We start from the raw sequence: 71,861 nt of genomic DNA, 5'->3' as shown, positions 1-71,861 counted from the left end.
CAAATTATTTGCACTAAGTAGAGATACTACTTGTGCTTCCAAACATCCCTTAACCCAGTTTTTCCAAGAGAGTCCACCATACCTACCTATGGATTGAGTAAGATTCTTCAAGTAAGTTGTCATCGGTGCAAGCAATAAAAATTGCTCTCTAAATATGTATGATCTATTAGTGTGAAGAAAATAAGCTTTATACAAACTTGTGATATGGAAGAAATAAAAGCAACGGACTGCATAATAAAGTTCTTTATCACAAGCGGCAATATAAAGTGACGTTCTTTTGCATTAAGATTTTGTGCATCCAACCATAAAAGCGCATGCCAACCTGTGCTTCTCTCTGCGAAGGGCCTATCTTTTATTTTTACCTTCTACCCTTATACAAGAGTCATGGTGATCTTCACCTTTCCTTTTTACACTTTTTCCTCTAGCAAGCACTATGTGTTGGAGAGATCCGGATATATATATATATATATATATATATATATATATATATATATATATATCCACTCGGATGTAGGTTATCATAAAGTATTATTGTTGACATTACCCTTGAGGTAAAAGGTTGGGAGGCGAAACTATAAGCCCCTATCTTTCTCTATGTTCGATTGAAACTTTGAACCCATAAGTATCGCGTGAGTGTTAGCAATTGTGAAAGATTAAATGATAGTTGAGTATGTGGACTTGCTGAAAAGCTCTTTAATTGACTCTTTCCATTGTTATGATAAATTTCAATTGCTTCAATGACTGAGATCATAGTTTGTTAGTTTTCAGTGAAGTTTCTGATTCATACCTTACTTTGTGGACGAACTGTTACTTTAGCATAAGAAATTATATGACAATATATGTTGTTGTTCTAAAGATGATCATGATGCCCTCATGTCCGTATTTTATTTTATCAACACCTCTATCTCTAAACATGTGGACATATTTTTTGATTTCGGCTTTCGCTTGAGGACAAGCGAGGTCTAGGCTTGGGGGAGTTGATACGTCCATTTTGCATCATGCCTTTATATTGATATTTATTGCATTATGGGTTGTTATTACACATTATATCACAATACTTATGCCTTTTCTCTCTTATTTTATAAGGTTTACATGAAGAGGGAGAATGCCGGCAGCTGGAATTCTGGACCAGAAAAGAAGGAAATATTACAGACCTATTCTGCACAACTCCAAAAGTCCTGAAACTTGATGGAGAATATTTTTGCAATACATAAAAAATATTGGGTGAAGAAAGCACCAGAGGGGGGCCACCTGCCATCCATAAGGGTGGAGGGCGCGCCCTCCGGTCTTGTGGGCCCCCTGGCAGGCCCCCGACGCCCATCTTTTGCTATATGGTGTGTTTTGACCTGGAAAAAAACAGAAGGAAGCTTTCGGGACGAAGCGCCGCCGTCTCGAGGCAGAACTTGGGCAGAACCAATCTAGGGCTCCGGCAGAGCTGTTCTGCCGGGGAAACTTCCCTCTGGGAGGGGGAAATCGTCGCCATCGTCATCACCAACGATCCTCTCATCGAGAGGGGTCAATCTCCATCAACATCTTCACCAGCACCATCTCCTCTCAAACCCTAGTTCATCTCTTGTATCCGATCTTTGTCTCAAAATCTCAGATTGGTACTTGTGGGTTGCTAGTAGTGTTGATTACTCCTTGTAGTTGATGCTAGTTGGTTTATTCGGTGGAAGATCATATGTTCAGATCCTTCATGATAATTAATACTCCTCTGATTATGAACATGAATATGCTTTGTGAGTATTTACGTTTGTTCCCGAGGACATGGGAGAAGTCTTGTTATAAGTAATCGTGTGAATTTGGTATTCGTTCGATATTTTGATGAGATGTATGTTGTCTTTCCTCTAGTGGTGTTATGTGAACATCGACTAGATGACACTTCACCATTGTTTGGGCCTAGGGGAAGGCATTGGGAAGTAATAAGTAGATGATGGGTTGCTAGAGTGACAGAAGCTTAAACCCTAGTTTATGCGTTGCTTCGTAAGGGGCTGATTTGGATCCATATGTTTCATGCTATGGTTAGGTTTATCTTAATTCTTCTTTCGTAGTTGCAGATGCTTGCGAGAGGGGTTAATCATAAGTGGGAGGATTGTCCAAGGAAGGGCAGCACCCAAGCACCGGTCCACCCACATATCAAATTATCAAAGTAATGAACGTGAATCATATGAGCATGATGAAAACTAGCTTGATAATAATTCCCATGTGTCCTCGGAGTGCTTTGCTTTATATAATAGTTCGTCTAGGCACGTCCTTTGCTACAAAAAGGATTGGCCACCTTGCTGCACCTTGCTTACTTTTATTACTTGTTACCCGTTACGAATTATCTTATCACACAACTATCTGTTACCGATAATTTCAGTGCTTGCAGAGAATACCTTGCTGAAAACCGCTTGTCATTTCCTTCTGCTCCTCGTTCGGTTCGACACTCTTACTTATCGAAAGGACTAGATAGATCCCCTATACTTGTGGGTCATCACCAACTAGATTGGTTTTTCTTGCAATGGGAGAAGTGCTTAGCTTTGGGTTCAATCTTGTGGCGTCCTTTCCCAGTGACAGTAGGGGCAGCAAGGCATATATTGTATTGTTGCCATCGAGGATAAAAAGATGGTGTTTTCATCATGTTGCTTGAGTTAATTCCTCTACATCATGTCATCTTACTTAATGTGTTACTCCGTTCTTTATGAACTTAATACTCTAGATGCATGTTGGATAGCGGTCGATGTGTGGAGTAATAGTAGTAGATGCAGAATCGTTTCGGTCTACTTGACATGGACGTGATGCCTATATTCATGATCATTGCCTTAGATATCGTCATAACTTTGCAATTTTCTATCAATTGCTCGGCAGTAATTTCTTCACCCACCGTATTATTTGCTATCTTGAGAGAAGCCTCTAGTGAAACCTATGGCCCCCGGGTCTATTTTCCATCATATAAGTTTCCGATCTACTATTTTGCAATCTTTTAGTTTCCGATCTATAAACCAAAAATATTTACTTTATCATTTATCTATCTCTATCAGATCTCACTTTTGCAAGTAACCGTGAAGGGATTGACAACCCCTTTATCGCGTTGGGTGCAAGTTGTTTGATTGTTTGTGCAGGTATTCGGTGATTTGTGTGTTGTCTCCTACTGGATTGATACATTGGTTCTCAAACTGAGGGAAATACTTATCTCTACTTTGCTGCATCACCCTTTCTCTTCAAGGGAGAAACCAACGCAAGCTCAAGAAGTAGCAAGAACATACTCATCCACTTTGAATTCCTGTTTTTGAATTCTTTTATCATGCCATCTTTTAACTTTTTCTTTAAACAATTTGGCATTTTTGTAAGCTTGGATTCTCCATTCATCTAGCAAGCTAATATCAAATAATCTCTTTTCACCGGCAAGTTTAAAATCATAATTGAGTTCTTTAATTGCCCAATATGCTTTATGTTATAACTCAAGAGGTAAATGACATGCTTTTCCATAAACCATTTTATAAGAAGACATACCCATAGGACTTTTATAAGCAGTTCTATAGGCCCATAATGCAACGTCAAGTTTCTTAGACCAATTCTTTCTAGATATATTGATGGTCTTTTGCAAAATTAACTTTATTTCTCTATTAGTCAATTCAACTTGACCACTAGATTGAGGGTGAGAGGGGGATGCAATTCTATGGCTGGCATCATATTTAGCAAGTAGTTTACGGAATGCACCGTGAATAAAATGTGAACCACCATCAATCATTAAATATCTAGGGACTTCGAACCTCGGGAAAATAACTTCTTTAAGCATTTTAATGGAACTGTTAGATCAACACTACTAGTTGGAACAGCTTCTACCCACTTAGTAACGTAATCAACAACGACTAAAATATGTGTATACCCATTAGAGGAAGGAAAAGGTCCCATATAATTAAATCCCCAAACATCAAATGGTTCAATAACAAACGAATAATTCATAGGAATTTCCTGACGTCTACCAATATTACCAATTCTTTGACATTCATCACAAGATAAGACAAACTTACAAGCATCCTTGAAAAGAGTAGGCCAATAAAACCAGATTGTAGTACCTTATGTGCAGCTCTGTCTCCCGCATGGTGTCCTCCGTAAGCCTCAGAGTGACACTTCCGTAGGATTTGTTCATGTTCATGCTCAGGTATACAACGTCTAATAATACCATCTACTCCTTCTTTATAAAGATGTGGGCCATCCCAGAAGTAATGTCTTAAGTCAAAGAAAAACTTTTTCTTTTGTTGGTACGTGAAACAAGGTGGTATAAATTTAGCAACAATATAATTAGCATAGTCTTCATACCAAGGACTATTATGAGAAGCATTTATGATAGCTAGTTGCTCATCAGGGAAACTATCATCAATAGGTACACTAGTAGAAAAAGGGCCATTTGTCCCGGTTCGTAAGGCCTATTTGTCCCGGTTGTTGGACCGGGACTAAAGGGTCGTTACTAAAGCCCTAGGCCTTTAGTCCCGGTTCTTACACGAACCGGGACAGATGGGCCTCCACGTGGCCGGTGCGGCGAGCCCAGGCAGAAGGGCCTTTGGTCCCGGTTTGTGGCACAAACCGGGAGCAATAGGCGTCCACGTGTCAGCAGCTGGCAGGAGCTGAGGTTTTTTTGAAAGGGGTGGGTTTAGGGGGTTTTTTGGGGGGAGGTAATTTAGGTGTTTCATATATTGTGTTAGCTAGCTAATTAATAGAGAGAAGTGTCTTCTCTTATCTCCGTGCTTGGTCGACGCTACATACTATACGTATAGAGAGGACTCGACACGCTAGCTTGTAAGCAAAAATGAAGGAAACAGAAGATCGTCATGAACATATGCATACAGAGAGAAGTGATATCGACCTCTCCTTCTCCGAGAGATTGGTCGAACAACAAGTTTTCGTATATCTATCCGACGCTACTGGCTACATATATACAATATAAGATCTCTTACAATATAATCCCCTAATTATATATGAACTCAGGGTCCACATGGTATTCTCCATCTTTATCGATCACGTGGTCAAGAAAGAATGCCGCCAATTCCTCTTGAATTGCACACATGCGATTTGGTGCTAGGAGTTCATCCCGCATCCGAAACATCTAATTTGAAGAAGGGGGTCAATACATATATATGAATGAATGAAACTCAACACAAATGATGGTAATAAAATAAAATTGTGAATATTATTGCTTTCGCACTTCATATTGTTTTTTAGAGTAGCCCCACTCACAGGTCGTGTCGCAGATGGACTCGCAAACGTAGTATCCACAGTAATTATTCCCGGCTTCCTGCCACAACCACTTTACAAGAAATAGAGGTCAATCAAACTGATAAGCAAGCATGCTAAATGGTATTGATGAAAGTAGCGCTTGAATCACTAGGAGATGCGCGGAACATGCTAGTAGTACTTACTTTCGGGTGTTTAAATTGCAGCTTCTTCGGCAGTCCCGGAGCTTTTGAGGTGAATTTTCCAAACCCTGCCAGACAAAGAAAATAATTACTTGATATCAGGAAATGAACAAAGTTGCCGATATGGTGCGATAATGATCGATTTAACTTACTTCTCGAGCATTTCAGTCATGTCCGCATACTCCTGGGGATCTTTACGTCTCGAGTCTAAGACGGTTACTAGTCCCTGCTCAAGCTTAATCTCTAGGAGAATATAGTGGAACCTGCGCACGCATGCTAACTCATCAATTACATTACTATAACCTCGACTAATAAGGGAAACTGAATATGCACAAGACAGTAACACTCACTTGAAGTTGTAAGGAAAGAGTATTATAGCTTTGTTTTGATTTAATACCAACGATCGTAGCAAGTTGGCATCAGTCTCTTTGGCCTTAAATTCAACAGTATATGCATGTATGAGATTTGTGTTAATGAACCCAATATCACCGATTTGTCTTTTCTTCAATTCGGCGATCTTCAATCTGCATAATATAGTGAGGATAATTATATATACATGCAATGAAAGAGCTGACCTATATATAGAGACTTAATGATAGAAGTAGTACTTACAGACAGTAGCAAGTGACCGTTAATTTATCGAGGGCCTGTTGATTGAAAAACTGGAAGAACTCCTCAAATGGAACATTCAAAAGATCAATTCCAACGAGGTCATGCTCCTCTTTAACTCTCAGCGTCAAAGTATTCATCCCCCCAGACTCTCTGCAGGTTTTCATGTACCAATCATGGAATCTTCACATCATCGTTGTTAGAGATCTTTCATGTTTGACGAGAGGCTTCCCGTAATGGTATATGTGTTCGTCCACCTCCAGGAAATCATAATGTACATCGTCGGGCAGGTAATCTCCAAGATTGGTATAACCGGGCACCATCCTCGGATCATTAGCGACGATATCGCTAGACACCTTGAGCGGGGGGCACGATTGGTTCGCTTGTTCGCCGAGCTGGGCAATTTTTTTCCCAGCTCGTCGTTCTGCTAACCTTTGATCACTGATAGTACTTCCCGACCGCTCCGCTTCGATAAATGACCTTTCAATAATGCGCTCATAGTTGCCTTTCGGCGGAGACTTTGGTGGTTTCTTCAGGGCATCCACAGTGTGCTTCGCTTTCACCGGATCTATCTTCTCCTCCGGAGGTGGATGTTTCTTTGCTTTCAACCTTTCAAAGAAGTCCCTCACTTGGGTTTGACAGATCTTCGCGTTTTCCTCCATGGTACTCTCGTATGGTAACTTCTCTAGAGGCTTGAGAGATGGACCGAATCTGTATTGCCTCCCGCCTCTGGCTGTACTGCTAGACGCCAGCCGAGCAGACGGAGCGGCTACGGCTGTCTTCTTTCCTTGCTTACGAGGCGGAGGAGAAGGACTACGACGAGGCGGAGAAGGAGGATGCTGGCTGCTCGGGTGCGCCGGAGAAGGAGGCTGAGTGCCCTGATCACTCACCGGAGGAGGAGGAGGAGTGCCCTGACTCGCCGGAGGAGGAGGAGGAGGAGGCAGAGGCGTCCAGTTCGGAAGGTTGATGAGGTCCTTCTGCCATAGGCATGGAGTCTTCAGAGCAGAACCCAGCCGAGTCTCCCTTCACCGGTAGGGTGGTCAAGCTTGAGGTCCTCAAATCCCTCCGTTATTTTGTCCACCATCACCCTAGCATATCCTTCTGGAATTGGATGGCAGTGAAAAGTTGTGTCGGGTTCAGGAGATCGAACAGAGCCGACAGCCGCCTTGACTTTGAAGTTCTGCCATTGCGTCATAAGGTGGCAATGTTGAGACTCCGTGATAGCATCCACGGGGTAGCTAGCAGGAGCCGTGAAGACAGGCTCCAGCTGAAGCAGCTCGGTGGAAGCCACGCTGCTTCTCCGCTGAGATGGCGGGGTAGCTTCGGCAGGTCGCTTGCTGCGATCTGCTTCTCGTTCCTATATCGCTTGTACCCTTGCGTGCAGCGCCTGCAGTTGGGTCTGCTCCACTTTCTTCCTCCTCTCCTGGCATTTGTAACCGCCTGCGTCCGGAAACCGAGCCTTCCACGGAACGGAGCCTGGCATGCCTCGTGTCCGTTCAGGGTGCTCAAGATTCCCGAGGGCCATTGTGAACTCGTCATTCTCTCTGTCTGGAACGAACGTCCCTTGCTGCGCTGCATCGATATAGTGTTGAAGCTTCATGACGGGTATTCGCAGTTGCTCGTTCGTCCAAACGGACTTCCCTGATACAGGGTCCAAGGTTCCGCCAACACCGAAGAACCAAGTCCGGCAATGGTCTGGCCAGTTCAATGTCTCTGGTTCGACCCCTTTATCAACCAGGTCATTCTCAGCCTTGGCCCACAACGGTCGGGCTTTGAGGTAGCCACCTGACCCCGTGCAATGGTGAAGCTTCTTCTTCGCAGCATTTTTCTTATTTGTCGCTGACATCTTCTTACTCTTGTCCGATGTCTTGTGGGCCACAAATGCGGGCCAGTGATCTCTGATTTTCTCATACCGGCCAATGAATTCTGGTGTCTTTTCTTTGTTGACAAACAATGTTTTCAGCTCATTCTTCCACCTCCTAAATAGTTCTGCCATCTTCTTAAGAGCATGAGACTTGATCAATTGCTCTTTAACTGGCTTCTCCGGATCCTCCTCTGGCGGTAGGGTCAAATTTGCCTTCAGCGCGGTCCAAAGATCATTTTTCTGCATATCGTCGACATAAGACACCTCAGGGTCTTCCTTGGCCGGCTTACACCATTGGTGGATGCTGATCGGGATCTTGACCCTAACAAGAACCCCACACTGAGCAGCAAATGCTTCCTTTGTCCGGATGGGTTCAATCGGTTGGCCATAGCGCGCGATTGCTGTGATCTCAAACCTTTCATCCGAGCACAACTTTTTCTTCGGGCCTCGTCTCTTTACCGAAGTTGTGCTCGATCCAGAGGGCTAGAAAAAAGAAGAAAGACGAGAGTTAATTAATATGTGTACATACCAAAACAATGAATGCATCAATTAGCTAGTCAGCACAGGCTTAACTAATATATATACCTGGCCGGACTCTGTTCAGTCACCGAAGCCGTCATCACTGTCTCCTTCTTGCACCGGCATTGGGTCACCGGAGCCATCATAATCATGTGCTTCCTCCTCCATTGTTCGATCATTGTAGCCTACTTCTTCACCCTGTCCTTCCAGACCATCGGTGTCGTTGAGAAACGACAAGACGGCATCACTTCCGGCTGCGATTATGTCCCCCAACACCGCTTATGTTGCTTCGTCTCGGGGGTGCTCCATAGTTTCTGCAAATATTTACAACATGGCAATTATTATTCAAACATGACAGATGGATATATTAGTGGCAAACGTAGAACTAGCTAGCTAATCACAATAAGGAATCATATTAGTGGCCTCGACGCTGCTTCTCTAGGGTTTGGGGTGGTCTCGGCAACGCTTCAAGGGTTTGGGGTGGCCTCGACAATGCTTCAAGGGTTTGGGGTGGCCTCGACGACAACGCTCTTTTAACTTGGTAAATTTGGGTGGTCTCGAGAAAATTTGTAGGGTAAGGGCGCGGCGGGAGGGGGTAGGAGACCGACATCGTTTTTTCTAGGGTTTGGGTGTCCTCGAGAGTTTTGGTCGAGCGAGAGGGCCGGGGTGCTCCCATGGTATAAGTTATCACGGTCGAGAGGGGGTATATATATCGACCGCCCCTCATGTCAAAGTTATCCGGGAGGGGGTTATATCGACAACGATGACATACATACATGGGAAAATAATGTTATCGGGGAGGGGTTATATCGACCCCCCCCCTCGTGTTGAAGTTATCGGGAGGGGGTATATCGACAACGACATACCCGATAAAAAATAAGAAGACGAAGAAGAAATAAAAACAGGAGAAGAAGAAAGGAATAAAGGAGAAGATCGAAGAAAAAAAAGAAGAAAAAAAAGAGGAGAAGAAGAAAAAATAGAATTTTTTTCTATTTTTTCTTCTTCTCCTCTATTCCTTTCTTCTTCTCCTCTTCTTTTTCTTCTTTTTTCCTCTTCTTATTTATTTCTCCTCTTCTTCTCCTTTCTCCCTCTTCTTATTTTCCTTTTTCCTCTCATTCTTTTTCTTCTTCTTCCTTTCCTAGCTAGATATATAAAACTTTTCTAAAAATGTAACTTTTGCATATATAAAACTTTTTCTTCTTCTTCTTCCTTCTTCCTTCTCTTCCTTCTTCCTTCTCTTCCTTCTTCCTAAATATATAAAACTTTTCTAAAAATGAAACTAACCTAAAATGTACTAAATCAGAGAACATATATAGATAAAACTTTTCTAAAAATCTAACTTTTGCATATATGTATTTTTAAAACATCATGCATATTACAATTGAAAAAATACATACATACATACAAAAAACATGTAAAAAATACATACCTACATATATGACCATACATCAAAAAATACATATATCTAAAAATACATACATACATATATGAAAATCTAAAAACATGTAAAAAATAGCATATATAACTAAAAAAGCACGGCGGCGGCGGGGCCGGCAGGGGCGCGGTGCTCACAGAGGGACGCGTCGGGGCAGGAGCAGGGCGGCACGGCGGGCGGCGTCGGGGCGAGCAGGGGCGCGGGGAGTGGCGCGGCGACGGCGTCGGGGTAGGAGCGGCGCGCGGCGGGGCAGGAGCGGCGCGCGTCGGGGCAGGGGCCGCGCGCGGCGATGGCGTCGGGCGAGGGCGCGGGCGCGGGCGACGACAGGCGACGGCGGCGGCGGGGGCGGCGGGCGGCGTCGGGGCAGCCTGGCGGTGTCGATGTCGTCGAGGGGTCGTCGGGGGCAACTACGAGATGAAGATGAAATTTTTCACAAGTGTTGGTTATATACCCAGAGCTTTGGTCCCGGTTCATGGCACCAACCGGGACCAATGCCCCCCTTTAGTCCCGGTTGGTGGCATCAACCGGGACTAAAGGGAGGGCATTGGTTCCGGTTGGTGCCACGAACCGGTATCAATGCATCCCTTTAGTCCCGGTTGATGGCACCAACCTGGACCAAAGGCCTCTTGCTGCCCGCGTCGTGGCCAAAATTTAGTCCCACCTCGCTAGTTGAGAGGGCTCGAGAGTGGTTTATAAGCGCTGCTGCGCCCACCCTCTCGAGCTCCTCTCAATTGCAGGCTTTCGGGCCTAATTTGTCACTATGTGTCTGTGGGGCCTACTGGGCCTCATGCAGGCCTGAATCCTGGCCAATGGTTCGGTTTCTAGTCGTATTCAGGCCGTGGTGGCCCAGTAGGTGGCACTTTTTTATTTTTTTCGTTTTCTTTGTTGCTTTATTTATTTTGTTTTGTTTCTACTTACAACAAAATACTTATTGTTTCTATTTTTATTTATTTTATTAAAGTTTATTTTGTTTCTACTTATTTATTTTATTAAATTTTAATTTAATTTATTTTGTTTCTACTTATTTATTAAAGTTTATTTTGTTTCTTTCCGCTTTTCATGTTTTGAACAGAAAATGCTTATAATACTAGAGGTTTATAAAAGCTTTTTAGTTGATTTTCTTTTTGTTATTAAAGAATATTATAGTTTTGCTTTAGTTGATCATAACAGAATATTTTAATTGATTATTTTTGAGCTAAATGATGTGGCTTTTTAGTTGATCAGGGTTTCATACGGAAACCCATCTGTTACAAAGGGATTTTATTTTTTAAAACTTATTTGAACTCCAGACTTTTTGTGTGTTCAAAATGCACCATTCAAAGCCACATCATCAATTTTCAACCCTTTCTGACTTCATTTGTTATTTTTCATGCATTTGCTGATTTTTTTAGCTATAAGACCGTGAAATTCAAAAGCATTTCAATGAACTCTGAAAAGGTTGAAAGTTGGCATGGTATCATCATTTCACCCACATAGCATGTGCTAAAAAGTTGAGAGGGTTAGGGCATGGACAACTCATAAAACCATTCTGCTTGTTTGCCTCAGCCACTTCGAGAAACATAATTATGTGTGTCTGTCACCCTACATCCATTGCCGGTTCATCTGCGTGCATTATATATAATTATGTGTGTCAAAAACCATTACAGGTTCACATGGATAGATAAGTGACCAAATTAATAGTAGTTCATCATCACATTAAAACCAAAGTACATGCATAGCTCAAATTGAACAACATATAGCTCTCCAGAGCATCTAGTTAAACCATACATTGAAACTATGTAAAACCTTTCAATGCAACAACAAATGCGATCATAATCACAACCAAGGTAACAATTGATCCAACGACATAATGATACCAAGCCTCGGTATGAATGGCATATTTTCTAATCTTTCTAATCTTCAATCGCATTGCATCCATCTTGATCTTGTGATCATCGACGACATCCGCAACATGCAACTCCAATATCATCTTGTCCTCCTCAATTTTTTTTATTTTTTCCTTCAAGTAATTGTTTTCTTCTTCAACTAAATTTAACCTCTCGACAATAGGGTCGGTTGGAATTTCCGGTTCAACCACCTCCTAGATAAATAAAATCTATGTCACGTTGGTCGGCATAATTGTCATAAACAATAAATGAATCAAATAGTTATAAAAAGATAATATATACCACATCCAAATCATAGACAGGACGAGGGCCGACGGGGGCGGATACCAAAACCATCACACTATATAATAACAAGGAATAATAAAAGTAAAAAAATTAGACAAGTATCTATCTGAAGTAAGAATATTTTTTCTTACAGAAAGAAGATAAGAACAAGAGGCTCACCACGGTGGTGCCGGCGACGAGATCAGCGCGGGTGATCGACGGCGGTGAAGACGGGGGCGGGACGTGACGGACCGCTAAACCTAGATAAATCTCGGGGAAAATGGGGCTCGGAGGTCGAGTTTCGAGAGGAGAAATATTAACTAGTGTGGCTCGGACATTTCATCGAACACCTCATGTGCATAGGAGGTGAGCTAGAGCACCCAAATGCCCTCCCCTCGCCGGCCAGAAAAAACAGAGCACTCTGGAGTGCTCTGCTGCGGCGATAGGGTATATATAGGCAGCTCATTTGTCCCGGTTCATGGCTGGAACCGGGACTAAAGCCCAGCCTTCTGTCTCGGTTCGAGCCACGAACCGGGACCGATGTATGTGGGCCAGGAGCGAGGCCCATTGGTCCCGGTTCGTGCCTAGAACCGGGACAAATGGGTCCAGACGAACTGGGGACCAATGCCCACGAGGCCCCGGCCGGCCCCTAGGCTCATGAACCGGGACGTATGCCCCCATGGGTCTCGGTTCGTGACTGAACTGGGACTAATGGGCTGGCCAGGCCCGAACTAAAGCCATGTTTTCTACTAGTGGTAGTGGGTCATCAAGGATATTTTCCAACCTAGACAAGTTATTAGCTACGGGATTCTCAGCTCCTTTCCTATCAATAATATGCAAGTCAAACTCTTGTAGCAATAACACCCACCTAATGAGTCTAGGTTTAGCATCTTTCTTCTCCATAAGGTATTTAATAACAGTATGATCGGTGTGAACAATTACTTTAGAATCAACTATGTAAGATCTGAATTTATCACAAGCAAACACAACTCCTAAAAATTCTTTCTCAGTAGTAGCATAATTTCTTTGAGCACTGTCTAGAGTTTTACTAGCATAATGGATAACATTTAGTTTCTTATCAACTCTTTGTCCTAGAACAACACCAACAACATAATCACTGCCATCACACATGATTTCAAAAGGCAGGTTCCAATCAGGTGATTGAACAATAGGCGCATAGGTTAAGGCTTTCTTAAGTGTTTCAAAGGCTGCAATCATCATCAAAAACAAATGGAACATCTTTTTGCAAGAGATTAGTAAGAGGCCTAGAATTTTTAGAGAAGTCTTTGATAAACCTCCTGTAGAAACCAGCATGACCAAGGAAACTTCTCATACCTTTAATATATTTATAGGACATAACATTTTCTCAATTGCATCAACTTTAGCCTTATCTACTTCAATACCTCGTTCAGAAATTTTATGCCCCAAGACAATACCTTCATTCACCATAAAGTGGCACTTCTCCCCATTCAAGACAAGAATAGTTTGTTCACATCTTTGCAAAACTCGATCAAGGTTGCTTAAGCAATCATCAAAAGAAGTTCCGTAAACGAAGAAATCATCCATGAAAACCTCAACAATCTTTTCACAAAAGTCATAGAATATAGCAATCATACATCTTTGAAAAGTAGCAGGTGCATTGCATAAACCAAAAGGCATACATCTATAAGCATAAGTTCCAAAAGGACAAGTAAAGGTGGTTTTATCTTGGTCGGATTGTGATACAGGTATTTGAGAGAAATCAGAATATCCATCAAGAAAGCAAAAGTGTGTATGCTTAGACAATCTTTCTAACATTTGATCAATAAAGGCAAGGGGTAATGATCTTTCTAGTGTCTTTGTTTAATTTTCTAAAATCAATTACCATCCTATAACCAGTTACAATTCTTTGTGGAATGAGTTCATTTTTATCATTGGGAAGAAGGATAATGCCCACTTTCTTAGGGACAGAATGAATGAGACTTACCCATCTACTATCAGCTATGGGATAGATTATACCTGCTTCCAGAAGCTTTAATATTTTAGTTCTTACCACCTCCTTCATCTTATGATTTAATCGTCGTTGATGATCGACATCTGGTTTGGCATCAGGCTCCATATTAATTTTGTGCTGACATAAAGTGGGACTAATGCCCTTAGATCATCAAGAGTATATCCAATAGCAGCACGCTGCTTCCTCAGAGTTTTTAGTAACCTCTTTTCTTCATGCTCTGAAAGGTTAGCACTAATAATAACAGGGTATATCTTCTTTTCATCAAGATAAGCATATTTCAGTGTATCAGGCAATTATTCCAGTTCAAATATAGAGTCACCCTTAGGTGGAGGAGGGCCTCCAAAAGTTTCAACAGGCAAATTGTGTTTAAGGATAGGTGGTTTATCAAAGAACAGCTTATCTATTCCATTTCTTTCATTCATGTGCATATCATTTTCATGGTCTAGCAAATATTGTTCTAACAGATCAGTAGGAGGTAAAACTATAGAAGCAAGCTTAAGACCAATAATTTCATCTTTACTAGGCAATTCTTTATCATGAGGTTGTCTATGAAACTTAGAAAAATTAACTCATGAGATATATCTCCAAAGTTAACACTGACAATTTCTTTAGCGCAATCAATCTTAGCATTAACAATATTCAAGTAAGGTGTACCAAATATAATGGGACAGAAATCATCTTGTGGAGAACCGAGAACTAAAAAATCAGTAGGGTATTTTATTTTTCCACACAAGACTTCAACATATCTAACAATCCCAAGCGATGAAATAGTATCTCTATTCGCAAGCTTAATAGTAACATCAATATCCTCTATTTCAGCGGGTGCAATACCATTCATAATTTCTTAATATAAGGTAAATGGAATAGCACTCACACTAGCACCCAAATCACATAAGCCATGATAACAATGATCTCCTATCTTAACTGAGACAACATGCATGCCAACAATAGGCTTATTCTTATCTTTAGTATCGGGTTTGGCAATTCTAGTAGCTTCATCACGGAAGTAAATAACATGCCCATCTATATTATCCACCAAGTGATCTTTAACCATAGCAACACTAGGTTCTACTTTAATTTGTTCAGGGGGTCTAGGTTCTCTAATATTACTTCTGTTAACCACGGTTGAAACCTTCGCATGTTCCTTTATCCTAACAGGAAAAGGTGGTTTCTCAATATAAGCAGTAGGCACAACTGGATCAACATTGTAAATGTAGTTTCATTTTTAACTATAATGGGTTCCTCAATCTTTTCTTTAACAGGGGGATGATATTTAAACCACTTCTCCTTAGGGAGATCAACATGAGTAGCAAAAGATTCACAAAATGAGGCTACTATCTCAGAGTCAAGTCCACATTTAGTGCTAAACTTATGAAAAGCCGGTATCCATAAAAGATTTAACAGAATCGAACTCAAGTATTACACCTGACTCATTAACTTTATCGAGTTCCCAATCTTCAGAGTTGCGTTTAATTCTTTTCAGAAGATCCCATCTGAATTCAATAGTTTCCTTCATAAAGGAGCCAGTCGAAGAAGAATCGAGCATGGTTGATCATCATGAGAAAGTCGACCATAAAAATTATGTAAGATAATTTCTTTTGAGAGCTCATGATTGGGGCATGTTTACATCATGTATTTAAGCCTCCCCCAAGCTTGAGCGATGCTTTCTCCTTCACGAGGCCAAAATATATATATATAATTCTGATCACGATGAACCAGATGCATAGGATAAAACTTTTGATGAAATTCCAATTTCAATCGATTCCAATCCCATGTGCCAATATCATCGCATAGCCTATACCATGTCAATGTCTTTCCCTTCAAAGATAAAGGAAAACCTTCTTCTTAACTTCATCTCCGGGTAACCTGCAAGTTTAAATAATCCACAAACTTCATCCACATAGATTAGGTGCATATCAGGATGTAGTGTTCCATCTCCTGCATAAGGATTAGCTAGCAGTTTCTCTATCATACCCGAAGGAATCTCATAATAAATATTTTCAGTAGGTGCAGTAGGTTGAGGAGCAACTCTTTGTGCTTCCGATCAAGGTTAAGATACCCCGAACAAACCCCTCAAAGGTTTGTTTTCCATAGTAACAAGTAACAGTAAATTCCAGCATGTAATATAAATGTTTCCTTACCAAATTTCACTTACCAAAGGTGCTACACTCCCCGGCAACTACGCCAGAAAAGAGCCTTGATGACCCATAAGTATAGGGGATCAATCGTAGTCCTTTCGATAAGTAAGAGTGAACCCAACGAGGAGAAGAAGGAAATGACAAGCAGTTTTCGGCAAGGTATTTTCTACAAGCACTGGAATTAACGGTAACTAGTAGTTTGATAGCAAGATAATTTGTAACAAGTGACAAGTAGCAATAGTAACTAAGGTGCATCAAGGTAGCTCAATCCTTTTTGTTGCAAAGGACAGCCCCAAACGGTCTCTTATAATAAGCAAAGTGTTCTTGAGGACACATGGGAATTTCATCTAGTCACTTTCATCATCTTTGTTACTTTCATCATGTTTGTTTGATTCGCGTTCGCTACTTTGATAATTTGATATGTGGGTGGACCGGTGCTTGGGTGTTGTTCTTACTTGAACAAGCCTCCAACTTATGATTAACCCCGCTTGCAAGCATCCGCAACTACGAAAGAAGAATTAAGATAAATCTAACCGTAGGATTAAACATATGGATCCAAATCAGCCTCACGAAATAGCGCATAAACTAGGGTTTAATCCTCTGTCACTCTAGCAACCCATCATCTAACTACTACTCCACAATGCATTCCCTTAGGCCCAAAGATGGTGAAATGTCATGTAGTTGACGTTCACATAACACCACTAAGGGAAACAACAACATACATATGATCAAAATATCGAACGAATAACAAATTCACATGATTACTTATGACAAGACTTCTCCCATGTCCTCAAGAACAAAAGTAACTACTCACACATCATATTCATGTCCAAGATCAGAGGGGTATTGAATAGCATAATGGATCTGAACATATAATCTTCCACCAAATAAACCAACTAGCATCAACTATAAGATGTAATCAACACTACTAGCAACTCACAGGTACCAATCTAAGGATTTGATACAAAGATTGAATACAAGAGATGAACTAGGGTTTGAGATGAGATGGTGCTGGTGAAGATGTTGATGAAGATTGGTCCTCCCACGATGAGAGGGTTGTTGGTGATGACGATGGGTTCGATTTCCCCCTCCCAGAGAGAGGTGTCCCCGGAGAAATCGCTCGGGCGGAGAGCAAAAGTGCTCCTGCCCAAGTTCCGCCTCGAGACAGCGGCGCTCCATCCCGAAAGTCCTCTCCTTATTTTTTTTCTAGGTCAAATGGGTTTATATACCAGAAGATGGGCACCGGGGGCTGGCCAGGGCCCCACAAACTACCAGGGCGCGCCCTGAGGGGTGGGCGCGCCCTGGTGCCTCGTGGGCACCTGGGTGGCCCCCTCTGGTACTTCTTTTCTCCAATATTTTTTTATTTATTACAAAATATGGTTTGGGGGGGTCCTCACACCTCATGATAGCCACAATCTTGCGGGAGTGACACCATATCACTCTATTGTGCAACGCGAAACCGACGTTGAATCGCTCCATGAGTGAAAGTGCATCTTATACCTCTGTTGGGTTTTAGTGATCAAATGACAAGGGCATTGAAAGGATTAATAATTTATAAAGTTTATTTTGAGAAATTCACCCTTTTGTGAGTGGAATCATCAATGGGAATCCCTAATAATATATCTTTAATGGGGATCTCGAAGCCGCCCCATGACGGTGGCCCCAAGCGTCCGCGGTCCACCTATCACGGACCCCCGAGGCGGGTCGCCCGAGTGCGAGCCGCTGAAAGATCGTGGATGTCGCCTGGAGGGGGGCAGGGTGAATAGGCGCTTTAAAATAATTACGGTTTATGCTTGAACATATGCGGAATAAAATTAGCATTTAATTTGCCAAGCACAAAACCGAAAACGTGGATAGGATTACATGACGGTGTCTGGGACGAATATGTAGCCGACAAGCCACACATACTACTATCTAGGGCCTCTCGCCGGTCCGCATCTCTGTCGGAGATCCAAGTTCCTGATCTTCCATTGCGTGCTAACTTCCAAAGATTGCCTTCCCGAGTGATCGGGTTACACCTCCAGGGTAGCTGTCTCGAGATCCTTGAGTCTTAACCTCGTCACCCTAGATTCAAGAAAGAAAAAGAAACATCGTGCAAAAGATTCCTTAAGTTACACGGACTAACCTTTAGCTATATCAGTGCTTCCAAGCCTTGTACCCTATATAAACCAGCCGAGAGGCTCAATACGATACACAATGTTATGCCAATTCTCTCATGTCTAATCTTGTTACACTAGGCATGGACCAGGCGGTCGCCGAGGTTGCAGGCCGGGCGAGGAGCAGGAGTGGGTGCCGCGACCGGTGATGGGGGAGGTAGACTGGGATGAAGGGGAGGAGGACTGGAGGAGCCATCCTCCTGTGTACAGTACAGTGTGCGAATTAGCAGGCAGCTCATTCAGTAGTACCGTCGTTTATTTTACTGATCTGCTCCTGTTAGAAAAAACCGCCATGGAGCGTGACAGTATGCAGCCCGAGCCCCGGTGCAGTGGGAGGATCGACACTTGTACCCGGTTTCAATCGTGTCCGTCCTGCACGGCTGACAGATTCAATGCTTTCAATGCCGCACTTGCAGGGGCACCGGCTTCATATCCATCCATCCGCTCTGCTGGACGGACGGACGGTCGGACGAGTAGGGTGCTCACATCTGGCGGTGACGCAACTGTACTGTCGAGTAGGTCCTTCCATGAAGTCAAACCTGAGAGCTGTCGCGGTGGCCTAGAAAGAGGGACATTTCCGTGCGATTTCATGGGTCACGCCGTCACGGCATGGTAATGAAGAAATTTCGCGTGAGTTCACAACAAAGTTTAGGCGGAAATGAGGGAGGATGACCGTGCGATCATAAACTAGCTGGAGGTTTCCATGAAATTGGACTCAGATTTGCATGGAGAAAGACGAAACAAATAAACAGTTTTGTAAGAGCCCTATAATAACCGTTAATATGATGTTTTTGGATAAAATGGCGCTCTAACCTTCGTCATTCCGCCTTTGATCCCCGTAATATTTGGACGTGCTTCATATCAAGCCTGCTAACCTTCATATTTCGAGGTTGGACAAGACGATATGGCACACCATCTATCTGCCAAACTATTGGTGTCACGAACATTTCAAGACGCGTGTTTACTTCCCTCGCCGTCCACAACTACACGCCCCTTCAATTCCAGTCACCTCCAACGCTCGGGCAGCCATGCTTTTGCCCATGTTGCCTTCGCTGGCCCGTTCCTCCACCACCCGCGCTTCGCCGTAGGACCGCGCCTTCTTCCAGTTGCCCGACCGTGTCACACCTTCTGCCACGCGACCTTGACAACTTGCCGTGTGGTAAATTTCCCAATATTTTTCTCTTAGATTTAGTTTGCGGATCATAGATTCGTGCAAATGAGATAGGATTCTCTCTTTTTGTGTGTGGGGAAAATGAGATGAGATAGGATTCACATCATATGTAGATGGATCCGATGGCGAAGTTAATGTTTTTTTGATGATTTGTCGTCGGATTCAAGCTCCGACTCAGTGAATAAAATCATGGACGGAAAATAAGACAAGGTGATATTGATGGTTGTTGAATGTACAACATCAACTGAGCGAAGAGGAAGCGCTCGTGATCGTAGCTTAATCGTGGGACATTTCGCTTTGTGACGGGTTGTACCTTCCCTGTTGTACTTGTTCCGCCGATGCTTCCCGTGACCGAACGGGATGTTTCGTCGAATTGCCGACAATATGCACGCCAGTGAACTTTTTTCCAACAATGGAGAAATATCATGACAAAACACGATTATGTCCTCGGAGCAGTCCGGACGTACAGATTCTAGTATTTTCGGAACAAAAGTAGGGGAGCTTTGCGGAAATCCGGACATCCGGCTAACCAACAAAGAATCACCACGTATCCACGCCCATTCTCTTTCTTCTCTGTCCTAATCTCTCCCTTCACCCTCCGCCACCCGTGGGCCGCTCGAGCTCGCATGCCGTCGTGGCCGCGAGGCCGCGGCTGCGCCCGACCTCGCCTGCCGTCGTCGCCGCTCCAGATGCCACTGCCGTCGTGTCCGCGCGCCGCTCCCGAGCTCGGCTGTCATCGGGGCCACGCCTGAGCTCGTGGCTGCTTGCCCGTGGTCGCGCCCGCGCCCGAGCTCGATCGCCGTCATGTTCATAGTAGGGTTAGGGTTGAGAGAGACGCTGCCGAGGCCGTTGCGATGGTGTTGTGTCCGAATAGGTTTCCCCGGGATTCGTGCGCAGTCAAGCGGGGCTCTTGTCTTCATCTTGGTGCCAGAGGGGTTCCTGGATCTCGTTGAGGTCGCGGGCTATGATGTCTGAAGGTCGACAGGCACTGGACGGGCAAGTCCTTGGGGTGGTTGATGGTTTTTGCAGAGACGAAGCTTCTTCTTCCTCCTCGTTGGTATGATCTACTGTTGTTATTTGTCTTTTTTCTTTGTCCTGCTGCCGTAGGATGTCCTGCTTTGCCCGGGCGACTGGCCCGACCACGGCGCTGGAAACGGATCCTACTTCTCTTTCATTCGTAAGGGGCACATATGGCGGTACTCAAAGCCACTGATGATGAAGGCTGATGCAGGCTTGCTGGATGCACAAGTGTCGTCGTCTTTTTGGTGCCGGAGCAAAGAAAAGGTGGAGCAGTGTGGCGGCAATGATGTCGTGGTTGAAGATGATGTTCTGCTTGGGTCTGATTGCAGATTCTTTTGTTGCGGGAATCCTTCACAAGGTTCATGGGTGATGGCATAGAGCTCCGGAGTTCTTCGTGTTTTTTCTGCTTGTTTTAGGGTGTTTCTTCGTTTTTCTGCTTGAACATGCGTGTGTTAGTGCGTGCTTGTACGGGTTTAGGATTTTGTATTGTTTCGTGATATGAATACAACTATACAAGCATACTTTCTAAAGAAAATGTAACAAAAAATGAGTTTTAGGGAGCTAGAATTTTTTCCTCCTTTGTTGGAGAGGAACGGGACGCGAACATTTGAGTTGTGATAACTCCTGCGACGGATCAAGGCAAAACCAGCGTTCTACCAGACCGGGATTCTGGATCAAGATTCGGCGGATCACCTATCCAGCATTCTACAAAGACCGGGATTCTGGATCAGAGATACGTCGCGCTGGTAAGAAGAACCGCAGATCCTTATGACTAGTGCCGTACCACCCCTCCACGCCGACGCCGACGCGGTCGGTCGGAGAAGGGCTGCCGCGCTTGACCGCGCAAAGCAAAGGGCATGGGCAAGTTGGGCTCATCCGTCGCTCGAACGAACTGTCGCGTCTCTGATCCGAACTGTTCCCTCTCCGATCGACGTGCGTGCTCCTTGGACATGGAACAGTTCAATATAGATTTATTATCAGGGGGGGAGCAGCGCGGGACCATGACCGCGAGCGAGACGCCGACACCGACGGGTCGTTCCGTCGCCCGCGTCAGGCGCACCGGCGACGCGACATGCCAACAGCGACCGCGATATTCTCTGCCGTGCCGGTGGGCGGTAGCCGCTTCAAGCATCCTCCTGCCCGGCACGTGGCGGACAGGAGAGGAGAGCACACATGGCCCTTTCTCCATCTCTTATTTAACACGCTCGGAACAATTATTTACCGGGGGGAAAGGTTTGTTGAGTAAATAGGCAATTTCTCGATTAATTAATCCACGAGTAAAACACTAGCATGGCATTGACACAAATAGACGCATATTGATATTCAGTCAAGCTAGCACATACTACGCTAATTGCAGAAAAATCTACGTAAAACGCTAGCATGGCTAAAACAGAAAACAGTAGAGCGGGATAAATGAGTTATACCCTCCAGTAGGCCATGCAGAGGCCGCGGCTTTGGTGGCAGCAGAGGCGTCCTCGGCGGCCTTCTTGTCGGCTTCAGCTTTCTCGGCGGCGGCACGTTCGGCGTCGGTGGACATGGTGATGATGAAGGCGACGCGGATGTAGAGGAAGTAGACGATCGGAAGCGAGCAGTCGCGTAATCGCTGCCCAAAAACCTCTTCGCCCTTCATCTCGTACAGGAACCAGAAGGGCGTGGTTTCGGAGACCTGCTCTCCCGTCGACCGTGTACGCGGCGGACGGGATGGAGTCACCGGCGGCAGCAGCAGCAAGGGAACGACGGTGGACGTGCGCGTGGAGCAGATGTAATCTATTCATGGCGGCTAGGGTTAGGAGACACCACACACTTATATAGGCGCGGCCGCGTGGAGAGACGTGGGCTCGACCCACGTCCGAGTCCGTGACAGCCCACGATCCGACGTCTCAGATCGTGGCCTAGCTGTCAGAGAACTCTCCGTTAGTGACTGGCAAAAATAAGCGCGTAGGTGTGAGCTCGGCTCGGCTCAATCCCGCAACCCGCGGCGCGGCGTGGCGCGTCGTGACGAGGCGTGGCTTGGCGAGGCGGGCGGCAGAGAGGAGTGCGCGAGGGCCTCTTCTCTTCTCAAGCTCCAATAGCATGTAGAAGAGAAACCCTTATAAGGAGGTCCAACTCCTCTTCCACTTTCGGGGTGGGACTAAACTTCCCACTACACCTAGTGCCATATAACCCACATGGGTCCTTAGAGATTTTTCAGAAATTGCTATATGGGCCTAGAGCCCATCTCCAATTTCAGCAATCCCCCACCAGATCTCGAGGGCCCATTGTGTCCTCTGTTCCAATTACTGCTTCGATATACCAGTGTTTCAGTGAAGACCTGTTAAGGTTGAGCTTCACCTAGAGCAAGTAGCTACACTCCTTCACAACTGAACAATGGACTATGCCTTGAATTGTCAGTTTGGCGTAAAGAAGTTTCACCACATGTCTTACTAGTACTAGGTTGCCGAAGGGTGACCCCTCGGGTGGAGCATATAAGTCACACTCCTGGCCTATTCATGAGCTTACTAGAGATCACCCCAATCTCATAGACTGTGACTAGCAGTCGGGCTCATATAGGTGTGTTCCTCCAAAGATCGCTCTGTAGGATAGCATCTTGCTTATATAAGCTTCGGAACACATTAAGACAGTAGTCATCCTACCATACAGTATCGAGAGTATTGCATCTCCAATGGAGTGGGTTAGTATAGTTACTCTCCTCAGTTCACCACTGGCTTTATTTCCCAGGTCCTAATTCACGGGATCTCCGATCACATAGGTTGGGTTACTACCATGGCAACTCATGTGGGTCTCATACCCATCTCCCTCGATGCATTATCTATCACAACACGTGATAGCCCTTTCGTAAAGGGATCTGACAGATTCTTAGCCGTATGGACATACTCCAACGCTATCACTCCGGAGTTTCTTAATTTTCTGACAGCCTTTAATCTCATTCTTATGTGTTTGTTGGACTTCATGTTGTCCTTTGAACTTTTCACCTTGGTGATGACAGTCTGATTATCGCAGTTCATAAGGATAGCCGGAACCGGTTTATCAACCAATGGCAAGTCCATCAAAAGAGCTCGAAGCCATCCTGCTTCGACACCAGATGTGTCTAATGCTGTTAATTCTGCTTCCATTGTCGATCTCGTTAAGATCGTTTGCTTGCAAGACTTCCAGGAAACAGCGCCACCTCCAAGAGTAAACATATACCCAGTTGTGGCCTTCATCTCATCAGCATCAGAGATCCAATTTGCATCACTATACCCTTCAAGTACCAACGGGTATCCGGTATAGTGAAGTCCATAGTTCATAGTACCTTTCAGATAGCGCATAACTCTTTCAACAGCATGCCAATGTGCATCACCTGGTTTGGAAACAAACTGGCTTAGTTTGCTCACAGCAAACGCGATGTCAGGCCTCGTTGCGCTCGCTAGGTACATCAGTGAACCAATGATTTGAGAGTATCTCAATTGATCTATAGCCGTGCCTTTGGACTTTCGAATCAACACGCTAGGATCATATGGTGTTTGAGATGGTGTGTAGTCCGAATATCCAAAACGACTCAACACCTTCTCAACATAGTGGGATTGCAGAAGTGTAATCCCACCCTCATTATCTCTCAGTAGCTTGATGTTCAAGATAACATCAGCCACACCAAGGTCTTTCATCTCAAAGTTCTGAGACAGAAACGACTTGACCTCCTCAACGACTTTGAGGTTGGTTCCGAATATCAGTATGTCATCAACATATAAGCACAATATAACTCCTTCGCCCCCACCATGGCGATAGTATACACATTTGTCAGCCTCATTAACAACGAAACCAACAGATGTCAGAGTTGTATTGAACTTATCATGCCATTGCTTAGGTGCTTGCTTCAGGCCATATAAAGATTTCAGCAACCTACACGCCTTTCTTTCCTGACCATCTATCACAAAGCCATCTGGCTGTTGCATATAGATTTCCTCATTTAGCTCTCCATTCAGAAAAGCCGTCTTAACATCCATCTGGTGGACGAGAAGACCATGCGAGGCCGCCAACGAGAGTAATACTCTAATGGTGGTCAGTCTAGCCACAGGTGAATAAGTATCGAAGAAATCTTCTTCTTCTTTCTGGTCATAACCCTTGGCCACAAGCCTAGCCTTGTACTTTCGATCGTACCATCGGGCCTAAACTTCTTTTTGAACAACCACTTACATCCCAATGGTTGCAACCATAGGGACGCTCAGTGATCTCCCATGTCCCGTTAGCCATGATGGAATCCATCTCGCTACAGACCGCATCCTTCCAGTAGTCAGCTGCTGGAGAGGCATACGCTTCTGAAATAGAAGTAGGAGTATCATCCACGAGGTACACGAAGAAATCATCACCAAAGGTCTTTGCAGTCCTTTGTCTCTTGCCCCTACCAAGGGTTTCCTCGTCATCCTCCTCAGGATTTTCATCATGTGTTTGTTCATAATATTCCATAGGGATGGCAGGTTCAGGAGTCTCCTCAGATTCCTGTCTAGAAGTGCTTTGCATATCTCTCATAGGAAAAATATCCTCGAAGAATGTAGCATCCTTAGACTCCATAATTGTACCGACCCTCTGGTCAGGTACCTCAGATTTCACTACTAGAAATCTATAGCCAACGCTGTTCTTAGCGTAGCCCAAATTAACGCAGTCCACAGTCTTTGGTCCAAGCTTACGCTTTTTGGGGATCGGCACATTGACTTTCGCCAAACAGCCCCAAGTACGCAAGCACGAGAGTGTTGTCCTTCTCTTTGCCCATTTCTCATAGGGAGTGATCTCATTATCCTTTGTCGGAACTTTATTCAGGACATGACATGCCGTCAATATAGCCTCCCCCACCATGCCTTGGATAAACCCGATGTATCTAACATGGCGTTAACCAAATCAATTAGAGTACGGTTTTTCTGCTCGGCAACCCCGTTTGACTAGGGTGAATAGGGAGGCGTCCTCTCATGAATAATGTCGTGTTCCGCACAGAAGGAATCAAACTCACTCGAGAAGTACTCTCCACCACGATCTGACCGGACTCGTTTAATTTTCTTTTCAAGTTGATTCTCAACTTCTGCCTTATAGATTTTAAAGTAGTGTAGAGCCTCATCTTTAGTATTTAACAGATACACATAGCAATATCTAGTGGAATCATCTATCAATGTCATGAAGTATTTCTTTCCACCTTTAGTCAACACACCATTCATCTCACAATGATCAGAATGTATGAGTTCTAATGGTGCCAAGTGTCTCTCCTCCGCGGCCTTGTGAGGCTTGCGAGGTTGCTTAGCTTGCACACATGAAAGGCACTTAGAACCTTTGGCTAAAGTAAAACTCGGGATTAAATCCAACTTGGCTAGCCGCGTCATAACACCGAAACTAATGTGACAAAGACGTGAATGCCAAACTTCAGATTCATTAACATTCGAATGAACATGGTTCATGACTTTATTACAAAAATCTGCGAGGTAAAGGCGGAACATCCCTCCGCTCTCATAACCTTTTCCAACAAAGATTCCATATTTCGTAACAACTAATTTATTAGACTCAAAAACCAACTTAAACCCTTCTCTACATGGAAGGGAGCCACTAACGAGGTTCTTCTTGATGGCGGGGACATGCTGCACGTTCTTCAGCTGCACGATCCTTCCCGAAGTAAACTTCAGATCGACCGTGCCAACACCATGAACAGAAGCACTCGTGCCATTCCCCATCAATACGGACTCGTGGCCTGTGACCTGGTAAGAAGTGAACAATGAAATGTCAGCACACACATGTACACCTGCACCTGTGCCCACCCACCAATCGGTGGGCTGAAACACTGAAAAAATAGTAAATAAATTACCGTACCCAGGTGCACCATTCTCATTGTTGTCCACAATCATGTTGACGGACTTGGAGTCCTGTCCTGACTTCTTGTACTTGTTTGGGCACTTGTTGGCCCAATGTTCAACCGAACCACAAGTAAAGCAACCCTCGTCCTTCTTGTTCTTCTTGAAGGTCTTCTTACCCTTCTTCTTAAAGTCGGTATTGTGTTGGACACCGTTCTTTCCCTTGGGCTTGTGGGAGTTGAAGTTCTTCTGGTTCACCATGTTGGCGACAGAAGTCCCTTCGGCCCCTTTTCTATGCGAGTCCTTTGCCCTTGAATTCTGCTCAACACTCAGATGGCCAATGACATCCTCCACAGAGAATTCACGCCTCTGATGTTTCAGAGTGGTGGCAAAGTTCCTCCAGGAATTAGGGAGCTTAGCGATTATGCAGCCCGCGACAAACTTGCCCGGTAACTCGCACTTAAGAAGTTCAAGCTCCTTAACAATGCATATTATCTCATGAGCCTGCTCCAATACAGGACGGTTTTCAACCATCTTGTAATCGTGGAATTGCTCTATAATATACATCTCGCTCCCGGCATCGGCTGCCCCGAACTTAGATTCGAGCGCCTCCCACAAGTCCTTGGCGACATGCACATGTAAATATGCATCGACCAGTTTATCTCCGATCACGCTAAGAACTGCTCCGAGAAACACAACGGTAGCCTCCTTGAACGCCTTCTCCTGTTCAGGAGCAATCGTTCCCGTGGAGACACCGGTGACCCAGAACACGTTCATAACCGTGAGCCATAAAGTGGTCTTAGTCTGCCAACGCTTAAAATACGAACCGCTAAACTTATTCGGTTTCAGTGCAGCGGCAAAGCCACTTGCCGAGAAATTCCTACACATAATAGGTTTTTGGATTGTTGAGTAAATAGACAATTTCTCGATTAAATTAATCCATGAGTAAAACACTAGCATGGCATTGACACAAATAGACGCATACTGATATTCAGTCAAGCTAGCACATGCTGCGCTAATTGCAGAAAGATCTACGTATAACGCTAGCATGGCTAAAACAGAAAACTGTAGGAGCGGGATAAATAAGTTATACCCTCCAGTAGGCCATGCAGAGGCCGCGGCTTTGGTGGCAGCAGCGGCGTCCTCGGCGGCCTTCTTGTCGGCTTCAGCTTTCTCGGCGGCGGCACGTTCAGCGTCGGTGGACATGGTGATGATGAAGGCGACGCAGATGTAGAGGAAGTAGACGATCGGAAGCGAGCAGTCGCGTAATCGCTGCCCAAAAACCTAATCGCCCTTCACCCTGTACAGGAACCAGAAGGGCGTGGTTTCGGAGACCTGCTCTCCCGTCGACCGTGTACGCGGCGGACGGGATGGAGTCACCGGCAGCAGCAGCAAGGGAACGACGGTGGGCGTGCGCGTGGAGCAGATGTAATCTGTTCGTGGCGGCTAGGGTTAGGAGACACCGCACACTTATATAGGCGCAGCCGCGTGGAGAGACGTGGGCTCGACCCACGTCCGAGTCCGTGACAGCCCACGATCCGACGTCTCAGATCGTGGCCCAGCTGTCAGAGAACTCTCCGTTAGTGACTGGCAAAAATAAGCGCGTAGGTGTGAGCTCGGCTCGGCTCAATCCCGCAACCCGCGGCGCGGCGCGGCGCGTCGTGACGAGGCGTGGCGTGTCGAGGCGGGCGGCGGAGGAGGAGTGCGCGAGGGCCTCTTCTCTTCTCAAGCTCCAATAGCATGTAGAAGAGAAACCCTTATAAGGAGGTCCAACTCCTCTACCACTTCCGGGGTGGGACTAACTTCCCACTACACCTAGTGCCATATAACCCACATGGGCCCTTAGAGATTTTTCAGAAATTGCTATATGGGCCTAGAGCCCATCTCAAATTTCAGCAATCCCCCTATCGGGGGGGTGGACCCCGGGCAGGCAACGGAACCCGGATCCTCTTCAAAAAAACAACGGGGCTGGCACCGCCCCTCAATACTGGCACGCGTTTGGCCGGGTCGCTCGACCCGGCCAAGCCCCGCAAGCCGGGGCAGACTAGCCGACCCGGCAAGACACGTCGGCTCGGCCTCAACAACTAGCGCAAGACAGCCGAACCCGGCACGGCCAAAGCCTCCTCGACAAGCCAGCGCCACCCATGGCGTGCTACGCAATCCAGCCGCGGGTCAACTCCCGTCCCATCCAGGCCGTATGATGGGGACGAGACTTCAATCAACGATAACCGAGGCAACAGTGCCCCGCCCATGCCTCTTGTCAGCAGGAACGTGGCAACAGTGCCCCTCACCTACTCGCTGAACAGGGCCGGCGTGGCTACAGTGCCCCCGCCCTCACCGCTGACGACAACAAGCGGCAACCTAACGGAGAGCACTGTACGCGACTCAACTCGGCCACGCCCTGACGATCGACAAGACGGCGCATAGTCCCCCTAAGCTTGCGGGGCCCGCACCTAGGGGAACCCGGCGAACCACAAGCCCTCAGCGGGACCCAGCCCGGGTCCCCGGACACCGACAATATGGACCCACCGACTTGTAACATTACCATTGTACCCCCGGGGGGTTGGACTATAAAACCCCCGGGAGCCCACGGTCATTCGGGGGGCGGGCGGAAGGACTAGCCACAAAACAGCAACACCGGAGTGAAGGAGCAGCCCAAGCCTTGGCCAGCTCCCTTCCTCCTCCATACAGCTCCAGGAGCAACATTGTACTATCGATCATCCAACTACACTCGGCAGGACTAGGGGTATTATCTCTCCGGAGAGCCCCGAACTTGGGCATGTACAGCGTCCCGCGCCCGCTCATGCCAACCTCGCCTCTGGAGTCCACCAGCGCCCTCGAGCCTCCTCCTCTCTTTAGCCATCCCTTGGCATCTGCCGTGCGCCCACCACGACAGTTGGCGCCCACCGTGGGGCAGCTCGACGAGCTGGCCGGGAGCATGCTTCAGACGGGGCCCTTCTCCTACACCGACGAGTCCGTCGCGCTGGCGGACGACGTCGTCGGCGCGCTTGCCGCCTCCTTCGCCGCGCTGCGCATCTCCGATGCGTTCGCGGCCGACGAGTACCCCAGCGAGGTGCTTAGCTACTCCGACTCTCCCCTCTCCCTCAGCGGCGGCGTTTCCGCCGGGGCAATGGACGTCCTTGTGCAGGTCTTCGTCACCGGCGACGGCGCCTCCTCGTCGAGCAAGACGAGGAAGGCTGCCGAAGCCAGGGCCGCAGCGGATCGGATCGAGCCGTCCGATCCGTTGCGCGCCGCAATGCAGAGCCTCCGCGCCCCACCGGCACCGACGTCGACGCCATCAACGTCGCTGAGGCCCGAACCCAGCTCGAGGAAAGGCGCCAGCAGATGCTGGACCTATCTGAGACGCTCGCCGCCACTCAGCGTCGCCTGGATGCCGCTCAGCTGGAGCGCGACGCCGCCTACGGATTCACGCCCGCCGCGGCCGAGCCAAGCCGGGTCACCGATGTGCGTGCCCGGGGAGGAGCGATCGGCCGGGCCCTCGGCGCCGTCCCAACCGTCTACGAGACCCCAGCGAAGAACATGCGCGCTGCCCAGGCGGTCGCGGCCGGTCTGGACCAGCTCGCGGGTGAGGAGCTGAAAGAGCGCATCGGGCGGATGCGTGAACTCCTCCACGCCGCCAACACCCAGCAGGACCGCCTCAACCAACTCACCAAGCCGGCGGGATCCGGCTCCGCCCGCCTTGGCGGGCCCGGCGAACTTCTGCACACCGCTTCCTCGCCACCCGGCGAGGCGCACTCCGGCCGAGCCCGGACTCGGCGCGACCCGGCCGCTACAGCCGCGGTGGATTGGGCGACGAGCCCATCCTGGAGATCCAGCGCGGACCCGGCCAGCATGGCCGGCGTTCGGCTCCAACCGACCCGGCCCCCCGTGGCCTGGCCGCAAGTCGACTCGGCCCGCGCGCCATCGACGACACCGACGCTCGCCACTGCCTCGATCAGCTCGCTCGCTCCCTGGAGGTGGAGGAGAGCGGCGCTATCGGGCCGGCATGCTTCGGCCCGCGCATCCGGGAGGAGCCCTTCCCCAAAGGATTCATGCTCCCCCGCGACACCCCCAAGTACAACGGGACGGTGAAGCCAGAAGACTGGCTCACCGACTACACCACGGCCATTGGCATCACCGGTGCCACTCGTCGTCTCGCCGTGCGCTATGCACCGCTCATGCTCCAAGGGTCGGCCCGCACGTGGTTGAACAGCCTGCCGATGGGCAGCATCAACACGTGGGTGGACTTCGAGGAAGCCTTCGTCCGCAACTTCACGGGGACCTACAAGCGACCCGGCCGCCCTAGCCAGCTCGCCATGTGCGTGCAAGGGCCTACGGAGACTGGTCGCGAGTACCTCGCGCGCTGACCGAGCTCCGGAACAGGGCGTCCATGAAGTCCAGGCGATCCAGTACTTCGTCAGCGGGAGCCGAGACGGCACCCTCCTCAAGGACAAGCTCTTACGCTCCGAGCCGGCCACCATGGCCGCGCTCATGGTGACGGCAGACAAGTACGCCAACGCCGACTCCGCCATGAAGATCCAGGTGGCGCTGGATGAAGTCGGCAAGGCGAAGCCGGTTCCCCCTCCGAAGCCGGCCGGCGAAAGCAGCCGGCAGCAGCATCACCAGAACAACAAGCGCAAGGCCGACCAGCCGGCGCCGCGTCACGACAACCGGCTCATCGCGGCCACCGAGCCCGCGGAGGACCCGGCGGCGAAACGCCGGCAAATCGGCAAGACGGCATGGCAACCCGCCATGAGCTTCGAGCAGATGCTCGACGCCCCCTGCAAGCACCACAGCGGCGCAAGACCCTCCAGCACACGCTTCGGCAGTGCGGCATCACCAAGCGCATCATGAGGGGCGACGTCCCGCCCCCTCCGGCTCCGGCTCCAGGCGCGGGACAGCCGCCTCCGCCTCCACCGCCGCCTCCAGCTGGCGGCACGATGCGCGATGATGCCTACCCAGACCAGAGCGCGGCCTACGTTGTCTTCACCAGCCTCGGCGACGACAAGCACAGCGAGCGCCTCCTTCGGCAGGAGGTGAACACCGTCGTCCCGGCTAAGCCGGAGTTCATGCATTGGTCGGATCGCCCGATCACCTGGACCCGGGAGGATCACCCGGCAGTCATGCCGAGTCCGGTGGTTACACCCTCGTCCTCAACCCCACCATCGTCGCGCGGCGCACATGCAAGTTCTCCCGAGTCCTCATCGACGGCGGCAACAGCATCAACATCCTCTACTGCGACACGATGACCAAGCTCGGCCTCAAGGTCGAGGACCTGGAGCCAACCGGAAACGATCTTCCACGGCATCGTGCCTGGCCTCTCCTGCTCCCCCATTGGCCGGGTCCGGCTAGATGTCCTGTTCGGTGACAGCAGCCACTTCCGGCGCGAATCGGTCTGGTTCGAGGTGGTGGACCTGTCCAGCGTGTATCACGCGTTGCTGGGCCAGCCCGCGCTCGCCAAGTTCATGGCGGTTCCCCACTACGCGTACCTGAAGATGAAGATGCCGGGTCCCAGGGGCCTCATCACCATCACCGGCGATTACCGCAAGTCCCTGTAGTGCGCCCGAGACGGCGCCAAGTTGGCCGAGTCGCTGGTCATTGCCGAGGAGCGGCGCCAGCTCGACCGAATCGTCGCCCTGGCAGGCGAGGCCTCCGCCGCGTCGATCCCGACCCTGGACCCGGCCGACGAGGCCGCCTTCAAGCCCTCCAAGGAGACCAAGAAAGTGAAGCTCAACCCAGAAGACCCCAGCTGCAGCAAATACGTTGTCATAGGTGCCCGCCTCGACAGCAAATAGGAAGGCGAGCTCGTCGACTTCCTCCGTGAGAATCGGGACATCTTCACATGGACCCCCAAGGACATGCCGGGTATCCCGAGGAAGTACGCCGAGCACAAACTTCACGTCCGCAAGGACGCCAAGCCTGTCCGTCAACCCCTATGACGATTTTCCGAAGAGAAGAGAAGAACCATTGGTGAAGAGGTCGCCAAGCTTTTGGCGGCCGGCTTCATAATGGAAGTGTTTCACCCCGAGTGGCTGGCCAATCCAGTCCTCGTCCTGAAGAAGAACAAGACCTGGCGCATGTGTATCGATTACACCAGCCTCAACAAGGTCTGTCCCAAGGATCCATTCGCCCTCCCGCGGATCGACCAAGTCACCGACTCGACCGCCGGGTGTGAGCTCCTGTCCTTCCTGGATGCTTACTCCAGCTACCACCAGATCAAGCTAGACCCGGTCAACGCCTTGAAGACGTCCTTCATCACGCCCTTTGGGGCGTATTGCTACATCACCATGTCGTTCGGCTTGAAGAACGCCGGCGCCACCTTCCAGCGCTGCATGCAGAAATGCCTGTTGCCGCAACTCGGCCGCAATATCCATGTATACGTGGACGACATCGTGGTGAAGACCAAGCAGCACCTCACGCTCCTCGACGATTTAAAGGAAACCTTCGCCAACCTCCGCGAATACAAGGTCAAGCTTAACCCAGAAAAATGCGTCTTCGGCGTCCCGGCCGGGAAGCTACTCGGCTTCCTCGTCTCGGAACGGGGCATTGAGGCGAACCCGGAGAAGATCAAGGCCATCGAGCGCATGCGCAAGCCGGCTCGGCTGCGAGATGTCCAGAAGTTCACCAAATGCTTGGCCTCGGTCAGCCGGTTTCTAAGCCGGCTGGGCGAGAGGGCGCTACCCCTGTACCAGCTGATGAAGAAGACGAGCCCGTTCGAATGGAACGGCAAGGCAGACGAGGCCTTCCAAGACCTCAAGCGCATGCTCTCCACCGCACCAGTCCTGGCCGCGCCGACCGACAAGGAGCCGTTGTTGCTCTACATAGCCGCGACCTCGCGGGCGGTCAGCACGGTGCTGGTGGTCGAGCGACCAGAGAAGGGCAAGATCCAAGCCGTCCAGCGCCTAGTCTACTACCTGAGCGAGGTGCTCTCCATCTCCAAGCAGAACTACCCACACTACCAGAAGATGTGTTACGGCGTGTACTTCACCGCCAAGAAGCTGAAGCAGTATTTCCAAGAGCACGTTGTCACCGTGGTCAGCACGGCGCCTATCGGAGAAATCATCGGGTGTCGGGATGCCTCTGGCCGGGTTGCCAAGTGGGCGATCCAGCTAGCCGGCCACACCATCCTCTACGAGCCCCGCACCGCGATCAAGTCTCAAGCCCTGGCCAACTTCCTCGCCGACTGGACCGAGACCCAGTACTTGCCGCCGCCTCCTGACTCGACGCATTGGCGCATGCACTTCGACGGGTCCAAGATGCGACTCGGCTTGGGGGCCGGCATCATACTGTCTTCCCCGAAGGGCGACCGGCTCCGCTACGCGCTCCAGATCCACTTCGCCGCCTCCAACAACGTCGCCGAGTACGAAGCCCTTGTGCACGGCCTCCGGCTTGCCAAGGAACTCGGCATCCGGCGCATCCTGTGCTACGGCGACTCGGACCTGGTGGTGCAGCAGTGCTCCGGCGAATGGGACGCCCGCGACTCCAACATGGCAAGCTACCGCTTCCTTGTCCAGAAGCTGTCCGGATCCTTCGAGGGCTGCGAGTTCCTCCACGTCCCGCCCGCGGAGAACGAAGCAGCCGACACGCTCGCCAAGATCGCCTCGTCACGACAAGCCATCCCGTCCGACGTCTCCCTCGAGCACCTGCGCAAGCCGTCCGTCAAGCCATCGCCGGACTCCGAGTCCATCCATGTTCCAGACGACCCGGCCGCACCTCAACCCGGTCCGGGGACTGCTGAACCCGGCCCAGGGGCTGCTCAGCTCGACCCGGCCACCATCGTCCCGGACCCGGCCGTCGCCATCCCCGACCCGTGGGCTGCTCAACCCGGCTCGGGGGCTGCCGACTCGGAACCCACCCTGGTGGCCGTCTTCGCCGTGGTTACGGCTCCATCTTGGGCCCTCCCAATATCAGAATTTTTGGAGAACGGGGTTCTCCCCATGGACGAGACCGAAGCTCGGCAAGTGCAGCGCTGGGCGTCCGCCTACAACATCATCAACAACGAGCTCGTCAAGCGCAGCTCCACCGACGTGTTCCAGCGCTGCGTCGAGCAGGAACGGGGCATCGACATCCTCCTCGACATACATCAGGGCGAGTGTGGGTACCACGCCGCATCACGATCCCTGGTGGCCAAGGCGTTCCGCCATGGTTTCTACTGGCCCACGGCCCTCCAAGATGCTGAGTCGCTCGTCCTCAAGTGTGAGGGATGCCAACGCTTCAGCAAACGCAGCCACCAGCCGGCGTCAGCACTCCGCACCATACCGATCGCCTGGCCCTTCGCGGTCTGGGGACTCGACATGGTGGGACCCTTCAAAACCGCTCGAGGCGGCATGACGCACTTGCTGGTGGCAGTGGACAAATTCACCAAGTGGATCGAGGCAAGACCAATCAAGAAACTAGACAGGCCAACAGCCGTCCGGTTCATCAAGGACATAGCGGTGCGCTACGGCATGCGAACAGCATCATCACCGACAACGGCACCAACTTCGCCAAGGGCGCGCTCGAGCAATACTGCTCCGTCTCCGGCATCCGCCTCGACCCGGCCCCCGTTGCGCATCCGCAGTCCAACGGGCAGGTCGAGCGGGCCAATGGACTCATCCTGTCCGGCGTCAAGCCGCGACTCGTCGAGCCACTCATCCGCTCACCCGATAGCTGGCTTGACGAGTTGCCAGCCGTTCTCTGGAGTCTACGCACCACGCCGAATCGGTCGACCGGGTTCACCCCGTTCTTCCTTGTCTACGGAGCCGAAGCCGTCATCCCGACCGACGTCGAGTTCGACTCGCCGCGCGTCGCGATGTACACCGAAGCCGAAGCCAGAGAAGCCCGCGAAGATGGCGTCGGCCTACTCGAAGAAGCACGCCTCCTGGCGCTCAGTCGCTCGGCCATCTACCAGCAAGGCCTGAGGCACTACCACAGCAAGAAGATCAAGCCCCTCGCGTTCCGCGAGGGCGACCTCGTCCTCCGACTCGTCCAAGAGCAGGCAGGCCAGCACAAGCTGTCCCCTCCATGGGAGGGCCCATTCATCTTGAGCAGGGCCTTGCGCGACCGCAACGCCTACTACCTCATCGACGCACGCAAGTCAAGGAAGCGCAAGAAGGACACCGCCGGTGAAGAAACGACCCGGTCGTGGAACACGGAACTCCTCCGCCCGTTTTACAGTTGCCTGCACGAGCGTATGTATTATCGCCTTTTGTAAACGCATGAAACTATGGGATCCCCGAACGAGACTCGGGGGCTGCCTTTTGCCGACCAATTTATTGTGTCACTATTTTCTTGCATCACTATACCACTGAACCCGGCCACCGGTCTGACTCGCTCGACCCGGGGGCTCGGGGGCTGGCCGGCTCGGTCGCCACCCCGCCGCCTTACTTGGTGATTCCTGATAAAGTTAGGATGCCGCGGTCCCCCACTTCGCCCTAAAGCCACAGATCCAGCTTTGGTTGTCGGCTGGCAAGCACAACGGGCCAAAGCTCCCTTACGCTTCATACACTAAGTCAAAGGCTGCCGGGTCGATCAACCTGGCCCACCATTCATCAAATGAACAGCCGCACGACCGGCTGCTCACCAACCGGCTTCGCCGGATTGCCAGCCGGCCCAGTGGGTGTTTCGCTCGCGCTCAATGTTTCGAGGGACCCAAGTCCTGCGCGCTCCTCTCAAAGAACCGAACTCCTTGTCACGGACCGGAGCCTTGGCTGTCTGACTCGCGGGGGGGGAGGTTTGAGAAAGGAAAAGCGCATGAAATCGGTCCAAAAAACGGAAGGCAAAAAGCAAAAGCACCCACGACATCTACACAAGTATTTAAGAAAAGGCCCACGGCCCGAGTTCATTACACCCTAAAACCCCCAGTGGGTGGGTGGACCTGTTATTTAACAGATTTTACACAAAGTGTCTCAGGCATCTCCAGTGCCGCGTCGCGACATCGACGGCTCTCCCCTGGCGGCCTCCGGGTCCAGCGAGGTGCCGGTGTCCTCCTCAGCACCCGCGTCGCGGTAGACGCCCGTCTCCTCCGAGCTCCCCTTCGGATCGTGGAGGAGCAAGCCGTAGTCGTCGCCGTCCACGGCCCTGCCGTCTTCCGTCCGCTCCAGATGGAACTCGTCGTGGAAGGCGAACTCGGCGATGTAGCTGGCCCGGGAGGCGATCCGGCCGGCTTGCTCTTGCAAGAGCTACTCCGAACCGGCCCGCTGGCCCATCAACGCGTCCAGCTGCAGGTCCGGATGCCAGGACAGCGCGAACCGGAGCGCCATCTCAGCACTGGCACGAGCGGCGGAGACGCGCCACTCGCCAAGCCGGTCCGGCCCCATCTCCAACCAACGCGCCAGGCGCGAGAAGCTGCTCGGTTGGACGGAGTCCGGCCATAGGGCCGCCGTCATTGCGGTGCCGGCCTGGGACAGTCGCCCCAACTGCGTTCCCAGGACCTGCAGCCGGGCCTCAGCGGCGGCGATGATCTCCGGGAAGGTCCAGGCCACCCGCGGATCCGTCCCGGACCCAACGACGTCGGTCTGGTCGCGCTGATAGCGGACGGCTTCCTCCGCCAGCCGCTGCGTCTCTGGGAAGGCCCCTGCCGCAAAGGAAGAAGCGAGTTAGAAGAAGAAGAACAAGGAAGAAAGGTCGGATCCCGACCCGGCAAACGACAAGAAAAAGCACTTACTGGAGAAGGACTCTTCCAGGTGCTGCGCCTCAAGCAACGTACCATGCCGCTCCCGCTCGATGGCGTGGTCGCGCTCCTCGAGCGCCTTCTCCAGATCGGCCGCCTTGGCAAGGGCCGCCTTCAGCTCGGCGTCCTTGTCTTCGGCCGCCTCACGGCGACGGGCCTCGTCCTGACGGGCCCCCTCAGCCGTGGTGACCTGCCCCCGCAGGCGATCCACCTCGGCCTGGAGCCGGCCCTCGTCGTCGGCCAGCTGGCCGCGCTGCTGGTCCGCCTCCACCAGGGCCTGCTGCGCCTCTGCCACCTTGGCGGCTTCCGCCTTAAGGAGCTCCACCTCAGCCTCGAGGCGGCTCTTGTGACCCGCCAGCTGCTCATGCAGCCGGTTGGCCTCGTCGAGAGACCGCCGAGCCGCGGCCGCCTCCGCCCTCGCCTGCGCCGCCTCGACGCCAAGACGGCCGGTGTCGGCAACGAGACGGTCATAGTGATGACCGGCCCGGAGCAGACAAGTCCGCCAGGACAGCACCTCGGCTGCGAAAAAGGACTCGGCAGAAGAAAAAAGCAAGACTTAAGATTTGGCCCAACTATTACACAGTTGGCCCGAATCTCGGGGGCTACACCCAGTGGGTGCGCTAGCGCGCCCCCACTAGAAAAGAGCACAAGAATACCTGCGGCGACGCGGAGCTCCTCCTCCTTGGCGGCAAGCTGCTCCATGAGCTCCCGGTGCTTGCCCAGGAGATGATTGTAGGCGGCGACCCGGAAGGCGTCGAGATGCTGAAGAAAGCAGAAATCAGAACAAGGCCAACACTCTAAAGATTCGACCCAACTACTACGTAGTTGGCCCGAACCTCGGGGGCTACACCTAGTGGGTGCGCTGGCGCGCCCCCACAAAGAAGAAATTACAAGAAGACTTACCAGAACGGCGCGCTCCAGGTCGCGCGTCCGCTCCACCTCGGCCTGGGCGAAGGCCTCGAGCCGTTCCGTCCGGCCTCGCAGGCGGCGACTGACGGCGTCCATGTTGGGGAACGTAGTAATTTCAAAAATTTCCTACGCACACGCAAGATCATGGTGATGCATAGCAACGAGAGGGGAGAGTTTTGTCCACGTACCCTCGTAGACCGAAAGCGGAAGCGTTATCACAACGCGGTTGATGTAGTCGTACGTCTTCACGATCCGACTGATCAAGTACCGAACGCACGGCACCTCCAAGTTCAGCACACGTTCAGCCCGATGACGTCCCTCGAACTCCGATCCAGCCGAGTGTTGAGGGAGAGTTTCGTCAGCACGATGGTGTGGTGACGATGATGATGTTCTACCGACGCAGGGCTTCGCCTAAGCACCGCTATAGTATTACCGAGGTGGACTATGGTGGAGGGGGGCACCGCACACGGCTAAAAGATCAAACGATCAATTGTTGTGTCTCTAGAGTGCCCCCTGCCCCCGTATATAAAGGAGCAAGGGGGAGGTGCGGCCGGCCAGGAGGGGGCGCGCCAGGAGGAGTCCTACTCCCACCGGGAGTAGGACTCCCTCCCTTTTCCTTGTTGGATTAGGAGTGGAGGGGGAAAGAGGAGGGAGAGAGGAAGGAAGGGGGCGCCGCCCCCTTCTCCTTGTCCTATTCGGACTAGGGGGGGAGGGACGCGCGGCCCTGCCCTGCCCGCCTCTCCTCTTCTCCACAAAGGCCCACTATGGCCCATTAAGCCCCCGGGGGGTTCCGGTAACCTCCCGGTACTCTCGTAAAATTCCGATTTCACCCGGAACACTTCCGATATCCAAATATAGGCTTCCAATATATCAATCTTCATGTCTCGACCATCTCGAGACTCCTCATCATGTCCGTGATCACATCCGGGACTCCGAACAACCTTCGGTACATCAAAACATATAAACTCATAATATAACCGTCATTGAAACTTTAAGCGTGCGGACCCTACGGGTTCGAGAACTATGTAGACATGACCAAGACACGTCTCCGGTCAATAACCAATAGCGGAACCTGGATGCTCATATTGGCTTCCACATATTCTACGAAGATCTTTATCGGTCAGACCGCATAACAACATACGTTGTTCCCTTTGTCATCGGTATGTTACTTGCCCGAGATTCGATCGTCGGTATCTCAACACCTAGTTCAATCTCGTTACCGGCAAGTCTCTTTACTCGTTCTGTAATACATAATCCCGCAACTAACTCATTAGTTGCAATGCTTGCAAGGCTTAAGTGATGTGCATTACCGAGAGGGCCCAGAGATACCTCTCCGACAATCGGAGTGACAAATCCTAATCTCGAAATACGTCAACCCAACAAGTACCTTCGGAGACACCTGTAGAGCACCTTTATAATCACCCAGTTACGTTGTGACGTTTGGTCGCACACAAAGCGTTCCTCCGGTAAACGGGAGTTGCATAATCTCATAGTCATAGGAACATGTATAAGTCATGAAGAAAGCAATAGCAACATACTAAACGATCGAGTGCTAAGCTAACGGAATGGGTCAAGTCAATCACATCATTCTCCTAATGATGTGACCCCGTTAATCAAATGACAACTCATGTCAATGGCTAGGAAACATAACCATCTTTGATCAACGAGCTAGACAAGTAGAGGCATACTAGTGACACTCTGTTTGTCTATGTATTCACACAAGTATTATGTTTCCGGTTAATACAATTCTAGCATGAATAATAAACATTTATCATGATATAAGAAAATAAATAATAACTTTATTATTGCCTCTAGGGCATATTTCCTTCAGTCCAGCGCCGCCTCCTCCTGGGTCTGAGGCCCGAAGACAACGGCGCCGGCGCGGGCACGGCAGCTCGGCGCCCTCCCTGCCGGGGCACCAAGGCGTACTCCCCGCTGGCCGCTCGCGACGCGGCCAGCACCTCCTCCGACGCCCCTCCCAGCGCCGACGACGACCTGGACGCCGGGACGCCCTGCGTCGCCGTCTCTGACCCGGACGCCGGGACGCCCTGCGTCGCTGTCTCTGGCCCAGCTGCCGGGGTGGCCTCCGGCACCGCCGTCCGCGGTGCCTCCTCCAAAACTAGCTGCGCCTCCGACACCGCCGCCCGCAGCGTCTCTTCCAAAACGACGCCGCCTCCACCACCATCAGTCCCCGCTCGCTCGACCACGTCGGCCCGCGGCGGGGTGTCATCCGCCACCTCCACGACCTCCCGGTCGGGGATCACCACCTCAGCCCGGCCTCCACGGCCGCGCTCCCTCACCGACGACGGCTCAAAGACCGTCGCCGCCACCACCGTGCCCTCCGGCATCTCGCGCCAGGCCGGCTCCGCGCCGGGTCACGCCCATGCCGCCGCTGCGTCGGTCCAAGCACGGACCGACGCCGCCTCCAGCTCCGCCTCGGCCCGGTTCCTGCCCCGCCAGGCCAAGGCTTCGGCGTCGTTCGGATCCAGGCCGAGGTCCGAGTCGGCTCGTCCCTCCACCTCGGCCTGGTCGGCGAGGCCGGACCGGCTCCTGCAGAACGCGGCCCCTTCGGTGGTCGCGGCTTCCGCCGCCGCCCTCGCCAGCGCGATTGGCGACCTGAAGAGGAAGACAGAATGAGCAGAAAAGAAACAAGACTAGCTCAAGAAAAAAATATGAGCGCAAACGAGAGATGAAGCTTACCCCGCCAAGACCGGGGCCGGGGTTGGCCTCTCGTGCCTGCCGCCGCGCTTCCTCTTGGCCGGCCTCCCGGCCCCGTCCGGGTCCGCCGTGCGCTTCGGGGCCCAGGGTCGCGGCGCGACGCTGTCTTTCCCATGCGGGCGGCTCGGCACCGCCCCATGCGGGGACCCGGCTCCGCCCGCGTCGCCGCCTCCCCCGCCCAACGCCACTACACCGACAACTGGCGTCAGCACCGACCGTTCCGTGCCGCGGTCAGCAATTCAAGACACATGAAGAAAAACACGAGACTTACCCGCGCGACGCCCAGCGCCGGCGTCGGACTCGGCCTCCTCCTCCCCGCCATGAGCCGCGGGCTCCTCTGGCGCCATCGGCTCCACCTACGACGGGGCCCGGGCGTAAGGATGCCGAATCGCGTTCAGAAGTACCCCGCGCGTCGCGTCAGGACGGATGAGAAGGTGCGCAGCAGCAAAGTAAGAAGACCAGACACTCACCTGCGGCGCCGGGTTCGACTGGCTGTACGGCGCCTTGCCGAACCGCCAGTCCTCCCCAAGGTTGGCCTTGGAGATGTCATTCACGCCGCGCGCGACCTGCTCCGCGGACAGCTGCGTCGACCCCATGCGGTTGGGGTCTTGAAGGCCGACCATTTCGCCGATGAGGCAGGAGCGCCCCTGAAGCGGAAGGACCCGGCGCATGATGAACGCGGCGAGGAGGTCGGTGCCGGTGAGCCCCTCCCGCGTCCTCATCACCGTCACCCGCTCGCAGAGATTGACGATCTCCTGCGACGGGCGCCTGGGCGAGTAGCCCTAGTTCGTCTTCGCCCGCGGCGGTGCGATGACGAAGGCCGGAAGGTTGATGCGATCCGCACCAAGGTTGCGGACGTAGAAGAAGGAGTTCTGCCACTTCTTGGCAGAATCCTCCAGCGGGATCTTGGGGAAATCCGCCCCCGACCGCTTCGAGATGACGGCGGCGCCGCAATCGGCGAACTCCCCGGCCGACGGGCCCTGCTGCTTCAAGGAGAAGAAGCGCGCCCAGAGGTCGATCGTAGGCTCGACCCCCAGGTACCCCTCGTAGAGGGTGACGAAGCCGAAGAGCTGGACGATGGCGCCGGCGCCAAGATGATGCGGCTGGAGCCCGAAGAACTCCAGGAACGCGCGGAAGAAGGTGCTCGCCGGCAGCCCGAACCCGCGCTTGAAGTGCGTGAGGAAGACCACGCGCTCCTGCCCCTCGGGCCGAGGCCTCTGCTCGCCGCGCGGCAGGCGGACACCGACGTCCGTCTCCCGCGGCAGGCGCCGCGTCGCCGGAGTTGGGTGATGTCCTCGGAGGTGACATTCGAACCCATCCAGGAGCCCGATGGCAGCGACATGATCGAAGGAAGAAGAAGGAAGATGGACGGCGAAGGAGTTCTGCTCGGAGCAGCGGGCGCCGCAGTGCGTCAGTTGCAAAGAGCGGAGCGAGAGCAAAGGGACAGGAGGGCGCGAGCGAGAATAATGTCCGCCGCCCCCTGCCCCCTGATTTATAACCCTCGGTTTGAACGTGGGGAAGTGGGGAAGTGGGATCGTCTGCATGCGCCCGTTCCACTACCCCGCAATAAGTGCGCACGTACACGCGCAGTAACTGCCCGGGGAAGAGCAACCCTGCCCCCGGACGCCACAATAAATCCGCGCGCTTGGGCCGAGGGCGCGCGGCGGTGGGCCCCAGCCCGTCGCCCGGTCCCGTCACGCGCGTGGCCTGTCAGGCCCCTCCGACTTCCGGGCACCACGTGGCGCCCGCGCAAAGCCCGAAGGATTGCCCCAAGATTTGGTGGACTTCTCGGTCCCCGCCACGGCCGAGATGCCGCGATCCGGTTTCCGAGAAAACCGGCACACAGTGGGTGTTGCCGGCCCGACGCTCGTAGAATCCACCTTGCTTAAGGGGGAAACTGCGAAGGCCCACTCATCCGAAGACGGCGGACCTTCACAGCTTCGGGGACTACTGTCGGGGGGATGGACCCCGGGCAGGCAACGGAACCTGGATCCTCTTCAAAAAACAACGGGGCTGGCACCGCCCCTCAATACCGGCACGCATTTGGCCGGGTCGCTCAACCCGGCCAAGCCCCGCAAGCCGGCCAGACTAGCCGACCCGGCAAGACACGTCGACTCGGCCTCAACAACTAGCGCAAGACAGCCGAACCCGGCACGGCCAAAGCCTCCTCAACAAGCCAGCGCCACCCATGGCGTGCTACGCAATCCAGCCGCGGGTCAACTCCCGTCCCATCCAGGCCGTATGATGGGGACGAGACTTCAATCAACGATAACCGAGGCAACAGTGCCCCGCCCATGCCTCTGGTCAGCAGGAACGTGGCAACAGTGCCCCTCACCTACCCGCTGACCAAGGCCGGCGTGGCTACACCCCCGCCCTCACCGCTGACGACAACAAGCGGCAACCTGGCGGAGAGCACTGTACGCGACTCAACTCGGCCACGCCCTGACGATCGACAAGACGGCGCACAGTCCCCCTAGGCTTGCGGGGCCCGCACCTAGGGGAACCCGGCGAACCACAAGCCCTCAGCGGGACCCAGCCCGGGTCCTCGGACACCGACAATACGGACCCACCGACTTATAACATTACCATTGTACCCCCGGGGGGTTGGACTATAAAACCCCCGGGAGCCCACGATCATTCGGGGGGCGAGCGGAAGGACTAGCCACAAAACAGCAACACCGGAGAGAAGGAGCAGCCCAAGCCTTGGCCAGCTTCCTTCCTCCTCCATACAGCTCCAGGAGCAACATTGTACTATCGATCATCCAACTACACTCGGCAGGACTAGGGGTATTATCTCTCAGGAGAGCCTCGAACCTGGGTATGTCCAGCGTCCCGCGCCCGCTCATGCCAACCTCGCCTCTGGAGTCCACTAGCGCCCTCGAGCCTCCTCCTCTCTTTAGCCATCCCTTGGCATCTGCCGTGCGCCCACCACGACACCACCACCAGATCTCGAGGGCCCATTGTGTCCTCTGTTCCAATTACTGTTTCGATATACCAGTGTTTCAGTGAAGACCTGTTAAGGTTGAGCTTCACCTAGAGCAAGTAGCTACACTCCTTCACAACTGAACAATGGACTATGCCTTGAATTGTCAGTTTGGCGTAAAGAAGTTTCACCACATGTCTTACTAGTACTAGGCTGCCGAAGGCTAACCCCTCGGGTGGAGCATATAAGTCACACTCCTGGCCTATTCATGAGCTTACTAGAGATCACCCCAATCTCATAGACTGTGACCAGCAGTCGGGCTCATATAGGTGTGTTCCTCCAAAGATCGCTCTGTAGGATAGCATCTTGCTTATATAAGCTTCGGAACACATTAAGACAGTAGTCATCCTACCATACAGTATCGAGAGTATTGCATCTCCAACGGAGTGGGTTAGTATAGTTACTCTCCTCAGTTCACCACTGGCTTGTTTTCCCAGGTTCTAATTCACGGGATCTCCGATCACATATGTTGGGTTACTACCATGGCAACTCATGTGGGTCTCATACCCATATCCCTCGATGCATTATCTATCACAACACGTGATAGCCCTTTCGTAAAGGGATCTGCCAGATTCTTAGCCGTATGGACATACTCCAACGCTATCACTCCGGAGTTTCTTAATTTTCTGACAGCCTTTAATCTCATTCTTATGTGTTTGTTGGACTTCATGTTGTCCTTTGAACTTTTCACCTTGGTGATGACAGTCTGATTATCGCAGTTCTTAAGGATAGCCGGAACCGGTTTATCAACCAATGGCAAGTCCATCAAAAGATCTCGAAGCCATCCTGCTTCGACACCAGATGTGTCTAATGCTGTTAATTCTGCTTCCATTGTCGATCTCGTTAAGATTGTTTGCTTGCAAGACTTCCAGGAAACAGCGCCATCTCCAAGAGTAAACATATACCCAGTTGTGGCCTTCATCTCATCAGCATCAGAGATCCAATTTGCATCACTATACCCTTCAAGTACCGACGGGTATCCGGTATAGTGAAGTTCATAGTACTTTTCAGATAGCGCATAACTCTTTCAACAGCATGCCAATGTACATCACCCGGTTTGGAAACAAACCGGCTTAGTTTGCTCACAGCAAACGCGATGTCAGGCCTCGTTGCGCTCGCTAGGTACATCAGTGAACCAATGATTTGAGAGTATCTCAATTGATCTATAGCCGTGCCTTTGGACTTCCGAATCAACACGCTAGGATCATATGGTGTTTGAGATGGTGTGCAGTCCGAATATCCAAAACGACTCAACACCTTCTCAACATAGTGGGATTGCAGAAGTGTAATCCCACCCTCATTATCTCTCAGTAGCTTGATGTTTAAGATAACATTAGCCACACCAAGGTCTTTCATCTCAAAGTTCTGAGACAGAAACGACTTGACCTCCTCAATGCCTTTGAGGTTGGTTCCGAATATCAGTATGTCATCAACATATAAGCACAATATAACTCCTTCGCCCCCACCATGGCGATAGTATACACATTTGTCAGCCTCATTAACAACGAAACCAATAGATGTCAGAGTTGTATTGAACTTATCATGCCATTGCTTAGGTGCTTGCTTCAGGCCATATAAAGATTTCAGCAACCTACACACCTTTATTTCCTGACCATCTATCACAAAGCCATCTGGCTGTTGCATATAGATTTCCTCATTTAGCTCTCCATTCAGAAAAGCCGTCTTAACATCCATCTGGTGGACGAGAAGACCATGGGAGGCCGCCTACGAGAGTAATACTCTAATGGTGGTCAGTCTAGCCACAGGTGAATAAGTATCGAAGAAATCTTCTTCTTCTTTCTGGTCATAACCCTTGGCCACAAGCCTAGCCTTGTACTTTTCGATCGTACCATCGGGCCTAAGCTTCTTTTTGAACACCCACTTACATCCCAATGGTTTGCAACCATAGGGACGGTCAGTGATCTCCCATGTCCCGTTAGCCATGATGGAATCCATCTCGCTACGGACCGCATCCTTCCAGTAGTCAGCTTCTGGAGAGGCATACGCTTATGAAATAGAAGTAGGAGTATCATCCACGAGGTACACGAAGAAATCATCACCAAAGGTCTTTGCAGTCCTTTGTCTCTTGCCCCTACCAAGGGTTTCCTCGTCATCCTCCTCAGGATTTTCATCATGTGTTTGTTCATAATATTCCATAGGGATGGCAGGTTCAGGAGTCTCCTCAGATTCCTGTCTAGAAGTGCTTTGCATATCTCTCATAGAAAAAATATCCTCGAAGAATGTAGCATCCTTAGACTCCATAATTGTACCGACCTTCTGGTCAGGTAACTCAGATTTCACTACTAGAAATCTATAGCCAACATTGTTCTTAGCGTAGCCCAAATTAACGCAGCCCACGGTCTTTGGTCCAAGCTTACGCTTTTTGGGGATCGGCACATTGACTTTCGCCAAACAGCCCCAAGTACGCAAGTACGAGAGTGTTGTCCTTCTCTTTGCCCATTTCTCATAGGGAGTGATCTCATTATCCTTTGTCGGAACTTTATTCAGGACATGACATGCGTCAATATAGCCTCCCCCATCATGCCTTGGATAAACCCGATGTATCTAACATGGCGTTAACCAAATCAGTTAGAGTACGGTTTTTCCGCTCGGCAACCCCGTTTGACTAGGGTGAATAGGGAGGCGCCCTCTCATGAATAATGTCGTGTTCCGCATAGAAGGAATCAAACTCACTCGAGAAGTACTCTCCACCACGATCTGACCGGACTCGTTTAATTTTCTTTTCAAGTTGATTCTCAACTTCTGCCTTATAGATTTTAAAGTAGTGTAGAGCCTCATCTTTAGTATTTAACAGATAAACATAGTAATATCTAGTGGAATCATCTATCAATGTCATGAAGTATTTCTTTCCACCTTTAGTCAACACATCATTCATCTCACAAAGATCAGAATGTATGAGTTCTAATGGTGCCAAGTGTCTCTCCTCCGCGGCCTTGTGAGGCTTGCGAGGTTGCTTAGCTTGCACACATGAAAGGCACTTAGAACCTTTGGCTAAAGTAAAACTCGGGATTAAATCCAACTTGGCTAGCCGCGTCATAACACCGAAACTAATGTGACAAAGACGTGAATGCCAAACTTCAGATTCATTAACATTCGAATGAACATGGTTCACGACTTTATTACAAAAATCTGCGAGGGAAAGGCGGAACATCGCTCCGCTCTCGTAACCTTTTCCAACAAAGAGTCCATATTTCGTAACAACTAATTTATTAGACTCGAAAACCAACTTAAACCCTTCTCTACATAGAAGGGAGCCACTAACGAGGTTCTTCTTGATGGCAGGGACATGTTGCACGTTCTTCAGCTGCACAATCCTTGCCGAAGTAAACTTCAGATCGACCGTGCCAACACCATGAACAGAAGCACTCGCGCCATTCCCCATAAATACGGACCCGTGGCCTGTGACCTGATAAGAAGTGAACAATGAAATGACGGCATACACATGTACACCTGCACCTGTGTCCACCCACCAATTGGTGGGCTGAAACACTGAAAAAACAGTAAATAAATTACCGTACCCAGGTACACCATTCTCATTGTTGTCCACAATCATGTTGACGGATTTGGAGTCCTGTCCTGACTTCTTATACTTGTTTGGGCACTTGTTGGCCCAATGTTCAACCGAACCACAAGTAAAGCAGCCCTCATGCTTCTTGTTCTTCTTGAAGGTCTTCTTACCCTTCTTCTTAAAGTCGGTATTGTGTTGGACACCGTTCTTTCCCTTGGGCTTGTGGGAGTTGAAGTTCTTCTGGTTCACCATGTTGGCGACAGAAGTCCCTTCGGCCCCTTTTCCGTGCGAGTTCTTTGCCTTTGAATTCTGCTCAACACTCAGATGGCCAATGACATCCTCCACAGAGAATTCACGCCTCTGATGTTTCAGAGTGGTGGCAAAGTTCCTCCAGGAATTAGGGAGCTTAGCGATTATGCAGCCCGCGACAAACTTGCCCGGTAACTCGCACTTAAGTTCAAGCTCCTTAACAATGCATATTATCTCATGAGTCTGCTCCAATACAGGACGGTTTTCAACCATCTTGTAATCGTGGAACTGCTCTATAATATACATCTCGCTCCCGGCATCGGCTGCCCCGAACTTAGATTCGAGCGCCTCCCACAAGTCCTTGGCGACATGCACATGTAAATATGCGTCGACCAGTTTATCTCCGATCACGCTAAAAACTGCTCCGAGAAACACAACGGTAGCCTCCTTGAACGCCTTCTCCTGTTCAGGAGCAATCGTTTCCGTGGAGACACCAGTGACCCAGAACACGTTCATAGCCGTGAGCCATAAAGTGGTCTTAGTCTGCCAACGCTTAAAATACGAACCGGTAAACATATCCGGTTTCAGTGCAGCGGCAAAGCCACTTGCCGAGAAATTCCTACACATAATAGGTTTTTGGATTGTTGAGTAAATAGGCAATTTCTCGATTAAATTAATCCACGAGTAAAACACTAGCATGGCATTGACACAAGTAGACGCATACTGATAGAGGCAGCGACGCATGTCCCACTACTACGTTAGACGGGTTAAACCCGGCCGGTCCTAGCGCAGCAAATAGAGGCAGCAACACACAACCAACAAACCAAATCCGCACAAGAACTACTACGACATAAACTTATTTCTCGCAGTAGCGACTAGACATCGCTCGCTCACGGCCGGCCATCACATGCGAAGATGCTAGTAGAGTAGTAAACTCTGGCGTATAATGGCCAACAACCGCCAATCCTCTCCTTTTGCTCCTGCCTAATTGTAGACAAATAATTGTCCATGAGGAGACTGTCTTGGAGATAGTTCGTTCGGACATTACCATCATGATCGACTGCGACACATTGCATGGCCATTTATGCTGCTATGAATTGGCAACGATAACAGTTCTGTGCACCTATACCAGTCCATGCATGGAGAGCTACTGCTTTTTAATGGACCGAAAAGTTCTGTCGGTAAAGAATTTGACTGGTCCATTGCCTATTTTAAAGCAGCCAATTCCTGAGGCCAGGGGGGGGGGGGGGGGGGGGGGGGGAAGAGTCAACCCCAACTGCTCATGCCTTGTGTCATTACCAGTGGCACGAATGTGTCATTGTGAATTTGCTGTAAGAGAAGAGAAGATCTGTTCTATGCAGAGTACTTGTGAAAGATCGACGGGGAAGAAAATCGTAGGTCTAGAAAGCGTGGAGTCCGTAGCAGCAAATACCAGGTGGAGAATCACCGAAGAAACCAAAAAGTCAGTTCAACATACTAGCATATACTGCAGAGTCAAAGTCAAGTCTACTGAAGATGAGTAGGTGACCAGAAAAAATATGCTCGATTTGTATCCTGTGGAACCAATGCTACCAGAACAAAAGAACCGGTAGTAAACTTGACCTGACTCGTCTCTGGAGTATTGGAAAGCTACAGATAACAAATTATCAGACGGTGGCCAGGCCTATATACAGCACATGCAGATTGAGTTCTGCCAAGAATGTGCAGACGAAAGTGCATATATGATTCACCAGGAGAGGAGGCTCTTGTCTGACCCGGGAAACAAAGAGCCCCAAAACTAACAAGAGCACCACTGGACAATGTGTATCAGGATTCAGATCAGGCCAGGACGGTTACCTCTTCTCTTTTAGTAAGGCCAGGATAGTTAGCAATAGCAGGTAACGAATGGTCTGAACTCAAGGTCCCAAAACTAAAAGAAGCAGAAAGTCTAAATGTCACAGTCTACAGTCTGGAAACGAAATAGGTGCTCTTTCTTTCAAAGGGGAGTTCGGGGCTTGAGAGTTGAGAATAAATGAACATATGCATCAGTATGACAAAGATTGTGAAAGATCATTACTTATGCTGAGAACTCCGCATACAGATTGTCAAAGATCACATGCATCCTACTAAGAAGTACCAGAACAACTAGTACTTCTACTTAGAAGTCTGTAAATTTCATACCCGTAGTCACACAAAACTGTTATATTCATACTAATAGCTCGGAGTTACACGGTGAAAAAAAGACTAGGGAGTTATTTACAGCAAGGTAACTGATCTGTCAACTGAGATTTGACAACAATAGTCCAGACTAACCGACTGCTAATTCGGCATTTCTCAAAACAAAATGCGTTGAACTAAGGTAGGAAGTATATTACAAGCACATGGTATGTTACCTTCACCGCGACCATGACACAGCATCAATCTCATCCCTTGCTGACTTGTATAGCTCAAGCCTCTTAAAGCATTGCTGCCTGCGCCCCATAAGAGCAGGATCCTCATCAAGCAGTAGCGCAAGCTGCTTAGCCTACACAGGAAATTGATCACTGAGACAACTGAAAGGATAAGGAATGAACATATTTAGACAACAAAAGAAAACACCTACATCTTTACTGCCCACTTGAATATAGAAATAGTTCAGCAAGGACCGCTTGGCTTCCCGGACTTGGCAGTGAACAACAGCCTTGGGAATAGTATTCTTCAGTGTGTCCGATACCATGCCAATGTACGAGGACACATTAGAAGCAATCCTCCTGAAGTGCGCGTCAGAGTACCGATCAACAGGAGTGGAAGGTCCAGTTCCAGCACTGTCCACAGGGTATCCAGTTCCAGCCCTGTCCACCTCCTGTGGAAGCTTGCGGAAGAAGTCGACCGTCAAATACGCTGACTCCATATCAACCAATCGCACAGTAGTTTTACGGCCCTCTTGACGGAAGCTCTCCAGGGCTTTGTTGCATGCAGCAGCAAGCTCCGCTTGAAGAGTGGGAAATCTTCTCAGTTCCTAGTGAAACAATATCACTACAGTAAATACATAACTTACAAAATGTGTAAGTGGCAAGTTGGAGTTGAAGTGTACAAGAAAACAAACCTCAGTCTCCCCAATTGATTTCCTTACCAGCTCTTTCAGGACATTATGCACCTAAAGTGATGATAAAAGGGGACTTAGTGGAAGAAACATGGCAAAGCAAGCAACCACAGGAAGAAGAAATCTTACAGCATCTACAGAAGCTTCAGCTGGCCCTCTAAAATAACTGAGACCAGACTCTATCAGTTGACGGTAACCTTGCTCAGGAGCAATTAAATGAGGCTGATAACCATCAGCTTGTGACACAATTCGTTTAACGTTTGGCAAGGAGAGGTGGCGGTCAAATGGAAGCTTCCGCAGAGCAGCAGGGAGTTGATTATCAAAGACCCAGTAAATTCGATCACCACCAGGTCGTCTGCATATTTCAATCCACGTTACAGATTATGACCAAGAAAAATAAAGACATGAAATAATCAAAATGGAACTTACCCTCCATCAAGATGTTCTTTAAATATTTTGTCAAATGCACGGCACAACTCCAGGACTAGATATAACTGAGCCTGCACAAGTACATGAATGGTGTTACATATGTCTGTTTGAGTCCAATGCAATTTAGCTCAAAAGTTTCGTTGATTACCCCAGCGTCTGATCCAATAGGTCTACCAAGGTGATCCATCTCAGATTCAAGCTCATCAATAGTTTTGTTTATCAAAGATGTGATGCTTGGAATGCGTGCCCTAATAACTGCCTCGAGTTGCTGAGAGATAAAAACAGGATTGCATGATGAGACCATTGCTACCTTACAAAGAACAAGAATAAAAACACTAGAAGGATGTTTCGAACCTGTGAAAGAAGTTTAGCAAGATATTCTGAACCCATCCTGCTGGCTAAATGAGCATATTCAGGACTAGAATGAAAGAACTCTTGTTCTTTTTCCCTAGCAATAATCATGTCAACATTCCTGTTGATATCTGCTTGTGAGCGGTTAACAATTCCAACCCATGGGTGTTGTAGCTTGTAAGCTCTTCCTTCAAGAACCTTAGCGAGAAGAACAAGTATTGAGCATTATTAGGTCCTTAATAAGCTCAAATTCACAGAAAAAAGTAAAGTAGAAGCATACATCAAGTGCATCTGTTCCCTTGTCCATCAAATCAAGCTTAGTCAACACGCCAAAGGTCCTTTCACCTATGAAAATTTAAAATGATCCCTCAGGCAAGAAATATGGGTTTTTTCTATAAAGGGTGCTTTTATTAATAGGCAAGAAAATACGGTAGGTGCATCAAACAGATAATTCTGTCACTGTGGGAAGAATATCAATCAAATGTGAACAAGTCATAAAATATTAGAAAAGAAAATCAGTAGTCTAAGCCATTGGAGTGAAATGTACATCAAACAGATAATCTGGAGTTAAAACCAAACACTTGCTAAGTTATGCATCGGTTCCACCGAAAAGATGTTGTTTTGTTATTTTTCATGTTGAACATCCATGGTGCTAAAATCTTTGAAGCAAATGATATCAGCAAATATGATGAGTTATGCCATTGATAGGCGTATAAAACATAAGTACATACGTAATTATTCAACGTCATACCGAAGGACTGTGCCATCACATAATAGAATTAGTAGATCACAACAAAATAAGTGCAGAAGTTTGGTTCATACCAGTTGGATCAACATCCCGAGCAAGCTTAATGGCATCTGATGTTGCTATATCTTGATTGGCAGGAGATATAGCAAGTATAATACAGTTTGGCTACAAAAGTAGATAGGAATGTGTCAGTCCATAGGTAAATATCAACATGCACATCTTATGTATGTCAAGTGCACCCCATTGAAGCAATAGCAGTACCTTCTCAACGTATAAGCGCACCATGTTTTCGATATCCTGGGCAATGCTTTCAGGCTGCCCCTCTGAAAAGAGATGACAACATGGTGAATGAAAATTCCTTGTGAACATTGCCTAGATCAGAAAATGTGAAGAAAAAAAATAGACATTGGCATACCTGTAGCAACCTTAGTTAGACCCGGCAGATCAATCAATGTTAAGTTGACAACTGCAATAGCCAATTGAGTAGAATAAATGACTTATCAAGAAAATGTAGAAGTAATACCCCTCCGGAAAAAGATTAAGATCCAAGAAGATGCAAGAGCTGCATGAATGCTATTGTTTATAAACTAAGATCTCTATATAAACACCACCGTGAAAAAGGAATGAAATCAGAGATACATGGCTACTGTTGTCAAACAGAGAAGTTATAGTGATATTCATATAAAATGGAACTGGAAATTTATATTTAGCAAATACCAGCAGCAATATTCTCCATCAATGTAGCACTAAGTTATGCACTTATGCCCAAGGTATAATACCGTTTGGTGAGTATATGCTGAGATGAATAGGGACTGGAGATATTTGTTTTGATCTCCCCGTCAATCTATCAGTTTCATCTTCGATTTCCATACGCACAAGAGCTGCAGAAAACAGACAAACAGCATGTACACAATAAGCATCCGATCAACTTGAGTTGCTTCCCAGTAATGAAAATACTTCAGCTATTCCAAATTCATTTCAGGACATCATTTTTTTTCTGAAGGATGGATGTGTGTGATGTTTTTTGGATACATGTGGCCATATGCAAATCAGCCTGATAAAAAACACATAACACTTGAACTGGTAGCACCAGACGCAGGTTGGTCAAATAAAATCGTTTAAATCTGCCAGTCTCAGCATCAACACCTACTCATTGAATCACTGATGGAAATGTCTTAAACACTTAGCAACACAGTCAAGTGCACAATGTAGTCTGAGCTATCCACATAGGGTGGAGACTAGAGAGAGTGACCATAGAACTTTATCTAAAACTCCCCATTGCACCTGACCCATCCTTGTGGAGTAGAAGATTACAACCATATCGATAAGCAATAGGTAAAACCACACATTTTTTTATATAATAACACTCTACCAGCCACTGCATCATCAAGTGCCCACAGCCTGAATATTATCACACATATGTAGCTATGCAGAACTTGTATTGAGCAATACAACTTCTGGTGCAGGTGCAGGTACAAATAGATATATTTATTCCACTGCACTTATTAATAGCACAGAAAATCACAGTAGACATTAAAAAATCAGGCATCCATTACTACTGGTAGTTACTCGAAGCATAACCCCTGAATAACCCCCTAACTGCACATGACTGAAACTGCATGAGCGCGGGCGCGGGCACAGAGATAGCTCACCGAAATCGGTGAACCGACGCCTTGGCGCATGCAGGAACTCGGCGTACTCCTGCTCCCCGACCTCCGTCTTGTGCAGCTGCAGAACCAGTGGCCTCCTCGTCACGATCCCTTCGAACCACAACGCACAACCCCGAAATTAAACAAATCAAAACAAACGGCACAAAAGCTCAAAAACTCGAGCCGGGCGCGGGATTCGCCGCCATACCAGAGCCTCGAGGGAGGAAGTCACGCCCGACGATGCTCTCCAGCACGGACGACTTCCCCGAACTCTGCACGTACGAACGCAACCCGGCGCAGAAAAATCAAACCCACGCGTCACAGTAATTAAGCCACGAAACGAAAACCCTAGGCGGGGCGAGCACAGGCGATCGAAGGTAGGAGTACCTGCCCTCCGACGACGGCCACGGAAGGCAGCGCCTCCCACAGGGCGGGGAGGGAGGCGGCGGCGCCGTCCCCGCCGTGGTCGCCGAGCACGGTGCAGGCGCGCTGGATGCGGTTCACGAGCACGATCACGTTCTCCATGGCCGCCATCCGCGCAGCCCCGGCAGTTGGGGTGGAAGGTTCTAGAAGGCGCGGGAACGGGGAGGGGGGGGGGGGGGGGGGGGGGGAGATGGCGCTTCGCTGCTGCGCGAGAGGCCCTGCGGACGAAGGAAGCAGAGAGGCGTTGCTGTCGTGGAAATTGAGAATCGGCTTCGTCGGCCTGTATTTTTAACTGCCAGTTTTACCCCTCGCGATATTCCCAACTTTCCAAGTCGCCAAACGCAAAAGAAAGAAGAGTCATAATATAAGAATCGGCTTTGGTAACCAAAATTTTAAATTTGAGTACTCCCTCCGTTTCATAATATAAGAATGTTTTTAAAACTACACTAGTGTAAAAAAAAATTCTTATATTATAGGACGGAGGGAGTAGTTTCTAAAACTGAATAGTTACTTTTTAAGCTTATAATTAACCTAATATTTTATTAGTAGAAGAAAAAATGAACATCAAATGTCCTTTTTTTTATGGAAAACTCTGCATGTGTCATGAGGAAGTAAGTTTTCTAGTAGTAAAATTTTGGTAAATGATCTCGATATGGCGACCAATCTGCCGCTCACGCCAGTCTCCTTCCAATTGTTCTTACATGCGTCGCTTTTCTCTTCCTTTCCACGCACACATGTCACCCATTGTGTCCCTATCTTCTTCTCATCCCCGTCTGTATCGCATTATTCTTCTCCCAACACCACCCAAACTTCTTTCGCAACACATGAATCCTCCACGGCCACGCAGATCCTGTCGCCGATGATCACCCCACCTCCAGCGCAGGACCCCATCCCAACCACATCCTCTTGACCTGGCCTGCGTCTTTTTTCTTCATCTCGTTTCTGCCCACAAGCGGGAGTTGCCGTGGGGGCAAGGTATTTGGTGTTGCTTCAAAAGGGCTCGATGGCTACTACGAGCCATGAGGCCGTGCAATGACATCGATGTTGCGTCGACAATCGAGGGGGAGACGAATGGTGTGAGCAATGACGCGGGGGTATAGTGATGGGCATGTGGTACGCGCTGCAACGAACGATGTGTGATGCTTTCAATCAGGATGTTAGGATCGCGCCTCAGTGATGTTGTGACCGACTGACAGCAAAGCTGGGATCGGCACCCCAAGATGCTGCGACGGGAAGATGGGGAAGCTGCGACCATCACTCTGCGATGCTATGACGGGCAGATGGGATGTTGAGACCGTGCCCCGACGATGTTGGGACCCTACACCCGTGACACTATGTCCAGCAAATGGATATGTTGGGAGTCTGCACTCCTCGATCCTATGACGGACAGATGGGGATGGTGGGATCGCCACATGCGACGCTACAACCAGCAGTTGGATATGCTCAGACCGCGCCCCGACAATATTGCGATCGGCTAGCGGCTAAGCTGGGACCGCAACGTCCGCATGGTACGACCACATCAGTTGCGTGCCATGATGGTGATGAGGGAAAGCCATCAAACGCCTGAGTGCATGTCATCGTCACCACAAGGACACATCCCCCCATGAGGAGAAAGACGTGAAGACGCCTCTATCACATGATTCAGAGAATATGAGGTTTCTCTCCAAAGCCAAGAATGTGGGGAGAGTGGTGAGCACATCTCCACGACGACACTTCCAAGAAGATCACACCACTCGTGGCGCGTCGTCATCGCCGGATCTGAAGGAGATGGAAAGAGGATTTCTCCTAGAGATGCCTCGACCACCTTTTGCCCACACCAGGACATCGCCCTCCGCAAACCCGCTAACCACCGTAGCCATTCCTCAAGCCAACTCCAATCTGTTCGCGGGGTCCCACGCCCCACCATGCCCATACATGCGCCGCCCCATGGCCGAAGCTGCCACCACCAAGTTCGGGGCCGCCACCGGGAAACTGCAACTCACCGCCACCACACGCCAGATTTGGGCCGAGCCCAAGTTCATCATAACGAGGAACCACCGCCTGGGCCACGCCGTAGTCACCACGAAGCATAGGACCACCTCGCCATCGGCGGAGCCGTTGCCGCACGTGATCACACCAAGCCACCACACCGCCGCTCGTCCTAGCCGCCTCAACATTCGCCAGAGCAACATTCTGAGGCCAGTCCCACGAGCCAAGGTCGGTCACCACGGCGAACAGCTCCACCGAGAGGGCTGCGCCTAGAGCAACGCTCGCATGAGAAACAAATTCAGTAACCGTCAAACCGTCACTGGACTTTGCCCGACGACGTGTGCCGACGACGGCGACGATTAGGGTTCCCGCTCGAGAGTGATGCATGGTCTTCTTTTGTTCCCCAATTTTGCCGATTGTTCAGTCACACTATTGTGGTTTAATGAGGATTTTGTCCGTGTAGACGCAATACCCAGGTTTAGTTCCCCGCAAAAAGAAAAAGAAAAAATGAAACCGGATCAGTTTGGAAAATAAATCAGGCTACATATATGGTCGGAGCAAGATGTGTAAATTCCAAAATAAAATAAATCAAGCATGCGTTAGCTCCCACGCAAGCGTGTAGCAGGTGTAACACTTATCATGCTTGGCAGCGAAGGTACAAGGGTAGTTTAGGAAGAAAGCACGCTGATGACGGGGCAGGTGGACCGGTCGCTTCAAAAGTTCTTCAAACAGATTCGTGGGATGGTGACGTGGGTCTCCGACGCGCATATCTCGTCCACGGTTATGAGTTTTTTTTTCCTTTTAGGAACGGTTTCGGGTTTTATTCGTGGGATAGAAAAGGCCAGCCCATCTATCCAGCCCGGCCCACACATCCATTGATGAAGCCCATATCCTTTTGGATGTTTCGTGAAGTTTTTTTTTTGTCTAAGCCTCACAAAGATCACCGGTACGCCCGCTTGCCGCCCTCGCGCCGCCTCCTCCTCCCCCGGTGTGATCCGACCCTTCTAGAAGCGCCGCGCGCGCGTCCCGTGCATCGGCGGCGCCGGCCATGGCGCTGGCGTTCGACGATTTCGGACGGCCCTTCATCATCCTGAGGGAGCAGGAGAGCAAGTCCCGCCTGCGGGGGCTCGACGCGCACAAGGCCAACGTCGCCGCCGGCAAGGCCGTCGCGCGCAGCCTCCGCACCTCCCTCGGCCCCAAGGGCATGGACAAGATTCTCCAATCCCCCGACGGCGACGTCACCATCAGTAACTGCTCCGCCGCACTCTCTCGCTCCCCTCCCCGCTCCCCTTCCTGATCTTAGCCTAACTTAAGGTTCTTTAGTCGTTTGCTAGCATGTGATCTGGCCCTTGCATTCGTTTCTTCGAGGACTAGGGATTTTGGGTGTGTGCCTTGCAGTATCTGTCCGGGGTTCTAGAATTTGCGTGTATGCACTAGCCTAACTTAAGGTCTGTTTTTTTTTAATCATCAGTAACTTTATTCATCAAATAATAGCCATATCAGTTCCGTTAGAAATTACTTCAATTTTATATTCCCAAAAGAAGGGAGGTCCGGGTTTCTGAATAATTACCCCCTTTATGTTTTTTTTAGCAAATGACGGAGCGACGATCCTGGAGCAAATGGATGTTGACAACCAGATTGCAAAGCTGATGGTGGAGCTTTCCCGTAGTCAAGACTATGAAATTGGGGATGGTACTACCGGGGTGGTGGTCCTGGACGGGTCGCTCCTGGAGCAAGCTGAGAAACTGCTAGAGCGTGGTATTCACCCGATTAGAATTGCCGAAGGATATGAGATGGCCTCCAAGATAGCTTTTGATCACCTTGAACATATCTCCACTAGATTTGAGTTCACTGCTGCAAATATAGAGCCCTTGGTGCAGACCTGCATGACAACTCTGTCCTCAAAGATGTAGGTCAAAGATATTCACTCTTAACTTCTCAGTTATGTAACCAATGTTTTGATCTGCTAGGAAGCAGGGTAGATTCAGTTTATATTTCTCTCCGTTTGTCTAATTGGACCTGTCATTCTTAAACTGCAGTGTTAACCGTTGTAAGCGGATGCTTGCTGAGATTGCTGTCAGGGCAGTCCTTGCTGTTGCTGATTTGGAAAGGAAGGATGTAAACTTGGACTTGATTAAAGTAGAAGGTAAAGTTGGTGGGAAGCTAGAGGACACTGAGCTAATATACGGAATCGCTGTTGACAAAGATATGAGCCACCCACAAATGCCAAAGAGAATCGAGGATGCTAATATTGCCATCCTTACCTGCCCATTTGAGCCCCCAAAGCCCAAGACAAAGCATAAGGTTGACATTGACACTGTAGAAAAATTCCAGACGATGCGTGGACAAGAGCAGAAATACTTTGATGAAATGGTTCAGAAATGCAAGGTAAAGGCCTACAAAATTTCAATGTATTTTATAGTAGGGCAAAGTCATGATTTTGCACAAAGTTTATTTACTTTGCATCGTATCATGGTTGATTTCTTAATATAAGTACTTAAAGATTTGTTTGTATACACTTGCAGGATGTTGGTGCAACCTTAGTTATCTGTCAATGGGGTTTTGATGATGAAGCCAATCATTTGCTTATGCAAAGAAATCTGCCTGCTGTCAGATGGGTTGGTGGTGTTGAATTGGAATTGATTGCCATAGCTACAGGTTGATATGAGTACCTCTCCTTGTGAACTTGAATGTCTTATAAATACACTATCTAACATTTGAAAACTGACTGCAGGGGGACGTATTGTTCCAAGATTCCAAGAGTTGACTCCTGATAAGCTTGGGCAGGTACAACTGGTTTTGTGCTCTTTTTTGTACACAAAGAATAATTTTTTCTGATAATGTACACAAGTAATATTAAATATGCATGGATTGGTGCCGGCTGTATAGTCGGGTGTCTAATTTTAGAACCCCAAGTATGTGAAATCTTAAGTAGCTGAGACTACAGAGCATATGCGGAGACTAGCTATTAATTTGTGGGAGTTTTTGTCTGTATATGTAGTTACATACTTTCTATTATTTCTTAATAGTATAAGTGTATCAAACAATTTAAGAAGTTAAAACAGATAAGTGATACTCCCTCCAATCCGAATTAATTGACTCAGCCTCTATACAATGTCCAGTAATTGTTAAGATGTCCGCTGACTTTAATTAGCCACATGTGGGTTTGTGAGGGTGACTTGATTGACCTCAGGACAATAAACTAAAAATTGAATGCTCAACAATGTTAATTTTACGTGTTTCTTGGTAGTTGAGTAGGGTTGCCACTTCTCTCTGGTGTAATCAATGCGTTCCTTCAGCACCTAGCAATGAGGATGTTTGCCATCAAGATACCATGCAAAAGTAACATATTCTTGAAAGTAATCGTAATATAATTATGCTTTGTTTAAAACTGTACCATACTACTTGTATCTCATGTCGTTTGCTTATCTGCATACTTTGCTGAAACAGGCTGGATTGGTTAGAGAGAAGTCATTTGGAACAACAAAGGATCGAATGCTTTGCATTGAGAGGTGTGCAAATGCCAGAGCTGTAACTATCTTCATCCGTGGCGGTATGTTCCAATGGATAATATCTCTTCCTTCTTGTTCGCATGTGCATATCTCACATCCTTTATTAGGTCATCTGTGCTTGTACCTTCAACCAATCAGTGATCAATCTGTCCATATAGTTGAGATACTTTTGTGTTGCATACAGTCAGTGGCGGAGCTAGAAACGAATTGTTGAGCGGGCCAAGCTAAAGAAGGACAAATGTTTTTCCAAATTTTGAATCATCGGCATTCATCAGTACCTTCTGTTCCATCTTTACAAGATCAAATGAGTACAAATATATAAAAGAAAAGCTATACCAAAATACAGTTTCATTAGACTATTTTTGTTAGTCATTACAGGAGTTTTTGAAGATATCAGATATTGAGTCACATACTACAAATTGGTTTAAATCATTTGTCCTTTTAAAATCTATAACAATGCCTTCGCATAGAATTTAAACAACATATCTCCAGTGAATTATTTATGCTACCACACGAATAGACGACGACCTCAGTCGAATTTAGGAGAAGGAAATTGGAGATGATTCATAGAAATCATTCACCTGTGAGCCAGCTTACAAGGATTCAGACTGCTAGCTGAGTGGCCTGTGGGTCGTGGCCTCGTGAATCGGCCAACTGGCTGGGAGGCGGCTGAAGTGTGCGGTGTGTCGGTGAGCGGTGGCTGTCTGTGTGGGCCGACAGCGGGCGGCTGCACCATTGCTGACTGCTGCGCGTCCTTATTTGTGGTATGGTGTGAGGCAGTTTTGCTGGGGCTGGGCTGATACCTGTTATTGCTATGTGTTGTGTTGTGGGCTGGCTAGATATATTTTTTTCTCTCCTGTGCTGGGCGGGCCACGGCCCATTCAGCCTTGCCGTGGCTCTGCCAGTGCATACAGTGCAGACAATTTTACTAGTGTTGGCAGTATCCAGATACGTGACAGTTTCACTGTTCCGCACCCAATTGTCGAATCTAGTGTACTTGCATATTTTTAGTTATTAATCTTGCATAATGGCAAATTGTGCACTGAAATATATGAGAAATTTCTTTGTAACATTCACTTCCCCATTATGAATACAATTTTTATGATACTATTGGTTTTTAATTAGGTCATAATTTGTGAGTACTTGGTCCTATGACCCATCGTTGTGTTGGGTACATTATCAGATCATAGTTTGAGAGTACCTTGTCATACATAACCAGTTGGATTTGTAGAATGAGTACAAAATATTTATACCGTTCATATCATCATGATTGTATGATGCACCATCGAGCTGTGTGTTGCTTTTCCTTGAAGAATTGTAGGGTTCTAAGACCTCATACTGTAGCAACCCAACCAACTATGCTAAGTAGAAAATGATTGATTGTCACCGCTAGTATTGATTTTCAATATGTGCACTAGCTAAAAGATAAATTGCTTTTGGAGTTTCCATGATAAAGCCAGCAGCTACCATGCAGGCAACAAAATGATGATTGAGGAGGCCAAGCGAAGTATTCACGACGCTCTGTGTGTGGCTAGAAATCTGATCCGCAATAACTCTATTGTTTATGGTGGCGGCTCAGCTGAGATATCTTGCTCTGTTGCTGTCGAAGCTGCAGCAGATCGATATGCTGGAGCCGAGCAGGTAACTGCTGAGTTTCAACAGCTAAGTTGCAACAAGATGCAATATCGTTTCATCGTGTTCTTTGTACTTGCAGTATGCAATCAGGTCGTTTGCTGATGCGCTGGATGGGATTCCACTAGCCTTGGCTGAAAACAGTGGTTTGCCACCTATTGATACATTGACTGCAGTAAAATCTCAGCAAATTCAGGTATTATGGTTCTGTTGCCTTACTCCCCAGTCTGCTCTTCTAATAGGTAGCAATATTTGTTCTTGATGATTCAATGTAACGTCACTTGTCCTTGTACTTCTAGTCGGATGAGTATGTGCGCAAATCCTAGTGTTTTTGTGCTTGTGATATAGAAGTGTTACTCGAGGCCAAGGCACACAATACAGTATGTGCTTGCACAATCCTACCAATTTTATTGCTTGATGGCGTCAATGCAGCATATTTTATGTTTTTTTAGAAGCTGATTTGGATGTCTCGTTTCGCATTGGAGTAACATGCATGTGATTCTGACCCTTTACCACCTCTGCAGGAGAACAATCCCTACTGTGGCATCGACTGCAATGACGTCGGGACAAACGATATGAGAGAGCAGCACGTCTTTGAAACCCTGATTGGCAAGCAACAACAGATATTATTGGCAACACAGGTTGTGAAGATGATTCTCAAGATCGACGATGTTATCACGCCGTCAGAGTTCTGAGTACTGATGATGTTGCAAGCATGGGCAACTGTGCTGGATAACAAGCCATCATTATACCATGCAGCATTGCTGAAGCAGTTGGATTGGCCACTTGCTTGTACCTTAGGCCTATATTTTGCTTGTGACGCTTGCTGAAGACCTTGGTTTCTGCGTTCTCACATCTTGTTACATGAATAATGAACAATCTCTCTTTTTTCTGTATTTTCCGATGCTTAGTGCTTTAGTCTGAGTGCCTTCTACCATTATTTATTTATTCATCAGTGTACCAATTGCATTTAATCTGTTCTGCTACAGGGGAAGTATGCAGAAATATGAAAATACACGATAATAGGCTGGTCACTTGGTGGGGTTCACTTCGCCTAGCCGCTCAGGTGTACTCGTGCAGTAAGCACGCCATTTAAAAGGCCATGAAAAGTTTTTCCCTACAATATTCTTAGAATATACATTTAGAATTGTGCTAGTTGGTCTAATGAACTGAATGTTTATGTTAACTAGACAATACTTCTTGCGTTGCTGTGCAAACTGGTTGTAATATATTTCAATAAAAGGCTGTATACATATGAGTTATTGTGTTTCAAACATATTATTACTTTAATAGGAGTAAAGTGTTTCAGAGTAATAGTATGTATACGGCCTTTCATTACTTTAAACACAATAACTCGTATGTTTAACTCATATGTATACAACCTCTCATATGAGTTATTGTGTCTATACACAATTCTCGAGGTGAGTATGATTTAGTATATTTGTTGTATAGCTGTAAAATGTTTATTAAATGTAACTGGTATAATAGAATGTTTTTTTTATCATGCATGTCTACATGTTAGACCTTTTGAATTCTGAGGTGCACGTATGACCCTTGGGACTTATTTGGTTGTTGGGGAGGGAAAATCCAGGGTAGTAAAGCCCTAGGAGAGATTTTCATGTGCTCATGAGGTCCTCTCTTGCAATGGGGAGATATCATTGGTGCCATTTGGGCAACATGGGGAAGGGCAGGGAACCGTGACGAAGCAACCAAACTATATTAGAGATATGATGAAATCAAATCGAGTAGATGCAAGGAAAGATGGTGAAGCAACCAAACTATTAAAGATATGATGAAATCAAATCGAGTAGATGCAAGGAAAGATGGTGAAGAGGGGTTGTGTGCGCTCATCGGCTTTGAGGATGGTGGAGCTAGGGTCGGGGGGAGAGTGGCGGGGAGGGGGAGAAAGGAGATCGTGATGCAAGGCTGCTCATGTACGACCGTTTTTGAGCTGGAGGGAGAATCAACGCTACATCATCACTGCTCACAGGAGGAAGATGACGGAGGAGGTGAGGGGGATCATGAGTCATGAGGCGAAGGAAGTCATGTTCGCACGAGCGATAGGGCGTGTTTAGTTGCCTGTAACTATTTTGGTCTCTTTGCATCCGTGGCTCGATAGAGCCTCACGGAGATAATACGAACTCAAAACCATGTTCTGCACTTCGTTTGGCTGCATGCCTTGCATCATGAGGTTCGTTTGATACATGAGTTTGGTCGGTTGCGCTTAGGTTAATGGCCGCGAAGATGTGAAAACATGGTTTTGGTTGCTCATGGTCTAATTTTGGGGTCACCCTTCTCACTAGTGGTGCCCTTACCACACATAGGCAGTGTCAAATAAACATCATGCAATACGAAATTAACATCATATCACTCCTACCCACTAAACAAGTGGCAGTTTGTCCTAGCCCAAATGGCAGTACAAATTAACAGTCATATGACTCTGTAGGGGAAATATTCATTAATGTCAATAAAAGGGGAAGTTCACCTTCTTCGCCTTCTGATACGTCCATTTTGCATCATGCTTTTATATCGAGATTATGGGATGTTATTACACATTATGTCACAATATTTATGCCTATTCTCTCTTATTTTACAAGGTTTACACGAAGAGGGAGAATGCCGGCAGCTGGAATTCTGGGCTGGAAAAGGAGCAAATATTAGAGACCTATTCTAAGCAACTCCAAAAGTCCTGAAACTCCACGAAAGTCGGTTTTGGAATATATAAAAAATATTGGGCGAAGAAAGCACCAGAGGGGGGCCACCCACCATCCACGAGGGTGGGGGACGCGCCCTACCCCTGGGAGCGCCCCCTGCCTCGTGGGGCCCCCTGGCAGGCCTCCGGTGCCCATCTTTGGCTATATGAAGTCTTTCGCCCTGGAAAAAAATCAGAAGGAAGCTTTCGGGACGAAGCGCCGCCGTCTCGAGGCGGAACCTGGCGAAACCAATCTAGGGCTCCCGCGGAGCTGTTCCGCCGGGGAAACATCCCTCTGGGAGGGGGAAATCATCACCATCGTCATCACCATCGATCCTCTCATCGGGAGGGGGTCAATCTCCATCAACATCTTCACCAGCACCATCTCGTCTCAAACCCTAGTTCATCTCTTGTATCCGATCTTTGTCTCAAAACCTCAGATTGGTACCTGTGGGTTGCTAGTAGTGTTGATTACTCCTTGTAGTTGATGCTAGTTGGTTTATTTGGTGGAAGATCATATGTTCAGATCCTTTATGCATATTAATACCCCTCTGATTATGAACATGAATATGCTTTGTGAGTAGTTACGTTTGTTCCTGAGGACATGGGAGAAGTCTTGCTATAAGTAGTCATGTCAATTTGGTATTCGTTCGATATCTTGATGAGATGTATGTTGTCTTTCCCCTAGTGGTGTTATGTGAACGTCGACTACATGACACTTCACCATTGTTTGGGCCTAGAGGAAGGCATTGGGAAGTAATAAGTAGATGATGGGTTGCTAGAGTGACAGAAGCTTAAACCCTAGTTTATGCATTGCTTCGTAAGGGGCTGATTTGGATCCATATGTTTCATGCCATGGTTAGGTTTACCTAATACTTCTTTTGTAGTTGCGGATGCTTGCAATAGGGGTTAATCATAAGTGGGATGCTTTTCCAAGGAAGGGCAGTACCCAAGCACCGGTCCACCCACATATCAAATTATCAAAGTAACGAACGCGAATCATATGAGCATGATGAAAACTAGCTTGACGATAATTCCCATGTGTCCTCGGGAGCGTTTTCCTTTATATAAGAGTTTGTCCAGGCTTGTCCTTTGCTACAAAAGGATTGGGCCACCTTGCTGCACCTTTTTTACTTTTGTTACTTGTTACCCGTTACAAATTACCTTATCACAAAACTATCTGTTACCGATAATTTCAGTGCTTGCAGAGAATACCTTACTGAAAATCGCTTGTCATTTCCTTCTGCTCCTTGTTGGGTTCGACACTCTTACTTATCGAAAGGACTACGATAGATCCCCTATACTTGTGGGTCATCAAGACTCTTTTCTGGCGCCTTTGCCGGGGAGTGAAGCGCCTTTGGCAAGTGGAATTTGGTAAGGAAAAATTTATATAGTGTGCTGAAATTTACTGTCACTTGTTACTATGGAAAATAATCCTTTGAGGGGCTTGTTCGGGGTATCTTCACCCTGACCAGTAGAGCAAAGAGTTTCTCCTCAACCTACTGAACGTACTGAAAATGTTTACTTTGAAATCCCTTCGGGTATGATAGAAAAACTGCTAGCTAATCCTTTTATAGGAGATGGAACATTGCATCCCGATTTGCACCTAATCTATGTGGATGAAGTTTGTGGATTATTTAAGCTTGTAGGTATGCCCGAGGATATTATCAAGAAGAAGGTCTTCCCTTTATCTTTGAAGGGAAAGGCATTTACATGGTTTAGGCTATGCGATGATATTGGATCATGGAACTACAACCGATTGAAATTGGAATTTCATCAGAAGTTTTATCCTATGCATCTGGTTCATCGTGATCGTAATTATATATATAATGTTTGGCCTCGCGAAGGAGAAAGCATCGCTCAAGCTTGGGGGAGGCTTAAGTCAATGTTATATTCATGCCCCAATCATGAGCTCTCAAGATAAATTATTATTCAAATTTTTTATGCTCGGCTTTCTCTCAATAATCGCTCCATGCTCGATACTTCTTGTACTGGTTCTTTTACAACGAAGACTATTGAATTCAGATGGGGTTTATTGGAAAGAATTAAACGCAACTCTGAAGATTGGGAACTCGACGAAGGTAAGGAGTCAGGTATAACACCTAAGTTTGATTGTGTTAAATCTTTTATGGATACCGATGTTTTCCGTGAAGTTAGCACTAAATATGGACTTGACTCTGAGATAGTAGCTTCTTTCTGTGAATCATTTGCTACTCATGTTGATCTTCCTAAGGAGAAGTGGTTTAAATATCATCCTCCCATTGAAGTAAAAGTAGTTGAACCTATTAAAGTTGAAGAAAAGACTATCACTTATAATGTTGATCCTATTGTTCCTACCGCTTATATTGAGAAACCACCTTTTCCTGTTAGAATAAAGGATCATGCTAAAGCTTCAATTGTGGTCAACAAAAGTAATATTAGAACACCCAAACCCTCTGAGCAAATTAAATTTGAACCTAGTATTGCTATGGTTAAAGATCTCTTGGTTGATAATATTGATGGGCATGTTATTTACTTCTGTGATGAAGCTGCTAGAATTGCTAGACCCGATACTAAAAATAAACATAGACCTGTTGTAGGCATGCCTGTTATTTCTATTAAAATAGGAGATCATTGCTATCATGGCTTATGTGATATGGGTGCTAGTGCAAGTGCAATACCTCATTCTTTATATGAAGAAATTATGCATGATATTGCACCTACTGAGTTAGAAGGTATTGATGTTACAATTAAGCTTGCCAATAGAGATACTATTTCACCAGTTGGGTTTGTTAGAGATGTTGAAGTCTTGTGTGGGAAAGTTAAATATCCTACTGATTTTCTTGTCCTTGGTTCTCCACAAGATGACTTTTGTCCCATTATATTTGGCAGACCCTTCTTGAATACTGTTAATGCTAAGATAGATTGCAAAAAGGATGTTGTTACTATTGGTTTAGGGGATATGTCTCATGATTTTAATTTTGCTAAATTTCATAGACAACCCCATGATAAAGAATTGCCCAGTAAAGATGAAATTATTGGTCTTGCTTCTATTGTCGTGCCTCCTAATGATCCTTTAGAACAATATTTGCTAGACCGTGAAAATGATATGTTTATGAATGAAAGAAGGGAAATAGATGAAGTATTCTTCAAGCAGGGACCTATTTTGAAACACAACTTGCTTGTTGAAATTCTAGGGGATCCTCCTCCACCTAAGGGTGATCCCGTGTTTGAGCTTAAACCATTACCTGATACTCTTAAATATGCTTATCTTGATGAAAAGAAGATATATCCTGTTATTATTAGTGCTAACCTTTCAGAGCAGGAAGAAGAGAAATTATTGAAAACTCTGAAGAAGCACCGTGCTGCTATTGGATATACTCTTGATGATCTTAAGGGCATTAGTCCCACTCTATGCTAGCACAAAATAAAATTGGAGAAAGACGCTAAACCGGTTGTTGATCATCAACGACGGTTAAATCCTAAGATGAAAGAAGTGGTAAGAAAAGAAATACTAAAGCTTCTGGAGGCAGGTATAATTTATCCCATTGCTGATAGTCAGTGGGTAAGCCCTGTCCATTGTGTCCCTAAGAAGGGAGGTATTACTGTTGTTCCTAACGATAAAGATGAATTGATCCCACAAAGAATTGTTACAGGTTATAGAATGGTAATTGATTTTCACAAACTAAATAAAGCAACTAAAAAGGATCATTACCCTTTACCTTTTATTGATCAAATGCTAGAAAGATTATCCAAACATACACATTTTTGCTTTCTAGATGGTTATTCTAGCTTCTCTCAAATACCTGTGTCAAAAGAGGATCAAGAAAATACCACTTTTACTTGCCCTTTCGGTACCTTTGCTTATAGACGTGTGCCTTTTGGTTTATGCAATGCACCTGCTACCTTTCAAAGATGAATGACTGCTATATTCTCTAACTTTTGTGAAAAGATTGTTGAGGTTTTCATGGATGATTTTTCCGTATATGAAACTTCTTTTGATGATTGCTTAAGCAACCTTGATCAAGTTTTGTAGAGATGTGAAGAAACCAATCTTGTCTTGAATTGGAAGAAGTGACACTTTATGGTTAATGAAGGTATTGTCTTGGGGCATAAAATTTCTGAAAGAGGTATTGAAGTTGATAAAGCTAAAGTTGATGCTATTGAAAAGATGTCGTGTCCTAAGGACATTAAAGGTATAAGAAGTTTCCTTGGTCATGCCGGTTTTTATAGGAGGTTCATTAAAGACTTCTCAAAAATTTCTAGGCCTCTGACTAATCTCTTACAAAAAGATGTTCCTTTTGTCTTTGATGATGATTGTGTAGAAGCATTTGAAATACTTAGGAAAGCCTTGATTTCTGCACCTATTGTTCAGCCTCCTGATTGGAATTTACCCTTTGAAATTATGTGTGATGCTAGTGATTATGCTGTAGGTGTTGTTCTAGGACAAAGAGTTGATAATAAATTAAATGTTATCCAATATGCTAGTAAAACTCTAGACAGTGCCCAAAGAAATTATGCTACTACTGAAAAAGAATTTTTAGCAGTTGTATTTGCTTGTGATAAGTTCAGACCTTATATTGTTGATGCTAAAGTAACTGTTCACACTGATCATGCTGCTATTAAATATCTTATGGAAAAGAAAGATGCTAAACCTAGACTTATTAGATGGGTTCTCTTGCTACAAGAATTTGATTTGCATACTACTGATAGAAAAGGAGCTGAGAACCCCGTTGCAGACAACTTGTCTAGGTTAGAGAATGTTCTTGATGACCCACTACCTATTGATGATAGCTTTCCCGATGAACAATTAGCTGTCATAAATGCTTCTCGTACTGCTCCATGGTATGCTGATTATGCTAATTACATTGTTGCTAAATTTATACCACCTAGTTTCACATACCAGCAAAAGAAAAAGTTTTTCTATGATTTAAGACATTACTTCTGGGATGACCCACACCTTTATAAAGGAGTAGATGGTGTTATTAGACGTTGTGTACCCGAGCATGAACAGGAATAGATCCTACGCAAGTGTCACTCCGAGGCTTATGGAGGACACCACGCTGGAGATAGAACTGCACATAAGGTATTGCAATCCGGTTTTTATTGGCCTACTCTTTTCAAGGACGCCCGTAAGTTTGTCTCGTCTTGTGATGAATGTCAAAGAATTGGTAATATTAGTAGACATCAAGAAATGCCTATGAACTATTCACTTGTTATTGAACCATTTGATGTTTGGGGCTTTGATTATATGGGACCGTTTCCTTCCTCTAATGGGTATACACATATTTTAGTTGCTGTTGATTACGTTACTAAGTGGGTAGAAGCTATTCCAACTAGTAGTGCTGATCATAACACCTCTATTAAGATGCTTAGAGAAGTTATTTTTCCGAGGTTTGGAGTCCCTAGATACTTAATGACTGATGGTGGTTCACATTTTATTCATGGTGCTTTTCGTAAAATGCTTGCTAAGTATGATGTTAATCATAGAATTGCATCTCCATACCACCCACAATCTAGTGGTCAAGTAGAACTAAGTAATAGAGAAATTAAATTAATTCTGCAAAAGACTGTTAATAGATCTAGAAAGAATTGGTCCAAGAAACTTGATGATGCTTTATGGGCCTATAGAACTGCATATAAAAATCCTATGGGTATGTCTTCATATAAAATGGTTTATGGAAAAGCATGTCATTTACCTCTCGAACTAGAACATAAGGCATATTGGGCCATTAAAGAGCTCAATTATGATTTCAAACTTGCCGGTGAGAAGAGGCTATTTGACATTAGCTCACCTGATAAATGGAGAACCCAGGCCTATGAGAATGCCAAACTGTTTAAAGAAAAAGTTAAAATATGGCATGACAAAAGGATACAAAAGCGTGAGTTTAATGTAGGTGATTATGTTTTGCTATACAACTCTCGTTTAAGATTTTTTGTAGGAAAACTCCTCTCTAAATGGGAAGGCCCTTACGTCATCGAGGAGGTCTATCGTTCCGGTTCCATAAAAATTAACAACTTCGAAGGCACAAATCCGAAGGTGGTGGACGGTCAAAGAATCAAACATTATATCTCAGGTAATCCCATAAATGTTGAAACTAATGTTATTGAGACCGTAACCCCGGAGGAATGCATAAGGGACACTTTCCAGAACGTTTCAGACTCCGAAAAGGAATAGGTATGTGGTACGGTAAGTAAACCGACTCCAAAACAGTTCTAATAACAAATTTTCTCCGTTTTGGAATATTTAAGAAAATAGGAAAATAAGAAGTAGTCCGAAGAGGACATGAGGCATCCACGAGGGTGGAGGGCGCGCCCCTGCCTCGTGGGCACCTCGTGTGCTCTTCGAACTCCGTTTTCTTGCACGATACTTATTTTGGTCGGTAAAAATTCATTATATAATCTCCTGAAGGTTTTGACCCTCGTATCACGCAAATATCTCCTGCTTTTGTTTCGAGCTGTTTTCTGCCAGAGTTGTCAAGGCCAGGCATCATGTCGTCCCCCTCCTCCAACAATGAGGGCGACGATGCTTGGCTAATGAAGATAGAGCTGAAGAGAGAAGAACCCGGGGAGATCAACAAGGATGATAGGATCAAGAAGGCCACGGAGGATCAAGCTCTGGCAGCAGAAGAAGAAGACATCCTTCAACCTCATTACAATCTTCTTACCCCTACTGAAATTGAAGCTTTTAAGATGATTGAAATAGTTCGGGTGCAGAACAAGTATCTAACTCGTGAAAATATTCTGTTGCAAGAGCATATCACCGCACTCAAGGGCATTATTCGTAAGTTGGAGCACCTCCTACGCTCAATGTTGGAGGACAAGCCTACGTCATCAACAATCCCTTCATCACCACCTCCGAAGAAATAGACATAAATACATGGGTATGGGCACTCCCCTTGGCAACTGCCAAGCTTGGGGGAGGTGCCCCGGTATCGTATCACCATCACACTTCTATCTTTACCATTTTTCTTAGTTCGATCCTTTTTGGTAATATCTTGATCTAGTAGAATAAAGTTTTAGTAAGATTTAGTTTTGAGTTTTGCTTTATGATCCTTCTATGTAATCGAGTCCGTGAGCTATATATAATAAAGATTAGTTTTGAGTCAAGGGCTTGATTATCTTGCTATGATCTTGAGGGAATAAAAATAAAAAGAATTAAAGAGATCATATTGATCTTATGGAGAGTAATGACATCACATATAAAAGAGTATGATGAATAAAAGTTGTTGAGAGTTGACAAACATAGTTTTGGTCATCGTTGCAATTAATAGGAAGTAATAAAGAAAGAGAGGTTTTCACATATAAATATACTATCTTGGACATCTTTTATGATTGTGAGCACTCATTAAAATATGACATGATAAAAAGTTGATGTTGGACAAGGAAGACAACGTAATGGGTTATGTTTTCTTATATCTGAAATAAAGTATATTGTCATGGATCATCCAACATGTTGAGCTTGCCTTTCCCCCTCATGCTAGCCAAATTCCTTGCACCAAGTAGAGATACTACTTGTGCTTCCGAATATCCTTAAACCCAGTTTTGCCATGAGTGTCCACCATACCTACCTATGGATTGAGTAAGATTCTTCAAGTAAGTTGTCATTGTTGCATGCAATAAAAATTGCTCTCTAAATATGTATGATCTATTAGTGTGGAGAAAATAAGCTTTATATGATCTTGTGATATGGAAGCAATAAAAGCGACGGACTACATAATAAAGGTCCCTATCACACGTGGCAATATAAAGTGACGTCCTTTCGCATTAAGATTTTGTGCATCCAACCATAAAAGCACATGACAACCTCTGCTTCCCTCTGCGAAGGGCCTATCTTCTATTTTTGTCTTATGTCTTATGCAAGAGTCGCGGTGATCTTCACCTTTCCTTTTTACACTTTATCCTTTGGCAAGCACATTGTGTTGGAAAGATCCTGATATATATATATATATATATATATCCAATTGGATGTAAGTTATCATGAACTATTATTGTTGACATTACCCTTGAGGTAAAAGGTTGGGAGGCAACACTACAAGCCCCTATCTTTCTCTGTGTCCGATTAAAACTCCATACCCATAAGTATTGCGTGAGTGTTAGCAATTGTGAAAGACTAA

General features: G+C 47.9%; 2 protein-coding genes across 4 annotated transcripts; one reads left to right on the top strand and one right to left on the bottom strand.

Moving 5' to 3' along the window:
* Positions 1-26,149: 26,149 nt before the first annotated feature.
* On the bottom strand, positions 26,150-54,245 carry LOC109779979 (phragmoplastin DRP1E). Of its 3 annotated transcripts, none has more exons than XM_073496883.1 (16): positions 53,926-54,245; positions 53,747-53,810; positions 53,542-53,649; positions 52,669-52,770; positions 52,305-52,355; positions 52,151-52,212; positions 51,964-52,054; positions 51,422-51,486; positions 51,145-51,339; positions 50,939-51,058; positions 50,791-50,861; positions 50,491-50,716; positions 50,365-50,415; positions 49,882-50,277; positions 49,673-49,803; positions 26,150-26,168 (listed from the first exon to the last, which is right to left on the bottom strand). In XM_073496883.1, the coding sequence occupies exons 1-15, from the start codon at positions 54,070-54,072 to the stop codon at positions 49,675-49,677; spliced, it is 1,878 nt and encodes a 625-aa protein (XP_073352984.1). In that variant the 5' UTR covers positions 54,073-54,245; the 3' UTR covers positions 26,150-26,168; positions 49,673-49,674. The 3 variants fall into 3 exon arrangements, with proteins under 3 accessions (XP_073352984.1, XP_020194167.1, XP_020194166.1); XM_020338578.4 differs by lacking the exon at positions 26,150-26,168 and adding an exon at positions 46,608-46,949; XM_020338577.4 differs by lacking the exon at positions 26,150-26,168 and having other exon boundaries at positions 49,414-49,803.
* A 2,590-nt stretch (positions 54,246-56,835) lies between these two features.
* LOC109779980 (T-complex protein 1 subunit epsilon) lies at positions 56,836-61,991 on the top strand. Its single transcript, XM_020338579.4, has 9 exons — positions 56,836-57,176; positions 57,520-57,838; positions 57,969-58,317; positions 58,455-58,587; positions 58,664-58,716; positions 59,380-59,482; positions 60,916-61,082; positions 61,156-61,269; positions 61,598-61,991. The coding sequence occupies exons 1-9, from the start codon at positions 56,978-56,980 to the stop codon at positions 61,766-61,768; spliced, it is 1,608 nt and encodes a 535-aa protein (XP_020194168.1). The 5' UTR covers positions 56,836-56,977; the 3' UTR covers positions 61,769-61,991.
* Positions 61,992-71,861: the final 9,870 nt, after the last annotated feature.

This window comes from Aegilops tauschii, chromosome 1 (assembly GCF_002575655.3).
Source record: "Aegilops tauschii subsp. strangulata cultivar AL8/78 chromosome 1, Aet v6.0, whole genome shotgun sequence".
Lineage (NCBI taxonomy): Eukaryota > Viridiplantae > Streptophyta > Magnoliopsida > Poales > Poaceae > Aegilops > Aegilops tauschii.
Note: the sequence above shows the minus strand (reverse complement) of the source record. Positions and strands in the feature narration are given on the sequence as shown.

Coding starts and splice junctions, on each gene's coding strand:
- LOC109779979 (XM_073496883.1), bottom strand. CDS start 54,072: ATGGCGGCCATGGAGAACGTGATCGTGCTCGTGAACCGCATCCAGCGC. Junction 50,717..50,790: donor AAAGAACATCTTGATGGAGG/GTAAGTTCCATT, acceptor TGAAATATGCAG/ACGACCTGGTGGTGATCGAA. Junction 50,416..50,490: donor CTGAAGCTTCTGTAGATGCT/GTAAGATTTCTT, acceptor TCATCACTTTAG/GTGCATAATGTCCTGAAAGA.
- LOC109779980 (XM_020338579.4), top strand. CDS start 56,978: ATGGCGCTGGCGTTCGACGATTTCGGACGGCCCTTCATCATCCTGAGG. Junction 59,483..60,915: donor AACTATCTTCATCCGTGGCG/GTATGTTCCAAT, acceptor GCTACCATGCAG/GCAACAAAATGATGATTGAG. Junction 61,270..61,597: donor TAAAATCTCAGCAAATTCAG/GTATTATGGTTC, acceptor CCACCTCTGCAG/GAGAACAATCCCTACTGTGG.